Source organism: Aplidium turbinatum, chromosome 12, assembly GCF_918807975.1.
Source record: "Aplidium turbinatum chromosome 12, kaAplTurb1.1, whole genome shotgun sequence".
In the NCBI taxonomy this organism is placed as follows: Eukaryota; Metazoa; Chordata; class Ascidiacea; order Aplousobranchia; family Polyclinidae; genus Aplidium; species Aplidium turbinatum.
The window spans coordinates 1,117,797-1,176,796 of NC_137483.1; the positions used below are offsets into that span (position 1 = coordinate 1,117,797).

The 59,000-nt window shown below is 39.1% G+C and overlaps 3 protein-coding genes across 3 annotated transcripts; all 3 read right to left on the bottom strand.

Annotated features, from left to right (window-relative positions):
* Positions 1 to 16,532: 16,532 nt before the first annotated feature.
* LOC145780527 (uncharacterized) lies at positions 16,533 to 28,243 on the bottom strand. Its single transcript, XM_082592153.1, has 16 exons — positions 28,163 to 28,243; positions 27,660 to 27,761; positions 27,153 to 27,221; positions 26,840 to 27,009; positions 26,204 to 26,319; positions 25,316 to 25,498; positions 22,993 to 23,172; positions 22,550 to 22,681; positions 21,981 to 22,080; positions 21,138 to 21,235; positions 20,321 to 20,920; positions 19,813 to 19,984; positions 18,953 to 19,039; positions 18,696 to 18,862; positions 17,174 to 17,341; positions 16,533 to 16,778 (listed from the first exon to the last, which is right to left on the bottom strand). The coding sequence occupies exons 1-16, from the start codon at positions 28,241 to 28,243 to the stop codon at positions 16,675 to 16,677; spliced, it is 2,529 nt and encodes an 842-aa protein (XP_082448279.1). The 3' UTR covers positions 16,533 to 16,674.
* A 5,162-nt stretch (positions 28,244 to 33,405) lies between these two features.
* On the bottom strand, positions 33,406 to 43,860 carry LOC145780526 (uncharacterized). Its single transcript, XM_082592152.1, has 9 exons — positions 43,729 to 43,860; positions 43,417 to 43,479; positions 38,409 to 38,477; positions 37,861 to 37,972; positions 37,586 to 37,680; positions 37,070 to 37,145; positions 36,565 to 36,729; positions 36,212 to 36,350; positions 33,406 to 35,892 (listed from the first exon to the last, which is right to left on the bottom strand). The coding sequence occupies exons 1-9, from the start codon at positions 43,839 to 43,841 to the stop codon at positions 33,989 to 33,991; spliced, it is 2,736 nt and encodes a 911-aa protein (XP_082448278.1). The 5' UTR covers positions 43,842 to 43,860; the 3' UTR covers positions 33,406 to 33,988.
* On the bottom strand, positions 43,861 to 46,515 carry LOC145780528 (queuine tRNA-ribosyltransferase accessory subunit 2-like). Its single transcript, XM_082592154.1, has one exon. The coding sequence runs from the start codon at positions 46,428 to 46,430 to the stop codon at positions 45,192 to 45,194; it is 1,239 nt and encodes a 412-aa protein (XP_082448280.1). The 5' UTR covers positions 46,431 to 46,515; the 3' UTR covers positions 43,861 to 45,191.
* Between the last annotated feature and the right edge of the window lie 12,485 nt (positions 46,516 to 59,000).

The window sequence follows — 59,000 nt, forward strand, 5'->3', positions numbered from 1 at the left end:
GAGATACTGTCCCAGTTTGTAGACAACCGATCTCATTTCAGAAAAGAAGAGGCTGCTCCTCCTGCGAAGTTGGAGAGTAAACAAACAATTGCTGCATGTCCAGTTGGTCGGTTGCAAAACTGTAGGCTGATGTGGCATTGAAGATGCCTTTGCATTGTTTATCGGCAAATACCAATTGTTGGTGGAGTAAATATTTACCAAACACACCCATGATCGATGTAAACAAGTGAAACACGATACCCTCCCTGTCGGTGGTGGTTAATATTAGACTTTCCACCGCACATATCAATAAGCCGCACCGTGTTATTATGTGACCGGCCTACGGGTATCACCGGAGATGCGACGAGTAGCCTAATCCTCAAAACAGTTTCAATATTCAAACTTTTTGAAAAGTCACGTTAGCCAAAACATAATCTTTTTGAACTTGTTTTCCATGTCTTCGCTCTGTAGAGTTCGAACTTTGTTTCATCGCGCTTGCGTCTGCAACTTCGCTCCTGGCATTGAAACACAATGAAAGGAGTGGAAACCTTGTTAAACCACAACCTGGAATCAGGAGATGACTCGTGATATGTTGTGCCATAAATTGAGGGGCATCCTATCAGATGCAAACACCCCATTAAAGCGCGAATTGTAGCGGATGAATATATTATATTGGTGATGTTTTAAACATAACTACGTATTTCAATACTGTTCAAATTAAAATTATTTTGTCTTAGATTTAACAGTTTTCTATTGTGGGTTTTATTTTATTCAAGTGCAGTTCGTTTCTAACACTGCCAATTAAAATCTGGTTTAGTGCACACTTGTGAAGACTTTAACGTGAAGTTCCACTTATAAGCTGCATGTAACAATGGAATCTATTACACAAACGTTTTTTATCAGTTTCAGAACTCTTAGGCTCCACACGCCAGATCATATTTTCGATCAGTTGTCCCACAGTCAACCTCGTTTCATATTTGTTTGTTTCTTTGGTCCATACAAGTAGGTACAGGACATGGTATGCTGCCTTATCTCTTCGAGCTTGTTAGTGAACTTGTTCTGAAAATACCACGTTTCGTCGCTGTTGAAAAGAAATGTAAGTTTCTAAAGTTGTTGAGATTCTTTGACAACTATTTGCACAAATTGCTTATGTAGATAATAAATTTTCCTAAAGTATATTTCTGTTTCGTCACGGTCTAAGTAGATTAGGCCACCCCCGCGATTCCACGACGACTGTTGCATGGACTCCAACGTTGCGTGTTGTATTTGTGAGCAAACAAACGGCTTTGTAGAACAATAGAGCAGTATTTATTATTGTTAACTAATAAACTGACGTCATGGTGATTCTATCATAGCACGCGCAGAAGGTACCGATTGTCTGGTGAAGAGAGTTTTTCAATTTGTTATGGCGTTACTATACGTTTTATTGATATCACGAAGCCCAACGCAATACCAGGTCTACGATGCATGTTGTGTTGGTAGCCTATTGGGTTTGCAGAACAAGTCAGGTCCAAGTATGTACAATAAGCAATATTTGCATCTGGACATATTTTTGGTTTAGCCGAAGATTAGGAACTTAATAGATTCAGATACTTAACCTCTGGCTAAATATGTCCAGGTGCAAATATTGCTTTTTTTACATACGGTAGCATCAGTGACGTTCGGTGGCTTAAACCGTTGGGAAAGCAACTTGGAAATATTCTGCAGCAAGGTAGTAGGCACGAAGGGCGTAACCATCGAACGAAGCCCGAAGGCAACACTTCCAGCGGGGGGTCTGGGGGGGCCTCCCCCAGAAATTTTTGAAAGACACTTCCAATTTGGTGCGATCTGAGAGCATTTCCAAAACAAATCAAAAATAAAAATCTGTCAAATTGTGCTTCGCCTATGTCGTGATCATACATTCATTTAATGTTTAGAAGTCATGAACAATCTTAATTTTAACGTTGCAGGACAAAAATCCTGTGTTAGACATGGAATAATATTTGTCTAAATATTTAATTCGTCATGAATGTTCATTCTCAGATATTCAGTTAGGCCTACACTACAAAAACTAACACTTAGGCCTAAACATTACAACCGCAAGCAATTTGTACAAAAAGCTGGATAAGTTTGCCTCCTGCGTATAGAAGCTTAACGAACTAAATATTGCATCCGCACCTGAACGTTCATTGGCGAAGTAACGTTATATCAACGCTGTAAAAAGGGCAAAGGCATGACTATGAAAGCTAGTAGGCTAAAGTACATGGCGAGGAGACATAAAAAAACAGCAACAATCTTTACGCCTTTATGATGCTGTGCTGTGTACCGTGACGAGAGACCATTCTGTGCGTATGACGAGTTAGTCTAGCGAATGTACGCATTGACGTCACTGGGAAAGCAACTTTAACCATAACACATTTGATTGGCTAAGCAGCTGGTGACGTTTTGCAAAACGAGTAAGGATTGGATAAAACGAAGGCGTTTTTTGACGTTTTTGAACCTGGGGAAAGCAACTGTGAAAGTTGCTTCCCTGGAGCCTCAGTGGTTGTTTCTGACAGAAGCGTTTGCGTTAATTGGCATTTATAGGCAAGACATGCGGTTTGGTGAGGACTTAGACTACTCACAAGCGTTACGAGTAATTCTAGTCACGAATACAGTAATTTTCAAGTTAAAATAGACGTGATAAAAATAATAAGAAGTTAAACCTAGAATTCAGTCAATATATTTTGCATAGTTTTTGCTCAGGTAAGCACTGCTTTCCTTGCTTTCCCTCACCGATCGTTACTGGGTAGCATACTTTTGTAAGTGGGAAAATGACACATTTGTCATGGCTATCATTGTAACAATTAAGACTCTCAGAAATTTTCCTACATAGCAACATATTTGGCCTTGTTTTAGTACGCCGTAGTTCCAACCATTTTGCTCCAAAATCAGACCACCCTGATCAATGTGAAGGCATTGCCCAGGATTTACTGCATTCCTTTGGAGCGTTGAAAGCACTGCCCTTGCATTTTAAAATGTGAAAAAGACGAGTGACGCTTTCGGCGCAGATGATAGATATTCCGTCGTTGCTTTCACATTACGGTTTTAGTTTCGGGCAAAAAACAAAAGTCCAACAGATTTTTCATTTTTACGGTTAGATTTTATCTTCGCTCATGAGCGTTTGTGACGTCACACTTTCTCGATGAAGATCTCACAACTGGAGGGCTGCCATATATGCCTATCATCCGATGCTGATGTACAGATGATTCGAATATAACAACTTCCGTCATGACTGCGCAACTTTTCGAGCTTCAATACCTGACGTCACAATCGAGTTGAGTGATAATAGACAAACTTTGTTATCAATGTGTGCAAATGTGTTTTTAATTGAAAGCAAGAATGGTAATAGAATACGGCGAAAATGTCATAACTACATTGTCCTGCAGCGTTTGAACGTCGATCTTATATCACAAAATATCAAACACAACGTAAAAATTTGTAAATATTTTCTTGCTCCTGTGACACTGAGACTCAAACAGCAGACCATCTTCTTGTGCGCCCCCAACTTACCACACAGTGCAGTAGATGAGACCTTTCAATATACAGCTAAGTCGCACAAGAATGTGTCGATCTGCGTTGTATCAATCAAATATCGAAGACTCGATAGACGAAGTATTGCAAACAAAGAACTCTATTTTCCGGTTTGCAAACTTGGTATTTTTTACATTGATTCAACGTCTACAAACGTGCAGTGCAAAAATAACCATTTCGTTACTTAAGTTTAGTGGTTATCTTGCCTATTAGCATTTAATCCAACCACTGATCCAATAGCTTATGAAGCGTTGTAGTTTTTATTGAAAATATGATGTAAGTTTTGGGAAAATGCTTTCAAAGTGATCTGATGTTGTTTTCAAAATGATCTGGTGTCTGGGACTTGCCCTGGGGGTTACAACATCCTCATTTAGTTGATATCGTTAGACGCTCGATAAATAACTTGATATTGGAAGTGCGGTTTTATTCGCTGACGTGAAGAAAGTGTTTGGATGTGAGCCAATTAGATCTTAATCGGTGCAGATTCGATAAAATATTTGAAAAAGCGAAACTTTTATCAGAGTCAAAACATCAACTTTCGATACTTACAAGAAACCCCACTTTGAGAAAGAAACTTAAAAACATTGAAAATAAGTTTACAAACTCTTGTTGAACTTGCTGAGTAAGCAATAAGTTTAAGTAGGCCACCTACAACAACTACTTTTCTTTCCATGCAACCATGCTTGCAATTCTTCCAAATACTATTCTAGTCCAGACCAATAGAATTTAAACAATTCTTGAAATGAAAATCTCTTTAATTTATACGTTGTAGAGAGATGTTCATCTGATGTCAAAAATCATGTCATCAGTCTATTGATGGTCACAACATTCGTACGCCCACTACTGTTGTGACGTCACACTCCAAGTTTCGAAGTAAAACTTTCGCTTCAATCTATTTAGTTGATTGTTGAAAGAAACTAACGCTTTGTGGCTTTGCATGAATAGGTCAAACATTTTCTTGGTCAAACAAAACTTCAGCAAACATATATTCAACCATTTGTTGTGGTCTATTATTGCGTCACTTTTGTAGCCCTGGAAGCGAAATCTATTCATTTGCTTCAATGAGGTAAGAAGGCATTAAGAATATAATGCACCACCTGAATTAGGGTGGGGGAGACATCTGCTTTATTTTCTCTTCAGCTTAATCAGTTGATCATTTCCTTCGAAAGAAGATGAAACGCTTGAAATTGGTTTGAAACTAACTTTGGAATCCTCACCGACCATCGCCCCCAAGCTTGATGCTGAAATGACTGAAAAAACATCTTGAGGTCACGTGACCATTGAATTAGCCTAGAGTTTGTTTATTGTATTTCCTCTTCATAATAAACAATATTTTACCGCGGGATTGGTCGTTGCATCCTTCCTAACCTTCCATCTGACATCGAAGGATGAAAAGATTCGTCGATTTGTTTTATAAATCCACCTGGGGAGTGTTTTGCGTTGGTGACTTTTCGTGGCTTGTTTGTTGCCCCAGCAGCTTTCCCTTGAATATCCTTCCGCTGGTTGCTATGGAAACACTATCTAATGTACACATGTTTTGTGTTCCAGATTGTTAAATTTCTTTTTCTGGACCTCTACTATGTTGGCCTGTGCCGTTTCCGCTCAAAACTTTATGCTGGTGAAGAATACAAAGGTCTCTGCATCGGCGACCGCTTCCTTAGGAGTTGTAGCTGCCCGTGCCAAGAAACATTTTCGTCAAATTATCATCAGGATAAATCAATCACCAACTAAGAAGACTTTGTGTCACTGCACAGCGTAGCGAAACTTGTAGAATTTACGGGCTCTGCATATTTATCAAAAAGCTGTATCGGATACGATACGTGCGACGACTACATCTTATCCGTCCTATTCATGTTGCCATGTTTTGCAGTCCTCGTTTGGCTTATGATGACATCACAAGGAAACATTATGGCAAAATAAACTTGAAGGGATTTCACTCAGTCCTGGATAAACAACCGATTGTGTGTGACGTAAGAATACAAAGGGATCTGTTCTCCATGGCCTGTCAGAACTTCTAGTTCATTGTTAATCGTGGTTGGCATTGTGGCCTTCATTAAGCTTCTGGAAGGTTTTAAACGGGATCGAAGGTTATTAGCGCTGGATCGGCTTTGCATGTGTATGTGGCAATGCGTACAACTGCAGAGATTAGCCTTCAACGGAGAGTTTTGTGGGTAAATAATCAGTCGATAAACTTCATGGATTAGAGTGAAAACGTTTTTAGAGTATTGAGATGACGTAATAGCAACGACAGTGCACTGTGTGATGTAAACAATGAGGTGAAATGACGCAGACTAATTGAACATGCTCTCTACTGCCACAATGTCAGCACTCGTGGCACGAACGCGACTTTGTGAGTTTTTATTTTCTCTCTGAATTTGCTTGAGGTGTCACTGACTCATCCTGTCCCACATGTGTTTATGAGGTGACAATTATATTTGTTTGCTCAATAACCTCGGTCGTGTTTGGTAAGTTTAGATGATTCTCACGGGAGATATTGAATTAATATTCTATGATTTGATTCCCGGCTTAACCCGAGAGGTAATTTCAGGTTCGACGATGACTCGCTATTTTCGCAACGCCCGGACAACCTTTGGCTGACCCTTTCTGTGACATCTTAATCTGTGATACATTTGTCACAATACTTGGACGACAACATTTGTCCTTTTGAACAGATGTCTTTAATATTGTTGTTGAAGTATCTATTACAGCCGGATCAATCGCGATGTTGATTGTTAAAACGTGAGATCCGACTTGGCCACAATATTCAACTAAGTAGAACACTCGCCATCGCCGCTATTCTCAGCGATCTATTTGTATGGCAACTCTATCGAATGACTCAGCATCTTGGTTTGTTTTTTTATGACGACACACTAAGCAATGTGACACGTTAATGGAAGGTATGACCTTGAGGTCAAGTCAAAGGTCACCTGATGGTAGCGATAGATCACGCAATGCTTCAATCAACTCCACTCGAGCTGCGATTATGACGGCGTGCCGGTCGGATGCGATGTAGTTTCGTGTTCTATTCTTTGTAGGGCGCCTAAGGAACGGGCATTCCTGAGTGCTAATGACGCCCACGTTGAGACCGAGCTCATTCCACGAATAACCAGGCGGGGTAATCCAATACGCCGTTACTGAGCAAAATAAGGCTAATTGCTGCATTTATTGGACTTAATGTGTGGAAAGGTGAGAGGCAAACTCGTTCTGTGTCGTTTCAGGTTTTTATCTGTTCGATCAATCTGCTGTGAACTAGAAGATTGATGAGTTATTGCTTAGGGATAGTTGTTCCCATTAATTCCTCTCTTTAAACGCCGCTACCGGCACGCGATTCGCTGATCAATACAGGAGACTGAGCGACAAATTGTCATTTGATGGCTTTGGATAAAACTGCAAATGCTGAAGAAATTGCAGCAATTCAAAAAACTTTAAACCATGAAATACTGTACATTTTCAGTAACGTTATCGTGAAATAATTTTCACAAAACCTGACAGCAAAGTTAGTAATGTTCTTTGATTTTAGCAAAGTTCAGCTAAAGTTTTAGTTTAATATTTCTTTAGTTTACTCGCTGATAGCATTTGATGCTAGACCTCCCGTATTTGAAGAGAAACGTGAAGCAGAATGAGCAGGGAACACCTGATACATGACGTCACATTAGTTATTTCTTGACGGTTATTTATTTGAAGGTTATTGAAAGAAAATTTTAGTGGGGCAAACTTCATTCAACGTAAATTACAGTGGTACCAAACTATCGTAGGCTAATAGTATAAAAACATATTTTTCAAGGCAAAATAACATTTTTAATGGAAGTTTACCCCCCAAGCCCCCTGTTGCTACATCCTTGATACAGCCGCATGCTTTTAGAAGGGATTGAACCCACATAGTATCGGATGAGTGCCTTCATTGGTAATGGTAGCCTACCTTAAGAAAGCAAATGCTTGTTTAATATTACTTTGAACTTCTTCATGTTTGAGGTCGATAAAGTGTGAGGCCAAAAGTAAATTTTTTATCAAAATACATCACAATATCCAGCATCTGCTGTTGCAGTTGAACAGGTTGGAAATTTGTCCTGGAATTTGCTTGTGGAGTTGGAAGTCCTTCCAATAATGGAAAGCCGGCATTAGGAAAAGGCGACGTCATTCCAAGCTTTTAAAGTCTTCTTGATTCCAACAGGAGTAAGGACGTTTACGATCCATGGATGATGACGTATCCCGATGGATGAAAACGTCGTCAAAGGCTCCATCATTCCAGATGCCCCCTTTATTGAGGTACGAATGTGGAAAACATCGCCAAACTCGTATACGGATCTTCATGTGTGGACGATCTGTCTTGAACGGAGAACATGGTTGCCAGGATGCACCGGAATTTAATTACAGAATGGTTTGATGTTATCCCTCAAGTGACGCGCGATCGCATGTTGGATTGACGTCATTAGTACAAATTAAACCAATCATCGTCTTGTTATCTTCTTGAGCGGAAGTCATTGGAAGCCATGAAGACATATTTATTGCACCAACTATAACCGGTTTCAAGAATCCTGTCATTACAGCGTTGTTACGCCGTTATAGCGTTGAGATTTTAACCAAGTGTTTGGAGCAGCGGGTACACAAACTTGGGGAGAGGGTACACAAACTTGGGGGAGGATTCACAAACTTGGGATGGGAAGGTTATACGAACTTTGGAAATGATAATAACAAATGCTTGGAGCGGAAGAGATCAAGTGAAAGTTATTTATTTTCAAGCATTGTTCTCAAAATTCTTCCCCTCTCTTGAAGTTGCATTGATCTAGGGTGAGTATCATGAATTATGATCTCACAAACCGCGCATCTGTTGCCCGTCAATCATCGTTAACGGAGGCATATAAACTTTTCAACCATTTGTTAAGTTATCTGTCGACAATGTGAAGCTAACATTCTAAAGGCGACCTTTATTGTTATTAAAGATACTTTCGTCAAACCTGCCTACCCCACCGAATTTCGATTGCGGTGCTTGGTACCACGGCCGTCAGAGGGCGCAAGGGCAACCGCACAGACATGTTGCGATTATTCTTTATTCTTCTGATTAGAATAGAATTGCAATTTTCGAGGTAATTGTGACCTAGCACAATTCATAAAGAAAGTAACTTTTTGTTAAAGGTGATTTATTTTCTGGTAAAAGCTATTTCTGTTGTTTACTGGCAAACATAAACTTTGCTGAGGATTAACGCGGCAAAATTGTACAGCGACAAAAACGGCATCTGCATTATCATATCTTATTTTGTGCCTATTTATGTCATAAATAGTATGAAAATATCTTGCACACAACATACAGAACGCAAGTATTATTTCAAGAAACATTTAATTGTGGATGCTTTTAAAGTAGCTAGTAAAATGTGATCGTGCTGAATGGTTGAATTGTGCACTGCAGATGATTAAGAATTGCTTCAGCCGCGTTTAAATTAATCTATCTTTAAATTACCAAAATAAATAAGGTACTTGTCAGGTTGGCTAAAGTGATGGACTATTTGACAGGTTTAGTAGAGTAAAAGATTAACTACAAATTCACAATAAACACAACTTTACACTAAACTCTCTACTGGAGCTTACAAGTTCCATCGATGACGTTGTATCGATGTTGCATTTATGATGGAGCAGCATTGTATTCCACATTCTTCAAAAAGCAGAGGTTAACAAGTTATATTACAAACTTATAAAAAAAAAGTGGCAAATATTTTACTCTTTGCCAGTCATTGTCTTGTATTAGACTTATCGATTCATTACAAATCTGTATTATTATTTATTCAAACATACAAACAGAATAAGAAATGAATGAAACATACACACGTCATCGCGTCCAAGAGAGTATTGTGATGTAATCTGCTTAAATTTTTATATTTTTACATAAATAATTCAAATTCGGTTATGTTCCTTTCCTTCATTTATTATGTTGATGGCACAACTAGGTGAACTTTTAACCAAAGCTCCATCTTTCATAACAGGATGCTGAAAGCCACATGTTGTGCTGCAATGTTATGTTAAATATGATCTGTGTACAAATATGTAATCGCGTCGTTGGTCGCTTCTCATGTGAAAACAAATCGATTTCATTTCCGGTACGTAGCTTCCGATCCGTAGGAGCAAAAATTCTTCTGTAATTCAACGTTCTCTAAGAATGTTGGTGGACGCTTCTGTGGGTGGACGTTTCACTTTAATTTGAAGCGGTAAATGTCAAGATGCAATCAACTGCAACCGAATAAGATAAAATTATAAAGAACTTTGTGAATGGAAACTGAACTGAAAATGAAGAGGTGAGCGATGGACGCGAATACCTTGGGTCTGTGCCTCGCGTCTTCTGGCTCCTGGTCAATTGTGGGAGATGAGGTATCAGTGATGTCTTTGAAGCACGCGATAGAAAGGAAATGAGACACCTAGCGTTCGTGTCAATAGTGATGACGTAATTGAGAGAATAAATTGCCTCTTGGTAGACTAATTGTAAAAGTGGGGGATATTAGTTTTGCATTATGTCGTCACTACGGTATCGACCAGCGCCCACCTTAGCTAAACGTGTTCTCTTGTTGCAAACTTCCAATCACTGCCACGTGCCTGGAGAGGATAGTTTGGGCTTGGTACCAATGAGATCTTCCGGCCCCAAATCAAGAAATCACTTTTGAGAAAAACGCATCCTATCTGAAGAACGCGAGGTGGTTCCTTCGTTGCCGGTTCCCTTGGAAAATTTATGGACCCTTAAAATCATCACGAGTCCAAAAGTACCACTGGACCTCCCTGTCTACTGCTGGTTTCAAACTCTTTCATTTGTCAAACTTCTCGCCGCTTTTCGATCTCACGTTCAGTTAAGGCCATGTGCCATCATAATAAGTTTTGCTTGAACGTAATTGGCTTCCAACCACAGGTTGGGTTCATTGTCATGCCACAGAGCTCCGTGGAGAAATGTTACATTTTTGGAGTTATTTGTGCAGGTTTAAAGAAAAAACAGAATTATCAGACTTTAAAATCTCCCAACCATATTTGTAATGATCTCCACGCATTGCTAACGAACTACACTGACAAGATCTTGTTGAATCGTGCTCTCGAAGACTTTGTAAATAAACCAACACAAATTCAGTAATAAATATATTCTGTCAATCAAGCAACAATCTTCGATAAATGGAATTTCCATGTTTTTATTTCCTAAAATTCTACTCAATATATGAATTTCCACAATTTCGATTGATTTAGATTTCGTTTCAATCATTATTTGCTCATTATAACGTTTATGTCGAGTTCTATGACGTCACAAAGACACGCCCATACCCGAGTAATTTGCGAGGAAACATCATTCTGTGATAGCGAGCACGTTTCGGAATGACCTCATCAAGCTTTGTGAGGTCAAGGGCGACCAGATATGCTTCTTATAGAAGTCATTAGTTTTATGGGATTAAGGTATTTTATTGGTATTTTGCTTTTCAACAAATTTCGAATTGAGTATTTGCCAAAAATCGATAATTTATCTTGTTTAGAAAGGCGCTGCTCAGGTGCGCCATCACGTGTCTTAAGTTGTATCTCATGAGGAATTCTTAAAAAACTCTGGAAAACTTGCATCAACCGAATGTGGGAAATCTGCTGGAATGGAAAATATCATCAATTTCAGTTGTTTATAAATTCTGGCAACACTTTGGCCCTCAGCTCTTACAGTTGTTGATGGCAACACTTTCGCCCTCAGCTCTTACAGTTGTTGATGGCAACACTTTCGCCCTCAGTTCTTGCAGTTGTTGATGGCAACACTTTCGCCCTCAGCTCTTACAGTTGTTGCTTCTGAACATCAGACACTGTGAGCTATATAACAATCATCCGTGGTAGCAGATGGAAATCGATTTGTAGCAAGAAAGGTTTAAACTGGCTCGGTGGAAACAAGTTTGTTTGCATACGAAAATATGTCACCGAATCGTCTATATCAGCCACTGTGGGTTTACGTCTGACAAAAGATGTTTCTTCCCTTTTTCAAAATAAAAAGCATTTATTATCGAAGCCAAAACACACAAAAATTGTCCTGTACGGTTGCTTACAAGGCGAAATTGATTTTCCATGAGTCTTTGGAAGGTGCCCCAAACCATTCTACTGCTTCCAATCACAACTTTTTCATTTCCGCTCTGGAGTCCCTTGATTTGACGTAACTACCATGCCAGAAGACCTTCACTATTGCGTGATGTCTGCATTTATTGTTTGCATGAAACAAATATTGAAACTCTTGTAATATTTAAAACATTCAATATATTTTTAAAGCTTCAAAAAACAAGGAAATCTGCTTGTAGATTAATACGAATCCCAGCGACTAATTGTGACGCGATAAGTGTCTTCGTAATTAGCTGCAACGTCATAGCCGCTCGGCGATAACAAACAATCGATCGTTGCGCAGGTGTGGGGAAAGGAAAGCGTCGAAAGTTCTAAAATAAGTCGCTAAAATATTCCGCTTAGGGTTGGTGATGGATATTTGATGGCTGTCGGCGCCCACTCGTAACCTTTGAAGATAGTGATCAATGATCTTTCCTAAAAAGTTAACTTTTTATATCTTCAGCTAATGTAATTGTCAAATTCGAATACGCGATTAAGCTTCAGCAAGGTCAAAAGTAATTGACTACACGAGGGCAGTGCAGCGTGATAAGAACATTTCAAGTAAATCTAGTTTCCAAGAAACTTGAAACAGGTTGCTGCTTTTTTTATGATGAACTAAACGCTTCAAATTTAATTAAATCTACAATTATGATCAACAGTAACACCGATCAATTTAAAACCAACCCATTGGTGCATGAACAAAAATGTGTTTAGGCTAAATTTGGATCACTGAGTTTGAAAATGAAGTTCGTCTTCTTGTACGGTATCACATCTGGTATTTCACCGCAATCATCATACGTTAACATGTGATAACTGCAATAAAAAAACAAAACAGATTTGATACCGGAAAACAGACTTCATTTTTGGAATTCCCATCCTCGAAAAATCTCTTTTATCTTTATTGCACCAAACATTGTGTTGACCAGTGTAATCCATCCTCACGAGCCAACACAGCAATCGCGATTCTTTCAATTCTTTAGAAAACTATCCTACAATAGGCTTATCATTTTTATCATAATGAACATTTAATCAATAATGAACATTTTTATCGAGTGGATATAGCCTACTCTGTCTCGAACACGTCTTAACGATTGCGTTTTGTCGCTTTTACCTTTTTCTGTACTTCTGCCAGATGTTGCAACTTTAGTTTCCATGCAAAAGATCAAACTGGACTTGTTTAGTTGCTCTTCACCACTTGCATCATTGTGGGGATAACTCCCTTATTGAATTGTTTGGACAACGCAACCTTTGTCATCAGTTGTGGGATTGATAATTTTTTATGAACGCACGTAGGTTATAAAGAACTGTCTGGAAAGAGAATCAAACCCGCGTCCTAAGGAACAGTAGCTTGTTAAAACACCCTTAACACTAGAATTACCAGGATTTTTTACACCCTAGAATTACCACGGTGTCCTATAGGACACCTTCAGTATTGCAGCGTTTTTCTGTCTAACTGCTAGTGTTTTAACTATTATTATGCATTCTAAATGAATGCAGTTTCCTAAAAAACACATTTGCATGCAACTTGTATTGTTGAAAACTTATTTCGAACAAAAAAGCATAAGAAATAAGCACTTTATGGGACACGGTTTAGCAATCTTAGACTAGCCTACAGATGTAAAAGAAACATAAATGAGTGCACTTATTGTGACCAGCCATATATATAATGCATCACAGTATCATTTGCAACACCCGCTGAATTTCACAAAAATAACTTTCTAATCATTTTGCGAACACTTTCCACAGGTAGGATTCTGACACTTGGAACAAGTAAATGTCGTCGCATTGTTACAGCCTCTTCTATACTATGTTATAGAATCTATAGCATTTCCTGCGTTTACTTGACTCAGGTGTCATGACAATAGTTGTGTTGTTTTGTAGTTGGTGGTAGGCTACAAACATTCAATGAGCTCGAGTATAAAGTCTCTTCGTGATATATGGTTACCAGTCGACTTTATAAAAAGGACACATGCGTTGATTGCCGCTATATCGAGGATGTTACCCCATACAGCTAATAGCCACCTCCTGGAAACTGATCGCGTACTTTACAAAAGAGCCATTTGATCAAAAACGTCGACGCCGACTTTGTTCTCATTGTAGAAATCGATCACACATGGCTTTTTGACAGGCGTGGTGGTGTCCACATCTGGCGTAGAATGCATGGTGGATAACAGACAGACTGTTTTTTAGCTCTTTGTTGGTACTTTACATAGGTACTATAGTGTGTGAAATGTAAACCTTGCTGTTGCTGTGTTACAAATCAAAAACTCGCTGTTGCGTCATAATGAGTGAGTTTCGACAGGCAGCTATTGAGAGCAAAATAAATTTAGATTTAAAATGAGGTTATTAAGCCAATACAGTGTAAAATGCTTTCTGGTGTCCTATAGGACAGGGCTTCCCAAACTCTTCTGCTCGCAACCCCTTTTAATCTCCTAAAATTTTCCGCGACCCCCTTTACGGTTAAAGGAATAAACAATGCGAAATATACGTTTGTGATATATATTGAAAGGTTTAATTTGAACAAAAACTAAAAGCAAGCTTTCCGTATTCGAAGCCTACTACTTTACTAGGCCTTGTAGCCTGCTGGAAACAAAACCAAACAAAAGTAAACACATTTATTCAGTGTGATGGGTGCGACTGCTCTCTGCGACAAAGCAAGTCTAGCCGTCGCTTGGTGTTTGTCAATGCTGGTTTCAAAGCGGCTTCAACGTTATTTACGCTGGAGCGGTATTTTATCAACGTTGAAAACACTGACACGCACATGTAGGCTACGTGGAGACAAACGGCAGGAGTGCGGTTATTGCTAAGCCATATAGCCTAATGGTGAATATTCCCCTCTAACGTTGGGCTAAGCCCAAAAGTGTGAAACTTTTTTCCAGAAAATTCGAACCACAACTTAGTTAAAAGATAATGTAGATCTGCAAATTTTTCTTGAGATTTGAAAGAAAGGTAATCGGTACTTTGTTTTTGCATGGTCCGCCCCGTTAGCTCAGTGGTTACGCGTCCAGCTCAAGAGCACGCGGCGCAAGTTCGACCCTCGGGGTGTGCGCTTGAGTAACGCATTTCAGGACTGCTCTCCATTAAACGGCACTTAGTGAATGGAATAATTCCTCGGCAACAATCGGAAAACTTCACTCTGCCAATCTCGGTAACCGGCCCTGTGTCAAGACCCTCTGCAAGTATGCGAAACTACCAGGAATAACCTATCAAGGCTTTGTCAGTCCGAGGATAAAGATTCAAAACCAACCAACCAAATGGGTTTTGGATCAAATCTAAAAGTATTGTCCAATTCTGGAAGAAAATACTTTTCAGCTCTTTCAACAGTCTTGAGAAGTGTCAATAACCAGAGGCTTAATAACGCTTGATTCCACGCCATTGTTAGCCAAAAACTTTTCAGTAAATGAGAATATTTTAAATAAATCATTTTCAATGTTTTGTTTCTAGATGTTTAATTTTTTGATGAACGCTCCAACTTTAGATTTCCATGTAAAAACATAAATGTTTTTCTCCTTGGAAGGACAAATTAAATTCATTCCCCCTTTTCAGGCAAACCTGACAAATAGCATAATTTGAAAAGCCTTTCCAAAAGCGTCTTTACAAACACGATGAACAAAGGCTACACTTTTTCCGTTGGAAAATTCACGACTTAATTTTTTAACACTATTACATAAAACATCACAATCCACTTTTGAACAGACAGTTGTATGCTTGCGGCTCGTCTTTTTTGCTCTCTGTATTTTAAAATTAGTTTTTTCGCACCTTGCCTTTCTACCACATCATGTGATCTGTTTAAACACTTTTTGATGCAGTTACCTTTGATTCTCGTGGAGCCTATCGTTGAGTTTGAGCTAGTCAGAAGTACTGTGCAGTTTTTTTTTGTCTTTTCCTGTTTATAGATTTAGTTAACCATTGTATTTTATTCAGATGTAGTTAATTTGTATGTATGTTATTCCTGAAGAGGACATCTTGTGATGTCGAAAACGTTTGATATTTAATTGTTGCGTAGTTTTGTGTTTTTTGTAAATATAATAATCTTTAATATTTTAAACTTGATAACGTTGCTCGGCTTCGTATGCCTATGGTTTAACAAGACAAACTCCCTACCAAAGCTGTATAACACTAATAACTTGTTAATGGCTTTGGTTTTGAAATCCACGTTTACAATGCAAAAAAGAGGATTTTAAACTCCTATTCCATATTTCACTATATAAATTTAAAAAATACGGGTAGCCTATTGAGTGCACGACTCTTAATAAAGTTAATAACTTTCACAGCATTTTGCATATAAGTGATAATATGCAGTGCTTTGTGTAAAATTTGTATACTTTCTGCGACCCCCACTTTGGGAAGCCCTGCTATAGTACACCGTGGTAATTCTAGGGTGTAAAATCAAAAATGTGATATAATTTCTTTAACAAATATCCTTGGAATTCGGGCAACATGGTAACATTATGTCAAGTAAATTTTGTTAAAAGTCAAAGAATTTCAGAACAAAAGCTCTTAATCCGAAGCGGCAATTGCAGATTAAAGAAGACCCGGTGTCCTATGGGACACCCTGGTGTCTAAGGTATCTTGTATAAATGCATGGAGATGAGCTTAATAGTAAACTTTGCAGTTGATGAAAAAATTTAAATTTCTCTAAGCTCTATGAGCCAAATAGTTAATCATCCCGCCCGAGCATAGTGACATCATCCACCGCGTCTGAGGAGTGCCCTCATACCTTGTGGTGGGATTCGAACTAGATCCTATCGCTCGTGCGCGGTTTGTTCGGTAGATTGTTTTTGTATACGAACATTGACCTCATGTTCCTTGCAATCAAGCTGCCTCCAACCGCCTACATCTTCTGGAAGGTGGTTGGTCAGACGCAGACTTCATTCGGTGATCACATGACCACAAACAATTGAAGCGTTCTTGTTTTCATTTCTGGTCATGATGTCGGTTGTAAACAGAAGCAAATAGTGATTGTGATTGTACAAACACAAAGGTGGCGGCGCGCGATCAGGATCTTCGAGCCTGATCCGAAATGAATTGAAACTTTATTGGAAACCCCCGAAGCTTCTATTGTTGTTTGCAGTTGCTCTCCTCGCACGGCGGAGGTGCCTCACTGTCGTAGCCACCGTATCGCTTCTTCTTCGCGTCGTCATTCTTCAACTGTCGCCACCCTAAAGTCACAATGACGATAAAATGACGTGATACAAACGTCATACGCGCAACCGGTTGGCATTGAACTGGTGATCAGATGCTCATCGGTTCGATTCTCGCTCTAATCTATAGCTGGAACGCTTGAAACAAAAATATTTTATCCAGACGCAAAATTCTTTGCCGTTTTGCAGCGATTTTATTTCCAGAATTGTTGCAATGAAATAAGTTTGTTTGTTCAGTTCATTTGTTGTTTTAAAAGGTACATCTTGATTTCATTTCGGAGATATTTAAAAAATTTCGTTTCAATTTATGAACTGGAGAAATCATCACGAGAAACCATCATCAGCAGCGCGATGCAGGCGAATCACATTGTTCCATCTGAATAACTTGTTTCAAAAGAAAATCAACCTCCCACCTCCAACTGAAACAGGAAACGGTCTCGGTTCCTTCATTCCGAAGATGCTCTCATTTGTCGAACTATTCGACCGAAACCGAATTTCTGGTTTCCTGCGGTATCCTTTCATAGTCTTCTTAACATCCTCTCCACTATCCGACGAGCTGGGGGTGCACGCCATCACATCTTCTGCAGGCGCAAAAAAAAATTCGAATATTATGACGCAACACTCTAGTCTAGTGGATATGTTATGCATTGTTCCTAGGGACGGTAGATACCGGGACGCGCAACTCCGTTGTTCCGCCAGCATTAGAAGGGTCAATTGCCAATTTGACATTTTTTTCACGCTTTGTTGCTCGCTTGTTTTCAACTAAAAACCTTAAATTACTTTAAAACCAACTTCATTCTTCTTATATAACCTATAAAATATACATTATTTTGTAAATCAGAAAAAATCGTAACCCTTCTAGTGTTGCGGATAAGCCAAAAGCGGATGTAGTTGCGCATCCTGATATTCTACTGCCCCTAATTGTTCCTATTGCTCTAATATTTCAGTTTTTCTTTTCTTTTTTTGAGAAGACAAAACAGATGCACAACTTGCTCACAGCTAACAGGTGGCAGAAATGTAATCTTTGGTTTACAAATAGCTAATTTTTTGAAAACACAAAAATCTCACACACAAATGTTTAACCAAAAACTTTAGCCAGGGTCCTCAGTGTGTTAAACTTCAACGAAAGGAAACGTCGCATCAACGTCGAAGCAGTAACCTAGCTATTAAAGCGTTCTGTCAGTGAAACAAAGATTCAATGGCTGACGCAAAATAATAACAACAAGCTTCTAAAATAAAGCAAACAATATCACACCAAATCAGAAGAATCGGTTTATTTAAATAGTTTGCACAATAAATGAACCGCTTCTTTTGATTTGGTGTGATATACAGCGTCCGCCCCGATAGCTCAATTGGTTAGCGCGTCACTTCTGGAACGAAGAAGCTTCAAGATCAAGCGGCGCTGGTTCAACTCTCGGGGTGTGCGCTTGAGCAACGCACGTTAAGGACTGCTCTCCATTCAGCGGCATCTAATGGATGGAATAGTTCCCCGGCAACAAGACTTCAACAATCGGAAACTTCACTCTGTCAATCTCGGTGACCGGGCCTGCGTCAGTGATTCAAAGCCTCTACAAGTATGCGAAACTGCCAGGATTAAGCTCTGCAAGAAGCTTTCCCAGTCCGAGGATAAAGATTCAGTCAATCAGTCAATCATATTATTTACTTTATTTGAAATGTTTTGTCACACCGTGCATCCCAGTGGATCATCAGTTGAATTATCGGAAAATTTGATGAAAAGTTTAGGCACGAAGTTTTGTTATGGAAGCTTCTAAAAGTTGTTTATTAGGGAGAGGTTTATAAACTCCTTTGTCAAGGTCGCAGCACAGGGAATACGGGAAGTGGAGTAAAGTTTGTTTTCAAATTACGTCGCCCCCAACCCCAGAATGACAATGATGCTTCAAGCACCAGGCCCCATTGTGTGGCCCTAAATCTCACCTCCATCGGATTCCGAGCTCGGGGTATTCCCCTCGGCCCCATCCACGTCACCCTCGCTGTCACTGGGGTATGGGGAAACATTCTGAAACTTGATGTGGCGACAAGTGGGGATGGTGAGGTCGGTGGGGCTTTCACTGGGATCCCTAGATAGGACGCGATCTGATACTCTGAAAATTCATTGATTGTTACATCCTCAATAGACCTGAGAGCATCCAGAAATGTTTCATTAAGACATTTCATAGAAATCTAAGGATTACCCGCCGTCCTCCATTTTTTGTCTTCTCTTCATCTCTTTCTCAACTTGCTGGTAAGCTCGGGTCATGCTGGGGAGTGAGTAATCAGACCTGGGCGACACAACATTGAAACTTATTCCACACAGGTGACATTGTGAAAGGGATTAGATTTATTTTCATGGTAACTATTTATATGTGGAAAGCTGCAAAACAGGCTAGAATGAAATAAAAATTGTTGTACTTTGAAATATGAAACATGTTGAAGCCACCAAAGGCCGAAGACGTTTTGTTCATGGCGACTCCCGCGCTGTTGTTTGTCTTGCGCTGATTGAACGATTGGAATAAAAAATTACAAGTTGAACTAAATACTGAACGAAACAAAGCGAAGCGTGGGATCAACAAGGAAGTGGCATCCTTCAATGGAAGTGGCATCCTTCAATGGAAGTGGAATCCTTCAAGCGAGATTCACAATAAAGTTACATTTTCTATACAAAATATTGCTGATTGTATTAACTTTGGACAGTAGTCAACATTTCTAATGCCACAACCATCCTTGATTTAAAACTCACTGTTTTCATTGCACAATATCAATTCAACATATTTGATCTATTTTTCCAAAGTCCCTACTTCCTTGTTGGATGTTCTTATAATCACTATTAGCTTTCCAAACACGATGTTTGTACTTGGAACTGCAGTGTATTCCCTGCATACGATTTGTTTTCGTTTGGAACGCAAAGTTCAGCGAAGGAATGTTGGGAAATACAGTAATGCAAAGCGAAGTAGCAACAATATGTCATAAACATATGGAGGCATCTCAGTTTGGAATAAATATTCCAACGACGAGTTTCACATCATCATGACGTCATTAACTGCATCAAACCCACCAAGCAAACTCGTCATCGGCATCTTCGCCTTTCCGTGACCTCACAGGCTCCGATGGCATGACGTCACTTTCCTCATTGTAGCGCAGCATCTTCCCGATCCTCGCAACATCAGTCTCCTTCGGATCGATGGGTCCGCTGTAGGCTTGGGTGACTCCAGCAGATGCAAGATTCCCTGGAGAGAACAAACCACGTAAGATGAGGCGGGGTAAAGTGCTGCGTGCAAAGATGGAAATCTAAGGTCTGGATCTCATCTCATCCAACAAAGTGCTCTACTTATAGCGCCACCTTGTGACAATATATAACCAAATATTTGATTCGGAAACTTTTGAAGATTTGAACTGTTTTAAGAGATTGCCAAGTAATAATTCCCCACCATCAATTATGTGTATATGATATAATTTATAATTTAACAGGCTGCTTGTCAAGTGTGTGACTTGTTTTCATTAATGTTTATCATTCCTAAAGTAGCTTTTGTAGAAGCTCATCCTCATATTGTCAATAATCTCACCTTTCTTTAATATGTGGTTAAGACGGTTGACCACCTGAGCCATCTTCTCCCTGGAGGGAGAGTGTGGAACTTGCATCTCACTCGAATCTGGGGGTTTGTTGAGTCCCGGGTTCGATTCTTCGGTCGGTTGCACTCCTGCGCTTTGTAAGGGAATAGGATCATGACGTATCTTGCCGTTGCCCGTCACAACAACGTCATCAACGTCCACGTCACCTTTGACGTGAGAGGGGGCACATACAAGAGGAGTGAAGCGAACCTCTTCATCCACATCATTTGTGCCCCTATCAGACGCCAGGTTTCTTAGGAGGAGGGTGTCCTCACTGATCTTGTTCCTCCTCATCAACTTGGCCATCCTGGACTTCTCGAAACCTGTTTCTGTTATCCTGTTGTTCCTGTAAACCTCTCGCTTCACGTCAGCGTCGTTTACCAATTTATTGAGCGCTTGTGTCGACAACTCGAAAGGTATTTCGTCATCGACGTCGTCATAATTCTTTGTGACGTCAGACTTGCTTTGTGACTTCAGTTGGAAACTACTTACGTAACTTTTTGACGCAGATTTAGCTCGTTTGGACACGCATGGAAGATCACGACGATGGGCATCTGCAATGAGGGAACAGTTGAGTGCGGGCAATGAGTTTTGAATCCATCCCAGAAGAAAATCAGAAGCAAGCGTTTGTGAATCTCTTCCTGACGAGCTCAAACATATCCCGCAAATTGAAGAAGTGACATTGATATTAATCCTCTGTTGTTTCTACGCTTGTAAGTAAAGATCATTTTTTCGAAAAGAAGTTTGAGAACTTTGAAATTTGATGCTCACCTATCTTCTTCTCCTGTTCATTCAGATTCTTCCTCCTGTAGATCAAGTATGCCCGAGGGATGAGAATATTCTTGAAATAAGAACCAATCTGAAAATCCCTGAAACACACAACCAACTCACCAGTGGAGGGAGAACTGGAGGTTACAGTCTTGGGAGAAAAAAATTAATTAAATGTTGAGAAAATAAATCAATAGATTTTCCACCTAAAGTCTGAACCTTAAAACATTTAACCAGTACATACAGGCTAACCACACACAATCGTATTTCAATAAAATTTAACTTATGTCATGGAACCGGTTCCCACTTTTGATTATTAGGTTTTAGCAGTTGTTACATTTTCACCCAAAATATAAATAAATGTGAGGAAAATTTCAAAATTTATTTAACAAATCAACCTTTCCCCTTCCCACTTCCCATCACCTACCAAACAACAGAAAGCAACCAACTTTCCTGATCTTGAACAATCTCACTTACCTCCTGTGAGTTAAATAAGAAAGAAAACATAAAAAACTCTTGGAACAATCTAAATTTAATCGATTCCATCAGCAACAAATTCAAAAATTGCAAGTCAAGTTTTTTATTCCGTTTCCGAGTCAACTGGCAAGGCGGCCACTAGTTAGGTTTGACTCGTGTTGTATCCTGCTACTGACCGATAGAGACTCAATTACTCTTCTTATTGGCTGACTGACAGCACTGCAGATGTACCGCACACCACCACGTTGGATGCCAAGAGCATTTAGTTTCATCTCAGGCACCTGGAGAAGTGCCATTCCACACCTCTAGGTATTTGATGAGAATTCGTTAGAGTTGTAGCTGAATCCGCGAAAGTGACAAAATATTTACTTTTCGATTTGTTGCTGGTAATCGTATCTCTTCTCGTTGATTTCATCAAAGAAGTCGAAGAAAGATTTCCTCCTCGTTGGATTGTCGCGGTCGTTGACGTCTGATGATGACAAAACAATTAAACACCGAACAATGCTCTTCAAAGTGAATGGCTAAAAATACTGACAAAACTTGTTTAAATGCTTGATCCTGGCAGTAGCGCCTACTTGTAGAAGTTTGAACCACTGACGCAGGTCCAGTCACAGTGGTGAACAGAGTGAAGTTTCTGCTTTGTAGCGAAGTAACATGAGGGAATGTATCAAAAATAATTTCTTCAACAAAACCAATGTTCGACCTTCATGATAGACGATCCCCTATGGCCCCTATGGCGCTCTCCTCTAGTTACATCACTGACTGAAGTTGACATTTGAAAACAAAATATTTTGAAATTTTGAAATGCTGTATTTTGTTTTGTGTGGAACCAGAACTAATTGTCTTGATTTTTTTTCGTATTAAGTTAATTTCTAAGTTTTATTCATTTTTTGTTCTGTCGTGACACTGTCGTCACAATTGCCATCGCGCGTTCTCACCCAGAACCAACCACTTTATGGAGGATCCTTTCACAGAAGCCACTTGGATGCCTTTGTAGTCCAAGAGCTTATCAGATGTTCTTACAAAACTAGAAGAGTTACTTGTACATCCAGCCGTGTCTTCATCACTCCCTGAGTAGAAATGAATGTTTGCATCTCATGACATTAAAACGATTGGAGTCATGAAACGTCCGTTAGTTAACAATCTTCATCTTCAGTATAAATAAGTCACTCATGCTACAAATTCCATTACAATTGATGCTTTCAAAAATACTTTAACATCAGGTTTCCATATTGCGTTTTTGGTTTAAATGTAAAACTTATCCAAGTGTCATCACAAAAAGTATAAAGTTTGACAGAAATTGTAAAGTTGAAGTGACCTCAGCCACCGCAGTTTTGAAGTGCTAAGTTACAAAAGTAATAAGGAAATGACGTCACAATACCTTCGCTATCCGCGTTGTGACGGTCGTAACCACGTTGCATTACGTCGCGATGAGACTTTGTGACGTAATCATTGGGATCAGGCTCGGTGTCTATGACGTAGCGTTTGTGCAAGGCTCGATTGCTGAAGTAAGGGTTGCGCCCGAATTGAAATGTGATGGAAAACCCAAGAGGTGGTTCCCCTAAGTTGAAATAAGCACAAAGGTTGAACATGCAGTTTGATGATGAATCGTTTATTGTCTTTCATAACTGTTAAAGTTTTTCTTTCGAATGTAGCCTACTTTCCTCAATTTTGCATTATACCTCCCATAGCCTGGACCCTCACTTCTTTAGGCTTGAACACAATGGGTTCCGCTATTTATGTTTTCCGTATGACCCGACCTGGAATCGAACTTAGGTCTATCAGGACTAGAAGTACGCAAACTATTTGGTCGCAAAGATGACAATTCAATAGTGGAGGGCCGTTTGAACACCATCTCGAGCCTCCCCTGAAATCCACTAGTGGTTCCCTATGTTTAGTGATTGCTCCTAAAAATAAGACCAGAAAGCGGTTAGGGCGGCAAACTCTTTTAATGTTGGGAAAAATTTACATCCATCATTTTAGCAAAGAGTAGCCTAGGCTACACAACTTTTAAGATTTTATCAAAAAAAAATATTAATAGGTTATGTCGACAATGCAGAAGAAAATCTAGAAAAAAAATTGGGAAAGGACCGAAGTTTTAACAAAGTAAAATTTATAACATGAATAAACAATGCAAAACTAAATGTTCAAATAAATGAAACGGAAAGGGGGTGTGGGGTCTCGCCCCCCCAGACAATTTTGACAAATATAATTTTGTTTCTATGATCAATTTTTAGGAGCAATATATTTTTTTATAACTAAATTCATCAAATTAAAATTGGATTGGAGTAGAAGTTTTGTTTAAAATTTAAGTTAAGCCTACCATATTAAGAATTTTTTATTCACAACCACAAAAGGATTTCAATAAGTCATTTCTTAAAAATTTGTATAGCCTAGTGCAGGGGTTCCAAACCTTTTTTACACCGCGGCCCCCTTTAAAAATTTTGAAAAATCAATGGCCCCCCTATTTTTTTTCAACTTTTTGAAGAAATTAAGAAACGTCATTTTAATCAAAAAACTTGTTTATACAGTAATCAGTAGTTAAAATGTTAAGAATACAACACACAATAAACATGATAGTAGGCTACATTAATTAGTTATTACATCTGCAGTTAATGTGATGGTTGAGCTTGTTTTTGCTCTGACAATGTCTTAATTGCTGGTTTGGTGGTGGAAAGAGCAAAATATACTAGTATTTTTATTAAATTTTAATGTATTTCTTTTGCTTTATAGTGTTGGAGTGGACTTAGAGATGATAAATTAAAAAAATTACTATTTTTCAAAATTTTCCATGGCCCCCTTGAAAAAGCCTCATGGCCCACTAGGGGGCCATGGCCCTCAGGTTGGGAGCCTCTGGCCTAGTGTGTTGCAACCTTTCAGCAGGCTAGAACTTAGAAAATTTTACCTGAGGTGTCCCCACCTTCACATAATATAATATTTCACTTCATAATCTATCTCGATTCACATTGAACCTTATCAGTTCGATTATTATTAATTAACTGGGCTATTTGAGTGAGCAGAGTTTACTTCGAAATTTTGCATCATGATGTTAATTTTTTTAGACAGAAAAAACTTTTTATTCCCTTAATCCCCAACTATGCTTGCCCAATATTGTCGAGATAAAAGGAAATGTGGTTGAACGAGCGAAGCGAAGCGAAAAATGTTTACAAAAATGGATAAAAAATTTGTAAAATTACAAGCCGAAAACCTAATATGAGTGGGCCCCCAGTTAGAGATAGGCCAGTCGGGAGTTTGGAAAGCAGTAAATACGGCCTGGCATGATTTAATTAGCTATTGATTATCGAGCTTCTGTAGCATTTTTCAATTTTTTAAACAGTCAAAAAACATGAGACAGACTAAATTGATTGAACCTCTAAACAGCCGTGGGCCTCCTCTGGCCGGGAAGTAGGCTACGGATGGTGGTTAACACGGCCCTTGGTATGGCGCTCGAAAAGACGGCGGGTTCGACACCGCTCAAGAGCATGCGGTTGTGTCTTTGGCAAATGCTTAAAGGCCAGAAGGTGGACGCGATATTTGGCTTCCACTTAACTTACTCTAAATCTTCAACCACCGAATGTATACGACAATACAATCATGGAATGTTTTATTGCTGAAGTAGCCTATTCCTAAACTATTTATGGAATATACTATCTATTGGAATGGCGACTGTAGCTCTCCACGATCAATGACGTCATAATACTTGCCTGTCGATGGGCCGCTTTGGCCAGACACATCGGCCCGGGGCAGCAGGGCTTCCGTTCTGATGTCTCTTATGTGTTTGAGAATGTCCAAGTCTCTGGGATGTACCATCCTTCGGACAATGGGATCAGCTCGGAGGAGAACGTTGAGCCAGAATTCCTTGCAAGGTTTTGAAGACTTTTCATGATCTGTGACATCATTGACACGTAGTGACGTCACAACACTCTGTAACTAAGCGGGTTACATCGATGCATCTAAAGCTTTCGGAAGCTACGTACCAAAATTATTTTGTCGGCCACTGAGGGGAGATGGGGCAACAAAATTAAAACGAAAATAAACTGGATGTAAAAAAGAAGCAGAATACAATATTTTACTGATGAGAAAATGGAGTTGGCAATATTGCCCTGTTTGAGGTCATACCAAGCCGTGTGACTCAACAATCAAAGGATCAGGTTGAAGATTGTTTTGTGTCTTAGATTTTGTTAAAGTTGAGAAGCTAAAGTCAGCCAGAAATAAGAATAACATTAAATTATGATGAAATATTGAAACAATGAAAGTGTGAAAAGTTTAGGTAAACAGTCATAATAGTTTCACACGCCTTTCTACCTTTTTGGAAAAATCTCTTCTCACTTATTGAGAAGGGCTGGGTTATAACATAGTAACTTCAAGTTCATTCTCACACCTTCATGTTTGAGAGGAAGGGCTTTGAACTAGCGATTGTATACAACAACAATGCTCGACATTAATTGACAAGAATGCCGGACACAAGATTTATACGCCGCAACAAAAATATATATATTTTTATTTTTTCTATATAAGATTTTGAAATAGAAGAAAATAAAAATATATTTTTTGTTGCAATTTTAATGTGGTGTCCTGTCGTACAAACTCACTGTCTGCAAGCAGGTGCTTCATGATGGCGTTGATATGACCCAAGTCTTGACTTCCGTGAGGAAATGAAGCTTTGCAAGGCTCCAAAACTTTCCCATCGTACTTTGTATCTCGGTGTCTGGAAATTGTTTGCTCAAATACAACAACTGCGCTTTTCTATAGTTTCTCCTTACGACTGAAATTTGCAGAACAAAGCCCCACACAAAGCAATATGGTTGAAAAGTTTGGTCACTTTTTTTGTGACTAAGACTTAGCCTACAGAGGTAGAAATGCAGAAACAAAACTCGTGTTGTGTCGGAACAATCATAATTTAATTGATTGATTAATTCATAATTCATTAATTAATTCACGTTAGGCATTGTACTTTTATTCATAAAGTGATCAAAGAATGATAATTGCAAGAAATACCGCTGCTTAAAGTTAAATAAATATACATAAAAAAAACTCCTGTAAGTGCGAAGTTAGTAAACGAAACAACCCAGACAGTAAAATCCATCATTTTTACATTGATTCAACCTCTGCAGACGTTGAATCAATGTAAAAATAACGCATTTGGTTGTCTGGGTAGTGACCACCACTATCAATATTAATAACAATATTACAAACAGCAATCCTGAGAAATATAATGACAAACTTACTTTGTTGTGATCTCCAATAAGGCTTTCCTCAGAACAAAGAGGTGGCGATAATATTTTCTTCTGTAAATCTCCTCCAACTCTAATACATCTCTCTGGAAGCGGACTTCCAGACTTCCCAGGTGATTATGGAGAATAGCTAGAGCTTTGTGACGATAATCTACTGGACCAGACTGCAGAATGTTAAAAGAAAAGTTTGAAAGTTTTGAAGCCAGCAGGAATTCTATAACAAAGCTAGAAATTTTTGAAAAGTCCAATTGAACAATGCGCGTTGAAGATATGACTGAAATTTATCTTTTGTGAGCATAAGAGTCACCTGAATTTTGAAGGAGGAGTTGTCGAAGGTAGGGTTGCAAGAGTTAGGAGGAAGAGTTGTGGACTGAGGCTAAAATAAAGAAGATAAGTAGTTTAATATCAATGTTCACGTTCTGCGAATACGCTCTTCGATAGTACATATTTCCCTTTTATAGGACCGTTGTCATTCGGCGTCATTGCTTATTTCAATGCAATTCAACGCAATTACGTTGATTCAACGTTCATACGTGCAATCAACTCAAAAATAGACTGATTTCCTGATTGTGACATAACTGATGAAGAACATGCGAAGATCGCTCTTCCGTTTCTCTAGAAAGATGCCTCACTTTCCTATTTCCCGCTCTCCCCAGGCCTAACTCTTTGATTGGACGGGACTTTTGGAAAATTGTCCATCCTTTTGGACATCTGTGTTCAGTCGTCAATCATAATCTTCATTGAAGCAATAATGCAAAGTTACCTCATTAATTTGTCCTTGATCAACCACAGAAGAGACGGACCTAGTTCTTACCTCTGGAACTTCTGGGCACGATTCTTGTTGCGTGGCAACCATGTCGGCCTTGCTGCGGAGCTGAGAACGAAACTCGGGATTGCGCCATACCGTGTCCACACGCTGCAATTGTGACGTCACAAGTTCACAAAGCAGGCGGCAAACAACAATGTAACCTACGACCAGCCAGCGTGATTGACAGGCTGGAGCAAAATCAATGAAGAGTGAAACTGCGACATCTACCGGAACATTCCAAAAGATCAGGTCTTTATTTTTTACGCTTTGCAATAATACGATTTGTAGCAAACGTTGTTCTGATGTAACAGAGCATTGCAGTTGTGGTTGCGTACAATAACATTAAATATTCATCTAAAGTTTATTGCATTTTATTTTGAAAAGAACAGTCAGAAAGCAGCGTAAAACTATGTCAGTCATCGGGTCAGCTACTTCCCGTGTTCTTGATGTGACAATGTTGAGGTTTCCTTTAAAATAATTAAACGAGAATTGGCTCAAACAGTTCTCACCTTTTTGTGGAAATTTTTTTTGACATTTTTCCTTACTTTGCGCCGAGTTGTTCTCCGGATTTTCTTAGGAACCACAGGCATGATCTCCAAATCCAAATGTTATTTCAATCCAGAATATTTGTAATTCTTTATTTTTGATGACCTCATAATATTGCATGTTTGGTAACAAATAATAACTTGTGACGAATTTAATGGTAAAAGTTTTTAAAAAATTAATCAGTTTTTCAAAAACAGCACCAATGGGAAATAAGATGTAAGGCACATTGCTCAAGTCATTGTTCGACATAGGGAGGTAACTCTTTAGTTGCCATACTGGATTATAAAGGTTTAAGTGACAAAAGAAAAGTTAACTTTGTCAAAAATCTCATTAAAAGCAATCAGTGCGGCACTTGCAGCACACTGCCTCTTTCTGCTAAATTCACTAGTGGGCCGTTATTTTTAGTGATAACGCCTCGAGCAGTGACGTATTCTCCATGCCATACAATTCTGATAAAATCAAAAATCTTTGAGGAACAGCGAATTTATACGAAGAGATTGAAAATGTTAATAACAAAACCTCCTCGCTCTCTTAATTTCAATATTCGAAGCCGCTGTTCATTATCAAAATGTGGCAATCCTGCTAAGGCTCGCAGAAGAGAGCAGCTCAGCATGCCTTGATTATACAATTTGCCTATTTGCCGCTCTTTTCCCACACTGTGGCGTATATGGGACCAAGGCATGCAGATTTATAATTGCATGCAAAACGAAAATCGCTATCTGGGGATATTCCCATCTTAAAAGTTGTAAGTTATTACTGACTCTAGTGACGTGTTTCGGTGTTTGTTCCTTTAGAGTTTAGACAATGAATTGTTTGGACCAGTGGTTCTCAACCGGGGGTCCGCGAAGCGATTTCAGGGGGTCCATGAAAGTTTCCGAGTTTACAGCATGATTGATAAATTTCGAAATTTAAAAATTGGTTGGTTGTGCTTTATTTGCGTATTAGGACTGTAGCCTATACTTCCCAACGAAATGGTGCGATGTCCTTTGACAGTTCAAAGGTGTGGTTTCTTAACTAAAATATATGTCATATAAATGACTTAATTTTTTAATATCAAGGCTATGTTCAACTTAATTCTTTTGAGACAGCAATCTATTGTTCAATGATTAACTTAGAAATGCAAACGTTAGTCAGCAGTCTATCACCACTCACAGTTTAGCAATGACTGCGATTATAACGAATTAATGATTACAAATAAAAAAAAGAAGAAATTGTTTGTATTGGTCGCAAAATTTTATCGATTTTTGATAAAAGTTATAGAAAAACACCAAATCAACATATAAATAAGATTACTGATTTTTGATGCTGCGTGCCAACAAAAAGCTCATAACATAATTTCGTCAATGTCATCAATCGTCATAAGTGCGTCGCGAGTTCAGCAAAATTCTTCTAAGTGTTCATCCAAATTCTTCTAAGATTCCATTATCATGTTATAGGAGAAGCGATATACCAAAATTCAGATAAAAATTTGTTAAGGGTCCGCGACCACTTAGAAGGTACCAAAAGGATTCCGCCAAAACAAAAAGGTTGAGAACCACTGGTTTAGACTATTCCAGTATTAGGTTATAGGTAAAAATCAGGTAAAGGTGGTATTAAGTAAAAATATTTAAATGTAGCGAAGACAACCGAAAACAGTAAAATCTCATTGGCTACAGCTCGGGTAAGGTGTAGGCTATACACCACTGCATACCGCTTCAAGTCTGCTTTTCTGCAATGCAGAATAAACATTTTAATCACATACCAACTTCTCATACGAAAGAATAAAAACATAAAATCCAGACATTGATTTCATGGTGTGTTCCAAGTCTTCTTTTTTTGCAAAACATCTCAAACAATTATCAGCCACGTAGCCTAAGGCTCAGATCGCAAGAAAAGCTATAAAACCTAAGACAAATTTGCAAAAATTTCCTGGGAAAGCATACCCCCGCATCCCTTACTCTAGCTATGACCCTCCTCCATTGTAGTTTACATGAGTCTGCCCACTGTCTGGTGCATAGCCTACCCTTCAATTTAGTTTATTCATGGCACTTAGCCTACGTTGTTTTGTACACGGGTAGTGAATCAGCATAGAAAACACCCGATTCCGACTCAATAATATATTTTAGAAACTCATGGACGGGACGTTGGTTGATGTGTTAAAACAATACCGATTGGTATTGTTTTAATGCAAAAATGTCGAATTTTTGTGCCACACTTTTTATTTCAAGTGGGCTAGCTGAAAAGTGCTTGACAAACTAAATATAGGTGCGTCCCAACCGATTCTGTTGGAAGTTGTACTGTAAATAGCTTACGATCGACCATGATCGTATTTTAAAATAAGTAGGCTACGCTATCGAGCTTCTGACGCAGCATTTCTATTTTTTCAAATGGAGAAAAAACATTAAACATAATTTACTAATATGAGTGAGCCCCTAAACAGCCGAGGAGTATAAACACGTTCTCACACACACAGAAAAGACTCGAAGTAAAGTAGCTACCTACGCAGCAGCCGACCCATACGCAGGGGCGCCGGAACGATTTTTGACTGGGGGGGCAAGATTACGAAAAAAGGGCACTTTTGTTTACTATAAAACCAATTTTTTTTCAAGTTTTAAGATAAGACATAGCGATAATGCTAATCTATCAGCTCACTATGTATTGAGTAATGATAGCCTACAAGTGTCCGGTATACAAAGAAGGGCATCATGCTATTTTATAATGATGTAATAACCTACTGTCAAGCCTTAAGCAGCCTGCGGCCATGGCCGCTAAGTAGTGCTTGAATGAACCGCCGGTGCTACCTCCTCAATCGGCCAAGTTTGGCCGCCGGTCTCTCCTAGCCAATTATTTAATTTCGCAATACAATGATCGTGGATTAACTGTCGAAAACATGCAGTATCAAAGAGTGACGCAAAGTTAGATCAGCGCGTCATAATCGCCACTGTTGCATTGTGTGGGGAATATTTGTTATTGATGGAATATCCATCTGCGATCGCCAGCGCTGTAAATCTTGTTTGTAATTCCCGACGTTTATTTTAACAAAGTCTTAATCCGAATTGCTAATTTACATCGGCTGGCAATATTGTCGTTTTTATGTCGATTCGATGTTGTCGGACATTGAACCGTTGTTAAAAAGGAGAACAAAGTTAGTTGACATCAATGGGAAAACATTTTTTGATCATATTTTGCAAAAATTATGCTTCTTTTAGTAATGTCTTTTAGTAATGTACATCATTGAAATAGCTAAAGCCTCAATTGCTAAGGCAACAGGATCAGATGTCAGTAGATTTAACAGAAAAAATATTTCGCACTTGCTAGTGCATCGTCAGTTCTGATAAAGGGCAGTTAAAGCCTACAAGTAATGTTTTAATCATTGAAATACTTATTTTATTACCTTGCCGTCATCGTCAACACATGTCGAACGTTGTTTTTCGTTGCTAAAAAGAATTCTAAGGGAGTAGCGAACTTTTATAAAATCAGCCACATTGGAGACACTCGTGCGAGTGTCGTTTGAATAGTACTGGATTACAATCCTGATAAAGCAGTTATTGCGTGGTGCAGCAATTCTATTGTAGGACGTCGCCCAGGCTTCAACAACGCTAAGTGATCATTTTAGCATTGTTGCAAGTTTAATTCTATTTACTTGTGCTATCGTTATTTTTATTTTGTATTTTGGCCTCCAAGCACGCAGATTTGGCCGCCCAGAAGGAGCTCCCGTTAGGCCACGATGGCTGTCGAAAAAAAAACGAGTTTTAAGGCCTGTAGCCTACTGTGTTGCAAAATTTTGTGCCTTAAATATTATTTTGAGGCAAAAATGAAAGATTATAATTAGGCTAAAAGCGAATAGCAGAAATTGTTATATTGCAAAATGTGCAGTAGCTTACATGACTTTAAAAGGGCACCATTGCCCCCCCTGCTCCTCCATCTGCAGAAAATTTGAGGGCAAGGGGGGCATTCGCCCCCTCTGCCCCCCCGCTTCCGGCGCCCCTGCCCATACGCTCATCCAATCTACACAAACCATTTTGACGACCCCCCTGGAGGCACCGAGCAAGCCTGAACTGGGATGTCTCACATAAATTGGAACATAGAAAACAGTCGGGACTTTGTGAACGAAGAAGCTTCAAGATCAAGCGGCGCTGGTTCGACTCTCGGAGTGTGCGCTTGAACAACGTATTTTAAGAAATGTTCTCCATTCAGCGGCACACTCAACGGATGGAATAATTCCCCGGCGACAACACTTCAATAATCGGAAACTTCACTCTGCCAATCTCGGTAACCGGCCCTGCGTCAAGAGCCTCTACAAGTATGCGAAACTACCAGGAATAACCAATCAAGGGTTTGTCAGTCCGAAGATAGAGATTCAAAACCAACCAACCAAAACAGTCATTAGGCTACAACTTTTTGCCTCCAACGACCTTGAAATTTCCACAAATCCTTCATAGACACCAAGTATTGGTTTGTTTGTATGCTCAAGGACAATGAAATACTGTCCTTTTTTTTTATAAAAGAAATTGTTATAGCAAATTAAAGGACGTCTGGCAACCCTAAACGATGACCTGAATCTTTGGGAAAACCTAGAACATCACACAACTAAGGCGAAAGAGAAAATTGAGTCCTGTCTTTGTCATGAGTTACCAAGGGGGTGGGCTTATATACCAGTCCTAGGTATACAAGTCCTCCACCCCCCTTGGTAACTCATGACAATGACTCAATGGACATGGCTCTTTCGCCTTAGTTGTGTGATGTTCTAGGCGTTACCGAATCTTTGATCTGATGAATTTCTAACTAAAATACTCCTAGTGGCATGAACGGGGATTCTTCAACACCTCAACAAGGGATGAGCACTTAGCTGTGGGAAAATGAACATCTAGTGGCGCTGGCTCGATTCTCGGTGTGTGCCCAAGAGTAACTTATTTAAAGGACAAGTCTACGTGGAGCGGCGCCTAATGGATGGAATAATGCACATTGCACAGACAGCAATCGGAAACTTCACTCAGTGACCGGAACTACGACAATGGTTCAAAGCCTCTACATTATGCGAAACTGCCAGGATTAAGGTCTCCCAGTCGGGGCACACAATATCCTGACATCCGTGGTTGGCATGGCGTCGAACCACTTGTTTTGATTCTGAGTTTCGTTGCTAATTCGTCCCCGTAATCACAGTTTGCGAGCACGAGAAGCAGCAACACACTTTTTAAAGCTTCACATGAAAACAGCAACAAAACTTCAAAACGTGATTTATTTGTTCAATGTGCATCGCGTTTGATGGCCAGTATGTGTGATGTCATAAACAGCGATTAGGCTACGACGTCACAATGACGATCAGTCAATACGAATTTCGCGTCATCAGGTGGGTCTGAGATCAGTGGTTGTCGTTTATAAATCGTGCTTTGACAATCCAGCGAATGAATCAACACAAAAAGTTAACATCTTTCCGGTGAACCTACTGCCGTGGCAACACCAGCTTGAGATGCATGGTGCCCATGGTGCATGATGCCCTTTCCCGCGAAATTAGCTAAAACATTGAAGTTGAAAGTCGTCAAGTTGCGTTATATATACATTTTTTTTTCGTCAGAAGACAATCTGTTTAGGAACTGACGTCATTCCGACAACACCAATAGCGATATCGCGTCATCAACAATGGCATCCCAATAAAACCTCAACAAACGATGCATTGTCATGAGCGATGCACGTCGGAAAGAGGAAACAAAGTGATCAAGTTTTCGTTTACACCGCGCGAACGTCGATAAATAATTTTCATAAACGCGCAATTCCACGGCAACGCGGTGGTTCCTATGACGACAAAGCAATCAACGCCGTCGTCTGGAGGATCTCTCGGACTTCCGAGAATGCTTCGATCGGCTTCTACTTCTTCGCCTGCGTCCATGATCCGATGACCCTCGCCTCTTCTTTACAGGAGGAGGGGACTTACTGGAAGAGCTAGATGAGGATGAAGATGATGAGTCGGAGGAAGAAGGTTTGCGACGGCGACGATGTTTCTCTGGAGGAGAATGGTTCCTGCGTCTTCCTGAGCGTATTGGAGACTTTCTAGACTCTGGTCTGCGCTTTCGGTCCTTTCGTACTGGTGAAGGAGATGCAGATGAAGATTCAGATGACGAAGATGAGGATCTTGTGAGTCTCCGTCGAGATATCGGTTTTGCTTTGTCACCATGGGCGCGTGATTTCTGTCTCCTTGGAGAAGGACTTCGTCGCGATTTTCGTCTTGGGCTAGGACTCCTTTTACGTTTCACCTTTTCAGGAGTTCGACTTTTCTGATGACGAGATCTTTTGGGGCTTGGACTGTGTCGTGCTTTTTTAGGGGTTGAACTTCTTCTCAATTTGGTTTTTCGGGGGCTGTGGGATCGTTTCGAACGAGATCGTTTTGGACTGGGACTACTCTGAGTCTTTCGATGACGATGCTTTCCAGAAGAGCGCACGGGAGAAGGACTTTTCTTGGAGGAAGTTTGACGTTTTCTTTGTGATAAATGTTCCATCTCCTCCTCCGAGTCAGAACCAGATGTGTTTGCTTGCCTCGCTCTTTTGCTCGAAGTATTATCTTTCTTTTTCATATCATCTTTTCCCCTTTTCTTGTTACCATCTTCTCGGAGAGAGGATTCTTTATCCACATCTGGCATCACTTTTTCACTAGAAGACACATTTTCATTATTATTGGCCTCTTCACCAGATCCATCATCACCAGAAATGCTCTCACTACTAGAGGATGAGTCAGCTGTGTCCGCCTTTTCATCTTCAGCATCACTTTCTCCGGATGACTTTATTTCGACAACAGAATCATCTTCTTTAGGAAGGTTGGACTCTTTTTGAACATCCACCACCTTTTCACCATCGCCTTCTAATTTAATGTCCGATGCTTCATCTTTAGACAAATCAGGAGAATGACTATCAAGTTTATTTTCCTTTTCCATCTCAGCATCTTTGTCATTGATATGTTGACCTTCATCACTATGATGACTTTCATCATCATTGCGGGAACCTTCATCCTCGTTATGATGAGCTCCATCATCACGATGAGGATCTTCATTATCGCTATAATGAGCTCCATCATCACGATGAGGATCTTCATCATCGCTATGATGAGCTCCATCATCTCTGCAAGAAACTTCATCATCACTGCGAGGATCTTCATCATCACTGCAAGGATCTTCATTATCACTGCGAGGATCTTCATTATCACTACGAGGATCTCCATCATCGCTGTGGTGAGCTCTATCATCGCTGTGGTGATCTCCATCATCGCTGTGGTGATCTCCATCATCACTGTGGTGAGTTCCATCATCACTACGGCGATCTGTCGCAGACTTGCTTGTTTGTTCTTCCATGACATCATCATCCAGAGATTCTGCAATTTCTTCATTAGAATTATCACCCTCCCCCTCAACACTACCCAACTTACCATTTTCTCTAATCTCTCCTTCACCCCCATCAGATTGATCCTCACCCAACTTCTCCTCCACCTCGACCCCATCATCTCCCTCAGCATCTGACTCAACGTTGATGTCATCACCAGGTTCCTCTGTGAGGTCATCAACCGCGTCATCATTACCCCCACCCTTAATGTGAACCTTTACCCCACCCTTATCACCCCCCTTCATTTGCACTTCCTTTTCATCCCTGATCTTGTCCAGTTCTTCAATTTCTTTGTCGATCTCTGAAAGAGTTTTCTCCAAAGAAATCCGACTCTTCTCAATTTTTTCTGAAAATAAAGGATCAGGATTAATTGAAATAACGTCAATTGAAGATCAGAGAGCTGTGTTTCCGTATCCAGCCATGTGCATTGTGATTGACAAGCACGGGAGGGCAACCTTCCCCATCTTCAAGCATGTCATTGGGTGACTTACAAAGGCAAAGTAGCTTTTTATGGAGCAACAAAATAATGGGAGCGACTTTTACTTTTATTCCGCAGTTTTCAATTCAGAGAACTTCTCAAAGCAATTTCAAATTATTACATCATAATCAATGCACGAGCAGTAAAACAAACAGTTCCGGTTTAGCATGAACAACAATGGTGCAACCTTTGATCGTCTTCTCTGTGTCCTTGAGTGCCCGGATCGTGCGTCCGGTGGTGTCCTTTGGGAGGAAGAAGACAGGAGGAGATGTCTTCGTGATGAGAAACTTTGATTTTTTGTTCCATTCCTTCTCCCATTCCTCAAACTGAAAATCATTTTCAGTGAAGAAAGTAACTTCCAAGTTTTCAGCAATCAACCGACCCCGGTAGTTTCCCATCACACAATGATGTGTGCCATGTTTGTCTGTCGGCAGCGAAGAGCAAAAATTTCAAAATTTATAGTTAGAAACATGTTGTAAAATTTTAAGGTTATAAGTATCAGTTCTATCAAACCTGCATCATAGACTTCATTGAACTCACCTCTCCAGCCAAAGCAACTTTCTGTTCCAGAAGATTGATTTTTTGCTGCTTTGCTCTCCTCTCTGTGAACAGCTCCCTCCTTTCCGCTGCCGCTTTCCTCCTCTCCGTCGCTTGAGATGCCTCCAGTTTCTTTTCAATCTCCGTCCTCCTCTGCTCTTGCTTAACCTGAACGGAAAAACAGATTACATCATTTTCTAACCAAAGCGACCTCATTGATGACATCACAATGCAGGTTTATGGCATGAAAACATTTGTTCAAAAAGATCCTCAACCCAGGACGTTTTTCGGACAAGGCACATTTGCAGGAACAAATGACATCAATGCTCCTCAATTATAATTATTATCCTCACAATGGTGGAAAAACATCACCATCTTCGTCATGAGTATGTTCCTCCTGCCTGGTACATAACAGACATGGCACCAATGATAAAAGCAAAAACTCCATCTGATTGTTCAATATTCTAGAATTTGGATTCCAAGTCGCGACACAAGTGACGTCACTCACCGCCAGATTGGCTTTGCTTTCTTCATTTTGAAAACGAGTCAGGGTCCCAAGGAGGACTCCCAGCATCCTCCGATTCCTAATCAAAGACACAACAGTGACAAACAATCGTAGTGCCTCGATTGTTTGTGAAACCATTACCAAACAATTTATGTTTGTATTATATACCTCAGGTGATCTTTTATTATTTATTTACTCATAATCATTCTTGTATCACTTGTTCAGTTTGTGCTTTCCAGTCCAAAGTGTCGTTGCAGTTATAGTGCATAGCCAAATTTATCTTCTAATTCTTATTTTTATGTATGTTACAGATTTAAAGTAATTCCTGATGACGACACAAGTACGTGTCGCAAATGTTTGAGTTATTTTAATTATGTTGTAGTTTCATTTTGTAATAAAATATGTTAAGCCTGTTTTGTTACTTGAAGGTACGTAGAAGTTAACCTGTTTTGTTAAATTGTTACTTTACAAATAAAGCTCGAAATATTTTGCCAGTATGCGTTACTACTAACAGCCTACCTGGCCTTTCCTTTCTCATCAACGTTCTGGGCGGAAATCAGCTCGGACTTGGTGAAGCTCTTGGCTGTTGATATCACTGATGATTGGACGGTGGGCTGGATGAGAAATATATTAAAATACAATAAAATAGTAAAAATGCTGAGAAAGTTAAAGCGTTTATGCTTAGAAATGAACGATAGGCTGGGATGAACTACTGCAAATGCCAAAAATATCAAGAACAACACAAGACGGCCCACAACAGTCTGTGACATGACAGCATTCTCACACCAATCTACCTTAGCAGGGATGTCATCATCTTCATCGCTTTCATGCTTCTTAGAAGAGCGCCTTCCAGTAACGACAATACGCCGACCAGTGCTGCCTCCAGTGGTTGACGTTGAACCAATCCTAAATGAAACAGGAAACAACATGAATCCCTACCACAGGGATCTAACCTCGAGGTTACTCGTATCAAAACACTCACCATATTGTATATTTATTGCAACATATGTCAAATAGAAAGCCATTAATAACGGACAAACATTTCAAAACTCAGCAGGTATGTGAAGAAGTGGACCATATGCCACCTTATTTGGAGTTTAATAGTTATTAGGCATAGGGGATATGATACTATGTTTGAAATAAAATAATATTTCAAACCCAAGTCTAATTTGGTATTATGTAAAATTTTACATGTTCGGAATTTAGACTGAAATGGTAATTGAATATCAAACAATGGGGTCTACTCCGTGCAAGTTTATGGGTTTAGCACTTATAAAGATAAGTGTGTAAAACTTTTAAGATGTCACAACTGTATATCTACTACTCAAGACGTCCTAACAACCTGCGAAGAATTCCTCCGGCACGACCTGCAGGTGGTTCCCCAGCTGCTTTGTCGTCATCGCGAGGCCGCCTGAAACACAACGACCATCAACTTGAGTAATTTATCAGGTTAACAAAGTTATATAAAAAGTAATAGCTCATTTGGTGTTGAAAGCTTGGGAATGATAAAATACCATGATTTCTGGTATTTTAAGATGGGGGCCATCTAATATTTTGTAGCAATTGAAGTATCCAACACATGCCTTGAATGCAATTAATGCATGTACATTACGGTACCGCAACTGTTCAAAAACGATTATGATATATATACAATGTTATACATGCGCTGGAAATAGTCAACCCCTGTCAGAGATTTAAATCACAACAATTCAATAAAACCATAGCCACCTATATTCACAGGCCTTCCCAACATGCAAACCAATAATAATGAGAGGAGAGTGGAGGACTGGAGGCCAACGTTGTTTTGATTTTGAACTCTAAGCTGAATGAACTTTACATCTCTTGCAATAATAATGAGAATACAAATTGTCAAAATGTGATCACTGAATCTCAAATCAGGGCAAAACTGCAAATGCTCATCGGATTTTCAACACAAGTGTCAAAATCTAAACCATTATTTGTGTGGTAACAATAGTTCAAAAGTTTCCCAAAATCACACAAAATATATAGGCTGTATACACAAACACAGGTCTCTAAGCTCCATTATTTTTCCAGCGACTAAATATGGCTCACCAGAGCTTAACGGTGCCGACGCCGTACTTTAGTTGCCCAACTAAAGTAAAACAATCTGTCATTACCATGCCTCTAAGCTAATGGTGGTCATGGCTGCCAACAAGTTGTTAAATAGCCTCCTAAACTATGTCACCGAGAGGCCATTTTTGATCACCGGCTTCCACAAGCAAACATTCCGTTGGTATTTGAAACTTGTTTTACTCCACTTCAAACTTTTTTGTCCACTTGCATTTGAACGTGAATTTTTTTTCTTTAACTACAACCTTTTTTTCACAAACAAGGCAAAGTCTCTAACACGCCGACTAGAAATATTGCTGATAAAAGATTTGCAAAAAGTCTGAGCGTGACCCTGTAAAATCGCGAAGACTAGCTCTACATGCGATTGTGTTTAAATACACTGCTTCCCAAATATGTTTCAGGGCCTTGTTTGTGCTGTTCTTATTAGCTCTGGCAGGCCATGCTTGGTGACAGGGAAAATGAAAGATCTCAGAGGCCTGTATTACAGCATAAAGTGCATTTCTGCATCCAAAAGACCAGACTTCTTTTCTTACAAATACTAGATCGACACAGTTTAGTAGGCTACCCAAAGTGTTAGTCAAACGACTAAAGTGCTACTGTATAAACTCGCAAAACAGCATTGGAAGTTTGTACTGCAAACTGATGGTATTCAATAAGTTTTGCCTAGCCTTTACCGACACCTCCAGGGGGATTGCAAAAAACACTCGATACACTTGTATCACTGAAAATTGTCCCTGCATTACAAATGCTTGATAATGTGTTTTTGAGTTTACTGCACAAACAAGGCCATGAAATATAATTGCAGTTGTATTAAATTGCACTGACTCCTAAGTAGTGTAAAGTGAGTCTTCAAGTTATTAAAGGTCAATGCTCAGTTCAAACTTTTCTCAGCAATACTTCCCGTCACCATTTGAGAGACGGCCTTCTTTGTGAAAATAGGTGCATTTGAGTGAAGAGAAAAAAGTATCACATATGAAAGCAGGGTCTGCTACTAGGCCTATTCGGTGAGTCCGATTCGGTGAGTCCGATTCGGTGAGAGCCTTTTTGGGAGAGTTCCCTATTCGGTGATTTTTTTGAAATTTTTTTTTTTAAATTATTGGGTACTGTAGCGAGCGGTTCTCAACCTGTGGTCCGCGGGCATTTGCCTGGTGATCCGCGAGCAAAGTCAGAAATCATTGTTTTTTAACCCTTTGCATAAAAGTTGTTAATTTTATCAAGGATCATCCACTAGATTGTCGTCTCTTTGCTTCATTATGTTTGAATAAGGATCTTGATCATGAAAAGTTACCGATGCATACTCAAGTTTGCTGGTTATCAAGGCAAAAGTGTTTTACCAACTGTTTGAGTTACGTGATGCTGTGACATAGGCGTAGCCAGGGGGAGCGAAAGGGGCCATGCCCGCCAAATTTTCAAAGTTTGGATTCCGAAGTTGAACCCTTTGTTTAAAATATAATAGCCTATAATTTGTATAAATTTATATTGTTTTCCAAGACATCTGGCTATTAACACCCCCAGGATTTGTTTTAGACAGACAGAAAGACACCAATAAATTTTGCAAATTGTAAACCGCGCAAAGTTTACGCGATTTATGCTCCTTTTAACTAATCTGTGGAAGCAATTTCAGAATCACTTATTCTGTTGGGTTTTTGTGTAGTTTCTGTGTAGTTGAGTTTTTTGTGTTCACTAATTTTAACCGCAGTTTTTGTCCGTTCGTGTGTAACAGCTACTTTAATAAGTTAATAGCTGTTTATCTGCTAATAAATTTCATACAAGTATTACCCTGAATCTGTTTCCAGAAAGCGCTATAATCCATTAAATTTGAGTGTAATTTTGCAAAAAATTTCCGGGGGAGCATGCCCCCGGATCCCCCCTAGAATAACGCGTGTCTTTGGCACGCTCTAACTCCCCACTAGCTTTATTGCTTCCCTTGCTTAACCCACCAGGATACGCCACTGCACATCAGGTGGCGATGTCTTACATCAAACACTTTGTCGTTTTCTTCAATTTATCAAACATTTGCCCCCCCCCGAAAAAATGTTTTTCTGACTACGCCCACTGTGCTGTGAGGGAGTTTCTTAGATAAAAAAATCCAAGTTTGTTGCTCATTTCAACAATAGCTTTTGGGTTGCTGTTCTAGCTTATTTGGCTGACATTTTTGAACAACTGCATAAACTTAATTCATCGCTGCAAGAAAAGCAGACAAATTTAATTACCCTCAGTGATAAAGTGTCTGATTTTACGAAAAAAATTGATCTTTGGAAGACAAGATTATTGCAGGACAACTTTGACATGTTTGATCAATTGTACGAATTCACTGAGAAACCAGAAAATGCTGAAATCAATAAACAACTATTGATGAATTTTATTTCTGACCATGCTCAGTCACTGCAGGATCAATTTAACTTTTAGTCTACTTTGGTGATTTGAACGTTCAGAGTTTTTTATGGGTTTTCAGTCCGTGAACTAACCAGTGACACTACTTTGAATATGTTGCATTCATCTGAAAGTGAGCTTGATACAATTTTGGATACAGACTTCACACGAGTATCCACAACTGTCTCAGAAAGCTTTAAAAATAATTTTACCTTTTGCGACATCTTAGCATATTTTTGTGAATGTGGATTTTCTACACTGGTTACAATAAAAACAAAGTATTGTTCTCGACTTGAAGTTGAACTCCGATTGGTTCTTTCAAGTATTACACCTCGTTTGGATATGCTATGCTCAAATGTGCAAGCTCAAGGTTCGCACTAAATGTAGCAATCTTTTGAAAACCAACTACTGTTTATGACTTAGCAAGCAATAGGCCTAAGTGACATTTGTTCATTACAAGGGGAGGAGAAAGGGGAATTGTGGTCCATGACTGAGACACAATTTTTTTAAGTGGTCCTTGAATCCCAAAAGGTTGAGAACCTCTGCCGTAGCCTAACTATCATTGCCGTCGTTTTAACGTCGCTAAACTTTGAAATAAGATCCTAAACCCCTACCCTTAACCCTAAAACGGTTAAGGGTAGCTAGCCTAGGCTACGGTACCCAATAATTTAAAAAAAAATCACCAAATAGGGCTCTCACCGAAAAGGCTCTCATCGAATAGGGTACTCACCGAAACAGGCCATTCCGATGAAAGCAAGTGGAGAAAAAAGTTCAAAGTACTTACACAAGTGGAAAAATGTTGGCTTGTGGAAAACCCAAGACCAAACTTGGTCAATGAAGCGGTATTTTCGGAAGCCATTTAACGACTTCTCAACAGTCGTGGACACCAGCACCAGCATACAAGCATGTAACAATGTCTTTATTAACTAGCCTACTTCTCAGACTATCAACTTCTGATGTCAAGCACAGCAGATCGGCTTCCAGACACATTTGGAGCTTGCATGTGGTCTGTGTACGGTATATAGGCTGCCATGGTTGAAACATTTCATTATATATCAAGCCTTAAAACAGCCGGCGGCCATGGCCACTAAGCACTAAGTAGTGCTTGAATGACCGCCTGTGCTACCTCCTCCGTCGGCCAAGTTTGGCCGCCGGTTTCTTCTAGCCAATTATTTAATTTCGCATTAGAATGCGTGGATTAAATGTCAAAAATATGTAGTACCAAAGAGTGACGCAGAATTAGGTCAGCGCATCATAGTCACTACTGTTGTATTGAATATATCCAGCTGCGATCACCAGCGCTGTAAGTCTTGTTTGCAATTCCCGATGTTTATTTTAACGAAGTGTTAGTCCGAAGTGCTAATTTACATCAGCTGGCAATATTGTCGTTTTTATATCGATTCAATGTTGTCGGACATTGAATCGTTGTTAAAAAGGAGAACTAGGTTAGTTGACATCCGTGGGTAAAACATGTGTCTTCATAGTTGAGAACGCTGTGGGTTAGTGACTTCACACCCTCAATGGTGACATCATAACGGAATTAATCGTCAGGTTTTATGAAAGGCGGTATGCAGTTGAAACAATTTACTGAGCTGCGAGCAGTTAAAACAATTTAGAGTCGTTAGATGGTCCCGCAGTACCGGATTACAATCCCGATAAAGCATTTAATGTGTGGTACAACGATTCTATTGCAGGACGTCGCCCAGACTTCAACAACGCTAAGTGATCATTTTAACATTGTTGCAAGTTTAATGCTATTTACTTGTGCTATCGTTATTGTATTTTGGCCTCCAAGCACGCAGATTTGGCCGCCGAGAAGGAGCTCTCGGTAGGCCACGATGGCTGCCGGAAAAAAAACACGAGTTTTAAGGCTTGATATATACTACCTTCCCAGGTGCATGACATTTCTTCCTCTGCTTCCCCGTCCAGTCTCTATGGTTAGTCTTTCCCTGAAAAGAGAAATAGCAATTTAAATATTTAAAACAGAATACTAGAAAAATAAAGCATATATGCACAAATAATTATGTTTTCTTGCAGATTTAATCCAATAGCTACCAATGTTTTTATAATAAGCTACTTCTAAAGCTTTGCAGTTTGCAGGGTTCAACAACAGCAGACTGGTTTGTAAGATAATCAAGTTACACAAAAGTTGTTCAATCAAACTCAGGCATGAAAATGCATTTGAAACCTATTTTCACCTGATTTCATTGGGATCTCGACCAGTGACCTTCTTAATATTGTTATCAACATTTTTCAAACTTTCTTTAGCTTGTTCAATTTGCTGCTTCAAGGCACTCACAGCAAGAGCCATAGCTTAAATTAAAATAAACCTAAAAGAAAACACAAACATGATAAACACTACAGAATGCTGGCGACAATTGACCTAACATCAAAAACAGTCATATTTTCTCTTGGTCTCTTAAAAGAAACCCAATTGAGAGCATGACTACACTTTTTGCTATTATGTTTCAAACAAAAGAAAAATTATGATTGTTTGTTTTTTAAGGGGAAAAAATATTTCCTCGAAATAACTTCAGAACAAGTTCTATTAACTTGGCAGCAGGGCTATGAAGTCTGGGCTAGGGATTTTGGGGTGCAACCTAGTTTGCACCCTGAACAGTTCGTACCCTGAAAAGATCTAGAGAAAAAATTAAAAAAATCGAAGTCACTGATTGCACTTTCAGCAAACATTTAAAAATTTTCCCCCTAAAAAGATCGAGAAAAAAAATAGAACAAAGCTGAAGTCGCTAATCGGAGTTTCCGTTTTTCTGCAAACATTTTTAAATTTCCGGTAATGATCCTAAGAGTTTCCCGAAGTCGCTGATCGCAGTTTCAGCAAACATTTTAAAAGGGTTAGGGTTAGGAAAAGATCGAGAAGTGAGGCAGTTGCTAATCGGAGTTTTCGTTTATCCGCAGTTTCCACAAACATTTTAAAATTTAAGGTAATGATCCTAAGAGTTTTTGTTTGTTTGCGGAAACTGCGATCAGCAACTTCAGCTTTTTTAATTTTTTCTCTCAATCTTTTCAAGGTAGGAACTGAGGGTACGAACTGTTCAGGGTACAAACTAGGTTGCATCCGGGATTTTGAAACATCCGGAGTTGGAGTCGTTAAACAAAGGCCGACTTTGTCTTAATACAAAACGATAAACAATAAATTATTTTTTATATTCGATTTTCAAAATATTGTTTCTTCTCTCTATAATGTACCGTACTCTAATTTTAAATCATCACTGAAAAATAGCAGTGTATGTTCTTGTCAGATTTTGTAAAAGTCGCTGTTTCAATTTCCATCACACCTTAAATGAAATTTAAATAAAACAAAAACACTGAAGCAGAAATTGTCCAGATATGAACAGAGGAGTCGACTTTTTTCCCGACTCCACAGACCTGCTTGGCAGTAGGAGGGAGCTTTGATCATAAAACATGCAATTGGTAATGTTTTGAGTAACCTTCCTTCACAATAGTAACTGTAGAAATTTAAACGCGAAATAAATGGAAGCTTGATTTTAAAAGAAATACAAACATTTGAGATGAAATTTAACAAAACTACTCTCGGATAAAAAGCAAGACATCACTGAAATGCATACAAAGCAAAAACGTAATGTGGAAATTACAATGCGGTAGCCTAAACTGTGATTAATATTAAAACCTAGATTAAAATTCACTTTTTATCAACACACTGGTTTAAATGCAACAGTTTTTGTCTGAATCTTCTAAAGTTATTTTGCATCTTTACAATGCTTTGTAGAGTTTGAAAAAATGACAAATAATGATGAAGGTTGTGAAGCATAAGAAGGACCGAAGAAAGCATTTCGTTCACTACAATCAAGTGATGAATATAAGCTTTGGTATGATGAGTACAAGTGTAACATGTGCAATCTTCAACCAGAGATGTGAAAGATTGAGCGTAACATGAGTCCGATAAGTCAATTGTTTCATTGAACTCACTTTCATCATAAACTACAGGTTTTGTTTCCATTCCCTCACCATTTTCTAACGAACAATCCGCAAAATCAAAAACAAATGCTTTATTATTCTCAGTTATCTTAGTAACATAAGCAGTGTCAAATATAGAAACACCACATTCCACAAGATCAATGATATTTAAAGGGTGTCCAATTCCATGAACAACCACTGGCTTATCATGTGGGATAAGATCAATAATAGATTCCACCAATAACTTCCATTTATCTGTAATTAATTCATTTGTTGGCAACCCATCAAAAACATATCCCCAGGTTTCCACATGAGATTCTTCCAGATGTTTATGGATCAACTCTATACAACGCTGCCTTTCTTCAATCACATCACCTCCCTCAATCATGCACAGGATCGCAGAATCCTTTAATTCTTTACTTTGCTTGTGCATCTCAAGACATTCTCTGAGGAACTCCATTGATCTATCAACTGATTTCACAGCACGTTTTCTAGAGTCCCCTTCTTGGACGTCCCCATCGGCAAGAACCTGGTACAAATGAGGCTTCATTGCTTTCATGCACTTCATGTACATTTCACATGAAACATTTATTTTTCCACCAGAACCCCAGACAGCAACTGTTGACTTTGTGTTGTATCCTTTCTTTGTCTTTCCTGCCTGATCTTCCACAGTGCAGTAACTTAAAGCCTTCGATGGCAAACAAAAGCATTCTGAAGCAGAGCACCCACTTGTCTCAATTGCTTCAACATGATCAATTACTGTTCCAAGTGAAAACTCAAACACATTCAAAAGAAGTTTGGGATCAAGATAACTTAAGGTTTCGTTGGTTAAGTGGGGGATGCAACCAGTTCTTGTGTGTAAGATGCAGGATGGACTTTTTAGACTAACAACCTCACGGCAACGCATCACAGAAAATGTAGACATCTTAATTATTTGAAAGTAGAAATTTTTGATAACAATCATTCAAAGTATCAACTTGACTTGAATTATGATAAGAATTAGAAACCTTCAATCAATCGTCTATCCCAACCCTAGCAAAGGCAGACCGCCAGACCATTCTCTGATTCTGATTCTCTGGCGAGACTTTAGAAATTAAAACAGCAAGCAACAGAGTTGCCAGATAAGTACTCATGTTTTGCAAACCTGTCTATAAATTTATCATAATCAAATTTGAAAATACTACTTGATTGAATCTTTATCCTCGGACTGGGAAAGCTTCTTGCAGAGTTTAATCCTGTCAGTTTCGCATACTTGTAGAATTTTGAGGCTTTGAACCACTGACGCAGGCCCGGTCAGTGGTCACCGAGATTGACTGAGTGAAGTTTCCGATTGTTGAAGTCTTGTTGCCGGGGAATTGTTTGTTTGTTTGTTTTATCTTTATCCTGCATTGCGGGAAAGCGGACTTGAGCGCTATGCATCGGTGTACGCCTTCCGACGTACACCTGACCCACGCTGCAGCTGACGGCAATGACTGTTTCCGGTTGTCTACTCTACTTATGACTTAAATTTGGTACTACCCATTACTCGAAATCGATCACTGGGTAGAGGCAATTATCGTAAAGTTTCTTGCCCAGAAAAACAACAGCAAGTGCGGGTGGCTGGAGTCGAACATGCAGGCTCTCGACTGCGAGCCCAACGCGCTAACCACTCGGCCATTGCTGCCGATGTGGTTAGAATTATTCCATCCATTAGATGCCGCTGAATGGAGACGGGAGAGCAATCCTTAACGTGCGTTGCTTAAGCGCACACCCTGGGAGTCGAGGTGTTCAAACTATCGATATGGCGAGACTTCAAACTGAAAGTTCATGTTGCAGATTTTTTTGGGAATTACGTTAAAAGAATGTTTGAATTAGATTTTAAAATAAAACTAACACAAATTTTGCGTTGGAACTTGGTGAAATGTTTATCTTACGTCCCAAGCGCGTAAACAAGGATTTCAAATCTGTTAAACTTCTGTTAAAAAAGCCTTAGCAGTCTGAGAATATTTTGTGAGAATTTTTAAATTTGTTAAAAGTTTGGCAACTCATAGAACACTAAACAGAATTATTTTCACTTGCAGTGATGTGGAACGCGCGAATGCAAAACTGAAATCAACTTTGCACTCTTTTTTACGACTTTACGTGAAGAAAGTATACGCTTACAGTGACACTGAAACTTCCCCGAATGAATTTAAAATTCAGTTTTATTTCCACAAAGTTTTTACAGCAGTGAAAAGCGTTATTTCCAGGTAGGCTATACTTTTATCACTTAACCCTATTCAAGTGGACGGGTTTCGTCAATTCCGTAGCTAAAACTTCAATCGATTAAGCAAAAGTCACTTGCTTTAACTGAAATGTTATAACTTTTTCTAAAAATTACATGTCTTTGTTTTAGTCATAAAGTGACATTTTTGTGCTGTAGGTATGGAGTATTTTTTTTAGTAATAAGCAGTTTTTGAAACTCTACTCCCAAAAATTTTTGCATCACTGGTAAAACAGTAATTAGCGTGAAATTAAAAAGGGATATACTATCCGCCACTGGATTTTGCGTCAGCAGTTGTCGAAAGACAGTATAGGTCACGACGTCAAATCTTCGCTCTGTATGATATAAGATTTATTGCAATGTAGCCCTATGGTTCAGGCGGGACTTAGAGAGCGTTACGCCCCCGGGCAACGCCCTCGTAGTCTCCGGGTTCAGGTTTAAGGTTAGGAGACTTTATGGTTCAGTACAAGGTTAGGAGACTTTTATGGATCAGCTGGATGAAAAGAAAAACAATTAATTTGTCAGTCAACAAATAGACGATGACTGGAGTCTGATGACTGCAATCTGATCAGCAACATCAACCTCAAAAAATGAACATAGACTATTTCGGAGGACTCATAGCAAGAAGCCAACTCTGAGCGTTGCTAGAAGTGAAAAAGAAATAAAAATCGTTGGAAAATTTATTGTTGACTGATGAGATACCGTACTACGAACACAAGGAAGACAAAAAAAGGAAATATTTCAGCAACATCAAGAAAAATACGGAAATGAAATTCATGCTGAAAGTAACCTACTACTAAAAACAAAAGACAAAAGAGACTGGAGGGAATTCATATGGGAGATCGCAGCTGAACAAACTATTGAAGAAGAAAAGGCTTATTGTTCAGAAAAATCATGAATCATGTCGTAGACAGCATTTATGAACAAATGCAGTTAAGATTATCTTGTGGGAATTGTAACTAACAAAATTGTAGGCTATAAAGATTAAAACTCAACTGTATTGTCACAATTTTGTACCGTAATTGATTTTTAGCAACAATTTTCTCACGTATAAACTGCAACAATTTCAAGTCAGAGTTGCCAGCATCCAACTGAGAGGCCAGATTTAATTCATCTGCTTTTGATTGTATCATAGCCTATAGCTTGCGCGGCACAATCATCTTTGATAATTGGTCACAGCGGTAAACCATATATCTCCGTGGGAAAGTTGTAGGATAAAATTCCCAAATCCTTCGTCTGTATGCGATGACCGAAAAGAAGAGTTCTGAAGTGAAAAAGTCTTTCACGAATTGTATTTCAAGAAAACACAGCAACACGTGCTCACATAAGACGTTTTTGAAAAGGCTTTTCAAATCATGCTGTTTATCAGGTTTGCTTGAAAAAGGGGAACGAATTTAATTTGTCCTTCCAAAGAGAAAACATCTATATTTTTACATTGAAATCTAAAGTTGAAGCGTTCATCAGAAAATTAAACATCTACCTGTAGAAACAAAACATTGAAAATGATTTATTTGAAATATTCTCATTTACTGAAACTTTTTGGCTAACAATGGCATGGAATCAAACGTTATTAAGCCTCTGGTTATCGATACTTGTTAAGACTATTGAAAGAGCTTAAAAATAATTTTCTTCTAGAATTGGACAATACCGGAGGAAGGTGGGGTTAGTTGAGTCAGTGGGTTAGTTGAGTCACCATTGTTTTGTGACTAACCAAGCATGACTTCGTGGAGATTAATTGCTTGAAATAATAAGCATTATGGGTAACTGCGTCTATCTTGTTTTAGCAGCTGTGCAATTTATACAGTCAGCAAAACGCCATTTTTTAGACTAAAAAGTAAATATTTTCAGCTTAAAGTTGATTGGGATGCTGAAGCTATGCTAGGCGTAAGCAAACGTTGCGTCAAAGTTCCATATAGTTTATAGCTATCTTAAGCACAGTGCATTTGTGTAAGACTGATAAAGCTTTACGTATAGATAAATATGTTCAATAATTGTCACGAGGAAGGATTGGGGTTGGTTGAGTCAATAACTGCAGGGCTAGTTGAAGCAGTGACTCAACTAACCCTGCCTCAAGTTGCAGGCTGCTGAAATCTTACTTCTGAATTTGAATTGCTAAACGCACATTATCCTTGCTTTTGAGCTATTATTTAATTAATTATCCATTACTTTTCTGTTTAGTTTTACACCCTCGCATATCTCATAAATTACAGCCTTTGGACAGGGCTGTGTTTGGCCCATTTAAGGCCTACTACAACAGAGCATTGAGTTCCTGGCAAATAAATAATCCTGGAAAGGTTTGTTGTAGGCTAGTAGGCTATATATGATGTGACTAGCATTACAAACCAAGCTTATGAAAATGCTTTTTCCCACAAAATATTACTGCCGGTTTTGAGGCAACAGGGATATATCCTGTGTAAAGAGACATTTTCACTGACGTACATTTTGCTCCATCAGAAATGACCAACCGACATTTAGAGTTATGTGTAGGGCTTCAAGCTGAAAACTGTGCTTCAGAAATCAATGAACACACGGATCAGTTGTCCATAACCTTCGAAACACCCAACATTAGTGCTGCATATCAAGCTTGTTTCAGCCTAACTCCTGCTGGGAATTCAGCTAGTTCAGAGACTACTTGTATGTCTCCAATGGAAATGCTTCCAATGTCCAAAGCTCCCAGAAGAAAAGAAACCAGGCCCAAGCGTAAAAGAGGAAGGTCACTTGTTTTGACCGCTACACCAGAGAAAAAAGGTTGCAAGAAGCAAGACATCAGAAAGAAAAGAAAACAACTTAAAAAACGAAAACTGCAGAGAAAAAGAAAGGGAAGTATAGAAAAGTTGCATAGAGACAAAATAGTTCATCAGAATCTACAGAAGAGACAATCATTTATGATGATTCATCTGATATTAGTGAGCTTGGTTGGCTTGGTCCAGTTGGATGTGCTGCATTTGTTCTGACACTTGAGGAAACAAAAAGCAAATCAATGCTGTTTTTATATATCCCACTTGTGATTAATTCAGGGGTGGGGAACCTGTGGCCCGAATTTGATTCGCAGAGCAATGCAATGTGGCCCGCGGGAAAAGCATGAAAAGTATTAGATTTCACGTCACTTTCGATAGAATGTGTGAAATTTGGGTCTAGGCGGTATGAAGACTTTTTTTAGAGAAATGGCACGAAGTCGGGCGAAATAATCGAGGGAAATTAGGGCCTGGTTGCGATAAAGACCTATTTTTATTTTTTTAGAGAAACGACATAAAGTCTGGAAAAAAATCGAGGAAAATTTGGGTCTGGTTGCAGTGAGGATTCTTTTTTTAGGGAAAGACTGTGGAAACGGGCGAATTTGGGGCCATGTGGCCCGCCTGGTATTTTTAATAATACTTGTGGCCCATAGTACAAAGTAGGTTATTCCCCACTTCTGAATACAATAAACGTTCATTGATGGCATAGATCAGAGGTGCCTGATGGGGGCGGTGTCCAATATACACCCAAAAAGTTATGCATCTCATGAATGCCATTGCGCCTCAACTAACCCCACTCACTGACTCAACTAACCCTGCCTGCGGGGTTGGTTGAGTCAAACGGTGCTCTGTGTTTGAGGTAATAAAAATGGCAATTAAACATGAGATAGCATTTTGATAAATGGGTAGTAGCAAGCATACTTCATTACCTTTGTTTCACTTAGAGTTTCATAGGTGTATCTACAATAGGTAAAAAAATATAAGGAAAAATCTGAAACATGACTCAACCAACCCCACCTTCCCCTACCAATTTAGATTGGATCCAGAACCCATTTACAATGCAAAAACAAAGTACCGAGCACCTTTCTTTCAAATCTCAGAAAAAAAATTGCAGATTTATTTTTTGACTCTTGAATATTTGTGGCGTAGCCTAACATTAGAGCGGAATATTCACCATTGTATGGCTAAGCAGTAACCGGCTAACCGCACTCATGCCGTTAGTCTCCACGTATATGTGCTATTCAGTGTTTTCAACGTTGATAAAATACCGTTCCAGCGGAAGTAATATTGAAATCGTCTTGAGACCAGCATTGACAAACATCGAGCGACGATTCCTCACAGTCAAAACACAGGGGTGTTTCATCGCTGTTTAAGCAGATTTCATGCGACCAATTGGTGCAATAATGTTTGCTTGAAGATCTTTCATTGGAGCATGCATTGCAACCAGAACAACAGCATTGCACCCAGTCTTCTGGATCTTCTGCACTGTATTGTTCTTGGCAAACAGTGCAAAAATAAATTTTATCAGAGGTCGAGGAAGCACCTTCATTATCGATAGAAGCCACTTTAAGAGCACGTCTAACAGGTTTGGGTTTTGTGATGGTTTTCTGTTTCTTCTTCAGCTTATTGGCTTCCTTCTTTTTATTCTTGGCTGGAGGATTTTTCTTTTCACTAAGCTGCGCAGTGATTCTGTTCTTGACGGGAGTATTGGTGAGAATTAATGATCTTCCCTTTTCTCTTCGCTTTCTTTTGGGTTTTTCAGCAGTTGTGAGACTGGCTTGTGCTTTTGGGTACGGCCGTACTACTTCCGGAGTGAAGTCAGTTTGAACTTGTGACGTAACGGGCAGTTCAAGAGTTGCTATTGTACCTTCAGAGATTCTGCCTTCAACCTCTTGCTCATCAACACTGGATGAAGCTGGGGCTTGTACCTCAGAGTCGAATTCTGGAGCTGGCTGATTCGTAACTTCAGATGGAGCAAAATCATCGTCGCTAAAGATGTTATCGGCAAATGGAAAACATCCAGTTTTTCTGAAGCTGGAGGTGATATTTTGCTGGTTAAATGCTTTGACATAGGCTCTTGCAAACAACTCGCCAACTTCATAGATAGTTACGCGTTTGGACGGGTTGTTTAGCATCCAATTGCTGCACTCTTGGTGATAGTAAGTTTTCAGTGGGCCATACACACAAACATCAAGCGGCTGCAACTTGTGTGAGCAATGCGGAGGAAACGTCAAAAGCACAACATGGTTTTCTTTTGCGTAGTCCAATGACTGCACACCAATGTGTGATACATGGTTGTCCATGAGAAGAAGGACTGGAGCTTCCTCAGTGGGGTGGGAAAATTTCACAAAATGTTGTAGCCATTGCGAAAAGATTTCGGTGTTTGACCACCCTGATATGTTAGCAAAACCAATTGTTCCTGCTGGTGCTCCGTTGATCATGTGGTCTTTAAAATGGACACGGGGAAACACCATCGCTGGAGGAATGGCATTTCCCAGTGCATTAATACAGCAAATTGCTGTAGTGGTAATCCCCTTTTCTGCAGAGGTTACCTGCCCTACTTGGCGAGATCCAGTTTCTGCAATTACCCTGCCTGCATTCTGGACTGTGCTTAGCCCAGTTTCATCCACATTGTAAATGCGATCTGGACTAAAGTTGTTTTTTTCGCACACTCTTCTTAGATTGTCAAAAAATTCGCTAACGACAATGCGGTTAAAACCAGTTTCTCGAGACAACTGGTCAGTTCAGGTTTTCTTAAAGATAGTTCAGGATGTCTTTTCATAAAAGAATTCAGCCATTTTTTTCCAGCCATTTTCTCTCTCGTCCAGCTTGGCGGAATTGCCTTGTTATATTTAACAGCAAGCTCATATGCAAAAAGTCTTGCATTTTTGAAAGTAAAGCCATAATGCAGCTTGGCAGTCCTTATGAAATAGCAACTCACAGCTTTTTGCTCTGTGGCTGAAAATATTGCATTTACCCCATAGTTTGGTTCAAAGTCGGACAGCTGCATATCGTCCAGTCCACCACTCTGGCATTTCTTCATGTATCGTGCCAGTGAACGCCTATTAACGCCAAAGCTTTTAACAGCTTTTCGCTGACTCATAGTACCATTCAGCACACACTTGCAAGCTTCCTTCATGTCCTTAGGAGGACAATTTCCAATCTTACGTCTTGCCATTTCTTGATAAGAGGACACAAATAGCTTTTTAATTCAGAAAATACCTAACAATCTGCCATTTAGAACATAAAATGTTGATAATCATTTTGGCACTGTACACTGATTAATAAAATCTCATGGCTTCCAACAGTGCTCCACCGGGGCACTGTAGGAGACCTCAGGGTGGGGCACTGTTGGAACCACGGGCCTACAAGATAAAATGGCGTTAGTTTTTTTTACCCAGGCCTACGATCTGAAACGATATTACTGAAACCTAGTCTAGTGACTGACCAAACATAAAAAACTTGTGAAGCATCTCTGAAGCCACCGTAAAAACTGTAACAAAAAAAGTAATACAGTTCTGAAAATTTACTTTTTACCACCTAAAACAAACTTTCACTTCTGCCTACTGCTAGTAATGACTTATTTCTGCCTAACTTAGTTTCAGCAGCTTCTACGGACCACGTGACCATGGTAATGTACAGTTGAGTGAATAATTTGTCACGGATTGCGAAAAACGATGGGAGGGGCACTGTAGGCACCCGGGGCACTGTTGGGCACTCTCCCCTACTTCATTTCGTTATCTGCTGGCACCAACACTCCATCGAATAGCCTAATCATGTCTCGTGAATATTGAAGTCTGCACTGCTAAACTTCTTGCAAACTGGACCTGTGGACTGCTGAATTTGATTCGAAAGCAGTAGGCCTATAAATACTACCGGTATTTGATTACTTATTTGCAAAATATCTACAATTAATAGCTGATAAAAACACTACCGTTTTTAACACTACCAATGATCCTAATCCTTCACCTACCCTACCTAAACCAGAGGCAGTGTCTTTGCCGAAAGGAGAAACAAACTGCCGACCATGAAATTCTTGAGCGTCGTATCTATAAGGCAGCAAACAAGATGCATAGAAGAGTTTATGGCAGCACTGGATGAAGCTTTCACTTTCTATTAGGCTATAGGCTACCTTTCCTGAACTATGAAATTTTTTTACACAAACGAAAAAAAACAGACAGTTCAATTAAGCCAAAAGTATTGCAAAAAAAGTAAGACGAAGAATCAAAGCATTTACTTGAGCATGTAGTCTAGTGCATTTGTGAGAATAAGATGACATTGAGATGCAAAAATTGCAGTATTTCATTGTGATTTTTTCTGATTTGTAAGTATCCGTCAGCACTCTTAAAATTAGCATGAAAAGTCAAAACCAGACCAAGAATCAAACCTGGAACCTTCGGGACTTGTTTAAGCGTAACGTCACATATTAAACATTAAATATTAATAATTTAAAATGTTAGACTGCAAAATGTGTAGCATTGTGAAATCATAAGAAATACTTCTATGATAGAATGAAATTGAGATCATAGCGATTAACAATGAATCGATTATTCAGTCGCCATGGAAAGCTACGATTGTTAACACAATTGTTCTGGACCAGAAGATCATAACATAAAGCTCATGAACTACAAACGTAGCCTACAACATACAGCGCATGGACCACAGGTGTACAACATACAAATGGACCACAGGCGTACAACATACAATTCATGGACCACAGGCCTAAAACACCTACAACTCATTAGCCACATGTGTACAGCATGCAACTCATGGACCACAGGCGTACAACATACAACTCATGGGTCACAAGCGTACAACATACAGTTCATGGACCACATGCGTACAACATACAGCTCATGGACCACAGGCGTACAATATGCAGCTCATGGGCCAGAGGCGTACAACATACAGCTCACTGCTCATGGACCACAGGCGTACAACATACAACTCATAGGCCACTGGCGTACAACATACAGCTCATAGGCCACAGGCGTACAACATACAGCTCATAGATTACTAGCGTACAACATACACCTTATGCGTCGGAGTGCTGCCCTTGGTGTCCACAATTATCGGAGTCTGAACAAATGTAATGTGAACGAAATGAAATTTAATTCGGTTCAATACGAAACTAAAAAAAATTAATATCTAAATAAAATTTTCCAGTTTTGAACACTCCTGAGCAACAATAAGCCAGCAATGAAAACAAGGCACAAGATTCACACATTTCATATTTGACGTCGAATGATTTTATTTTGTTGAAAAGGAGCGATCTTCCTGGCGTCAGCACTACCTGACTACTCACTATAGAACAGCGAGCATTGTGTTTCGCTAACCATACCGGTGGCGGTGTTCATACTTTTGGTGAACTAAATTATTGACCAATCATCAAACGGCAAATTAAATTACATTTAATTACCATTTTTGGTAAAGAGATGACTTTCTTCAACCATAAAACAGATAAACTATCTGTTTATGAAAACGGCAAATTAAATTACATTTAATTACCAAGTTACCAAACCAAAGTAACTTAGTGTAAACTTTGAAAGCATCAATATAATTATAGACGGGAACTATTTCAACATAATCGCCCATGAAGCAGCTGTGTGCCATTTCAAACATATATTAGCTGCAGATAGAACCACCTCAATGACTTAGTAGTATCGCCTTGGTCTCTGGGAGCTAGTAGATCTGAGATCGACTCCTGTTCAGGTCATACCAAAGATTTTGAAAACGGCACCGATTGTGTTTTTTCTTGCATAAGGCAGTGAGAATTAGTCGGTAAAAATGTGATGACATTTTACAAAATTAAAAATGAGCCCTGTCGCTAAAAGAACTTAGCGGTTGTAGATCGACAATAAATAAACTCATAACATTATTGTTAGGCATAGTTTTGGTAGAGAGATACTTTTGTATACTATAGACAGTTAATTGCTTTACCATAGACAGATAATTACTAGTACCGGTAACTTGATGGGATTTGAATTGCATAATCTATAAACAATACATAAAATAAAAGATAACTACAAAACAAAAGTCATTTATTATTAACATTTCACGAATATTTGTTGTTGTCTTTTTCGTTTAGAAGAATTAAGTTATTTTCCTGACAGTGGCGTAGCCAGAAAAAAAATTGGGGGGGGGGGGGCCAAATATTTGATGAATTGAAGAGAGTAACAAAGTGTTTGATTTAAGCCATCGCCAGTTGATGTGCAGTGGCGTATCCTGGTGGGTTGAGCAAGGAAAACAATGAAAGTGGTGGGGGGTTAGAGCGTGCCGAAGGCACGCGTTTTCTAGGGGGGTCCGGGGCATGCTCCCCCGGAAAATTTTTGAAAATTTACACTCAAATAATGGATTGTAGCGCTTTCTGGAAACACTTAAGGTAATATTTGTATGAAGTTTATTAGCAGATAAACAGCTATTAACTTATTAAAGGTAGCTCTTACACACGAACGGCAAAAACTGCGGCTAAAATTAGAGAACACCAAAAACTCAGCTACACAAAAACTCAATAATCTACATAAAAACCCAACAGAGTAAACCATTCTAAAATTGCTTTCACAAATTAGTTCAAAGAAACGTAAATCGCGTAAATTTTGCGCAATTTACGATTTGCAAAATTTATTGGTGTCTATCTGTGTGTCTAAAACAAGTCCTGGGGGGTGTTAATAACCAGATGTCTTGGAAAACGTTATAAATTTCGACAAATTTTATTACATTTTTAACAAAGAGCTCAACTTCGGAATCCAAAGTTGGAAAATTTGGGGGGGGCCATGGCCCCTTTCGCCCCCCCCTGGCTACGCCTATGTTTCCTGATGAGGAAGAAAGATTTGCCGAAAGCGTTTGAAATTTGTTGTTATCTTTTGCTTTTTGTTTTGTTTATGAATTATGCAATTTAATCCCATCAAGTTACTAGCAATAATCTGTCTTAATATTGTTTATCATTGTTATTTTGTTGTTTTGTTTTGAATATGGACAACTTGTCTGACGCAAATAAATAATAATAATACTAGGCGCAGATGAAGTAAAAAAATATGTAAAAAATTTCAGAAAAATTAATTTTCTTTCACACATACTCTGTAATTTACACCATGTTCATCATCATAACGCATTTCAAATTTTACACCGCATTCTACCATAGTTAGTTTCGTTTCGAGACATTACAAACAAAGTTTATAAACAATTTCTTCACTCACAAACTTCATTAACACAAAAATTGAATGCATTGTTCACTCAGTGCATCATTATATACAAATATACAATATTAAGCAGAATGGTTTCAAATTGTTCATGGGTTAGGTTAGCCTACCCAAATTAACCAATGGTTAAATGGCAATGATAAACAAGTAGTACTGGTACTGTAAGTATTTCAAAGTAGTATTCGAGAATCGATCGAAGCAGCTAATGCACAATTTCAAACCAATATTAGTTAGAGATAAAGAAAAGAAAAAATACAATAAAGTTCAGAAAATATTATCTTCTCTCACACATCTTCTGCAATTTACATTGGTTGTTAAACGATTATCTACAGACTGTGAAATTTTTTTGAGAACTTATTCCTGGTAGTTTCGCATACTTGTAGAGGCTTTGAACCACCGACGCAGGCTTGGTCACCGAGATTGACAAAGTGAAGTTTCTGATGGTTGTTGAAGTGTTGTTGCCGAAAAATTGTTCCATCCACTAGGGGCTGCTGATTGGAGAGAAGTTTTTGAAGTGCGTTGCTTCAGCGCACACTTCGAGATTCGAACCAGCGCTACTAGATCTTGAGTTAGGCATTTAACCATTTCACAAGGCATAAGGCCAGATACAGGAATAAGAAGTAAACAATTTATCAATCTTTGTTGTTAGAGACTCCGGGGCCGCGGGTTTATCCTTTCACCACTCCTGGTTCTCATTGGTTCACAGAATGCACTGCGAAGCTATTAGAGAGCAAACAATGTTTATCAATCATCACATAGCAATCATAAACATTCTCAAGGTGAGTTCACAAATATTCTCAACGAAATATATAAAACAGCAACAAATCATGAATTGTCACAGCGGCAAAAGTTCATACATTATATTTTTAATTTTGTTTTTCATATTTTATGATTCATATACCTACTATTGTTACCTATTTTTACAGTCATAAACAAATTTCAAATACATTTTTCAATTTTGTGAGACAATTTTTCGCTAAAGCAACTTCATGGCAAAACAATGATCAATCACTGAAAAGTTGTTTCAAAGCGTCAATACTTGAAATACAAATATTTATGACGATCAACTCAACGTTTGTTGAATGTTGTTGAATTGACAATCGAAAGGTTTTAAGTTCGAAACCAGGCTCTAGCTTTAACTGTAGTATCTGTGATCAAAGCACACTTAGTATCACTCGATACAAATAAACATCAATACTGAAGTAAACAATTATGCAAAAATCCTCCAAGCAAATTGTGTAGGCACATAACAGGATTGGAAAAAGTAAAATGATCCATTATAAAGCAAGGTGTCACTCTATCTTACAGTACAAGGTTGGAAATTTTTACATGAGGAATATGTCGCTTTTGAAAAGGGA

Coding starts and splice junctions, on each gene's coding strand:
- LOC145780527 (XM_082592153.1), bottom strand. CDS start 28,243: ATGCCTGTGGTTCCTAAGAAAATCCGGAGAACAACTCGGCGCAAAGTA. Junction 22,081..22,549: donor CATAAAGTGGTTGGTTCTGG/GTGAGAACGCGC, acceptor TGTCATCATCAG/ACGTCAACGACCGCGACAAT. Junction 20,921..21,137: donor TGAACAGGAGAAGAAGATAG/GTGAGCATCAAA, acceptor CCCTCATTGCAG/ATGCCCATCGTCGTGATCTT.
- LOC145780526 (XM_082592152.1), bottom strand. CDS start 43,841: ATGGCTCTTGCTGTGAGTGCCTTGAAGCAGCAAATTGAACAAGCTAAA. Junction 36,730..37,069: donor AAAGCAAAGCCAATCTGGCG/GTGAGTGACGTC, acceptor TTTTCCGTTCAG/GTTAAGCAAGAGCAGAGGAG. Junction 35,893..36,211: donor CACAGAGAAGACGATCAAAG/GTTGCACCATTG, acceptor CTTTATTTTCAG/AAAAAATTGAGAAGAGTCGG.
- LOC145780528 (XM_082592154.1), bottom strand. CDS start 46,430: ATGATTGTTATCAAAAATTTCTACTTTCAAATAATTAAGATGTCTACA.